The following is a 72,089-nucleotide window of genomic DNA, read 5'->3' on the forward strand; positions in this document are numbered from 1 at the left end:
GCTTACTCTCCTTTTCCAGCAAATCTGCCTCCTCCCCTCCATAGTGGCACAACCTCAGCAGCAGGCCAAAAAGTGCTGCCATTCACAGCAGCCTCCTGAGATAATAAAGGCAGCTGGGATATTGCACTCAAGGACGCAGGCACATGCAAAGAGAAGTGGTTCTTGAGAACTACTGTAGTTGATCAATACAAAATATTCTGAAATATTAAAAAATCATATTAGACATAGGATGTTACTAATAACATTTTTAATGGAGGACCTTTCACATTTCTGTAAGAAAGCCAATGTAACTATGGTATCTTGTTCCCGTGCCTCTTCAGCCTTCCAGCATTTTCTCAAACAGCAACTGGCCTCCAGATCTCGGATTCAAAGTCTTCAGTACCCAAAACTGAGCAAAGCAGTCAGTTCACTGCATAGGATTAGCTACAAAGTGGCTAAGACCCCGAAGTCTTATGGGAAGAGATGAGTTCTTGATCTTCTGCAACTTCTCCTTCTTCAATATCCACATTGAACCTATATACCCCTGGCATTCTCAGGGCTAAAGGAGCATATGTACATCTGTGCAAGTTTGTCCATGTGGAATATCTATAGCTTCATGCACATCTCCTTCCAGTCTCTCAGAGAAATAGTCCTGCATCTGCTGTCCTGCAGCCAAGATGAGGCATCTGTTAAACCATTACCCAGATCTGGCACACATACTGTTTAAAAAGAATGTTATGGCACAAGCAGTGGAGTGCAAAAGTCATCACAAACTATGATCCCTGTGGGGCTCTAGCCGTCTGCTTGCTAATTATGTATACCAGAGCCTGGCTGTTGCACAGAAACAAACATTGCTGCTGGCAGGTTCATTCTGCCATATAATTACTGCGACTGGCACAGGCAGAATTCCAGGAAAGTTATATCTTTTTCTGCCCGTTGCTGTTGCCATTTTTCCGTGTTCCCCCTTTAAAGGATCCACCTGTTCTTTCTGCCACCTTGTACCTTGTTCTAATCTGCTTGCATCTGCCTTTCCCAGTCTGTGCTAATCTCTCTCTCTGACAGTTAAAGTGCATCACATTAGCTAAGACATGCTTCCTATGTGGCAAGAACTTTGCTCATATTAAGCTAGTGTTGATATAGCAGTGGAGTATTTAGCATCTTTGTGCATATTGAGCTAATGTTGATATATGTCAGTGGTGTATTTAGCAACTTTTATGCAACCTTTCATAAAAGTCATCTTTGTAATAAGGCAGATATGTTCACTGCCTGGGGAAATGAAGCTGTTCTTTGTGTCAGATTAGATCTCAAGAGGTGACAGTTAATTCAGAACAGTCAACACTGCTTTGTGGTCAAATCTCCATGAAATACCAGATTTACACTCATCAGCACTTTTCTTTCCCCCCACTGCTTTTCCCTGTCTATGAATAGCTCTCCCCTCTGCCCAAGCAGTTGTTAATAGGGGACAGTCGACTGTGTTCATCTGGTACAGACAGGCTTGAGTCAGAGCAACCTGTGGGAATGAGCACTGAGGCAATGCCACAGGCTGTTTGGGCTGGTGTTGCACTGCTGGCTAGTTATTCTCTTGCACAGGCGCACAGATGTGATGACTTTTAATTAATGAAAATTCAGGTACTAGGGTGCTATCACATTGAACTGAAAAAAAAAGGTGAGCATCTAAACTTCTCTGTGCCTCAGGGGGAAGAGAATATGGCATCATTCTTAAGTTTATGTATATTAAAAAAAGCTACCTGTTGTCAGAAGATTATAAACATGTCTGTATGAGTTACACACCTCAACTTCAGACCCTACTTAATAATTTTTGCAGGGAGAGGAGTCATTTCTTATTCATGGTCCTTCAAGAGTATTACATTGTATTTGTCTCGTCCCAAAGTTTCTACTGCCCCTGTTGTCAGTGTGTTCTTATTTATGAATGGATACCCACAACAAATTGATTAATCATGTCCTCCTGTTAGAGCTCTGGGCGGTTCATTTTCTTTCAGAGTCCTTCAGAGTAGTCATTAGGAGAGCCTGGGACTATTCTTTCACACCGTGAAGAGACTGATATGCTTCTGTCTTCCATAGTGGCCACATTCAATCACCTTGAAAAATTGATTAGACAGCACCCTTTATAAACCAAGCTGTTTCTCTAGTGAAGATTTCTTCATCGCACCAATATGAGTAAATTAAACTATATTAGGAAATGGTTGGGACTTGGGTAATGGGTGCCCCTAAGGAAAATTTGTGAAAATTGTCTCTGATATATTTCTGCCCCAGGCCAGTCAACAGTGTGCTGAAATGCCCCTAGGCATGGCTGAAGGATTAGCAGAGGCCAGATGCTGTTTGTTACAGGCTGTGTAACTACGATTATCTGGATTTGGAGATCTCCAGTAATATGGATGAAATCTGTAGTGTTTCACACACCGTTTATTCACTCTGCAGAAGCAGCTTTGCATTTCAGGGACTCCAGTATTCATGTGCAAGCTCCACCGTATGGCATTGGTAACTTGTATCAGAGAAAGGCATCCATGTCTTCCTTGCAGGCCTTGTGAGTAAGTTCTTTAATTTGTCATGACTTTGTAGAAAACTAGAAAAAGGAGATAGGTATCAAAATCCCAAAAAATTGCACAGTATAATCATGGTATGGACTTACAGTTCCTAATAGTACAGTAGCATAGATATGTGTTTTGGGGGCCTTAAGCCATCCAATGAAATAAGGTTAGAACTCTTTTTGGGAACACATGTTTCCAGGGTGCTACAGCTGAAAGGACCTTTCACTTAAGTGTTTACTCCTCATTAACACAAATTTTATTATTTCTCACGGAAACTGTGATCCTTTCAGAAGGCAAATAATTCTGCTATCGAATACCATTGGTTTTAATTGTACATAGATTTGGTTTTTTTCTGTTGTTGAAGAAAGGGCTACCTTGTGCATCAGGGATCAACTGCATACTAGAAGAAATGAGGGGTAGATTGTTGGGGAAACCTGACATAAATGGTTGTCTAACTGTGGTGCCTACAATTATACCCAAAAGCATCCTGCTGGATTAGAGCAATGAGCTGATCTGCCAGACAAGAAAGACCAGATTACCCATGATTCAGTGTCTATCTACCATTACATACCCTGCAATAAACTTCTGTGTAAAAAAAGCAGCTGGACGGGTGGTCATGGATGGGGATGCCCTGGCAGAGCTCACCAGTGCCTGCCGAAGAGCAGGGCTGGGCAGCTGGGCAGCAGCACGAGAAGGGCAGCAGGTAAGTGTTGGATGCCAGTCGGCAGGAGGAGTAATGACTGGATGAGGGGGGCACAAATTTGGTGTTCTTTCTGTCAATTCATGGGTTTTTTCTCCTTCTCACAAAGAGCTGGCGTGACAGTACTGGGCACTGGGACCCAAGGGAATTGTATGCAGGAGCCCGGAACCAAGGCAGGCCTGGGGGGTCAGGACCTTGTGGAGAAGGCTTTCTTCTCTTTCTTCTCTTTCTTCTCTTTCTTCTTCACTGCACACCCTTGTAACATCTTTCAATTTTTAATTGCATTATTTTGCTATTTGCAAGCTATGTTTTATTTCATTGCCAGAGTTGTTTAGTTCCAGTACAGCTCATCTTCTTATACCATTTTTTACAGAAATGAAAACTTGCTCCCTGTAGGTTTTTGTTTTAAAATGCAAATGTTCAACCACTTACAATGACAAACTTCAGCATTTTCCCACCAAACCAAGCACCTTCACACCTTTAAGCCTCACATTGTTAAAGCTTACTCACAGTCTGCAGATCTCAAAAGTTGATGTGATGAACTTGTAGTAGAGTTACCAATTCCAAATATTGACACAAAGTCTTTTTAAATTTTTTTTAATTATTATTTTCTTTTATATCTCAGGGACATACATTATTTTCTCTCCTGCCAGAGCACTAACCTGAAAAGCCTGTTGAGAATCAGTGATAAATGATTCCTTTATATCTTTTTCTTTCTCCTGAGTCACAGCTTCTCCAGATTCTCTTATCACACTTTTATTATCTATAAATTTTTTTTCCAAAGACAGTACTTTATATTTGACTGTATTAAATTTTTTTTATTTGTCAATCTACCATGTTATCTATTATTAATTTTGCCTCAGTTCAGGTATGAAGACTTCAGTGAAAAAATGTATTCTTTTGTTGTGTCTCTCTCTGTGTGGGTGTGCGTGTGGGTGAGTATGTATATATACTTTTAATGTGTATATACATACAAATACAGACACATACTCTTCCCTGTTCCTTCACTTATTTGGTAACCTCAGCTTATTTTTCATAAAGTACTGATTCTTATTAATATTCAATTAAATGTAATAGGTTTCATGCTTGCTATTAGCTACTATTTAATGCTGCATATTTATTAATTCTTATGTGCCTTTTGCATCTGGATGTTTCAACACAGAAGTAAGAAAACTGTAGCATCTCCTGTTTGTTCAGTCTGAGAGTTTTCTAAAATGTGCTTTAGCCACAGAATGCTTCAAACCCATCAGGGCGTTAAAAACAACAGTTCAAAATTTTTGAACCTTGACATGACGTCAAACAGCCAAGATGTTTTTATTATTCAGCCATAAGGCTCACTTGAACACTAAATATTCCAGAAAGTAGTGCTTTGTGACCTCTTAATATCAGCACTCATGAAGAATGTTTCATTTAACTTCTTCAGATCATTTACTTTCCTGATTTGTGACAGACTAATGGAAATTTGGAGATTAATTTGGAAGCATGCTCATTTGCCTGAGTGAATATGAACTTGGATGAAACAGTTCAAGAGTAACTCATTGGATTTAAAATGTGGTTTTCAATTAACAAAATGTGTTTATAATGTAGGATGTGTCTAGTGAACTGTCCATTTAATGAGCTGGTGGCCATCTTGAGATCACCAAGATGTTTGTTTCCCTTTACTACCTCTTTTTCCAAACTGATAACTCCAACTTCAAAATGATTTCTTACTGTATTAATATCTACTATTGCTTTTATCACTGAATTGATAAAAACAAATTGTTAAAAATTAAATAATAAAGCTGGAAAATCAATGCCATGCTTGGGAAAATGTAACTTACCAGGCAGATCACTAAAGCAGAACAGCAGAAAGCATTTATGTGTGAGGACAAATTCAAGCACTGCTCTCCAAGTTATTGAAGCATTTGTGTCTACAGAGGGGCATCCACATCACAACCATCTGTAATGCCTCATTTTGGATATGGTATACAGCCTAAAAAGCTCAGGCTTTTCTGTTTCAGACAGTGCAGAGAGAGAATAACTCTTCAGAATGGACTGTACCAATACTGTCCTCCTGTCAGAGATATCTGACCCAGCTTGTTAGGACAGCTGAGAACACACAACTACCATAAAATATTCTTCATTCGCACTGATGTCCATTGTGATTCCTTGTTCCTCTTCCTTTATAGATGTCACCTCCTTTTCTTGAGCACTTTGACTACAGCTTTTTTTTCTTTCAAATTATGAGTACAAAATGCAAATATTGTCACTGACTGGATTTTCCCAATAAGTTGCTCTTGGGAAGCAGGAGGTCAAAGACCATCGTACAGATCCTAGTGCTATCAAAAGTTCTTCTAAAGTGAGATACCTCTTTGTCCTGATTCCTACTATGGAAATATTTCACTACAAAGGCAGGACAGAAACATCTGACATCCTTTGAGTATGGTAATTAATCACTGTTACTTCTTTCACTTGCCAGCTTTCCCTCTGGAATCTTAAATTATTTTGTGGATTTGTCACTAACCATGCTGAGAACCTCATTCACAGCAGGCTAAATACTAAAATTAGTCTGTCATAATTTTATTGTGTGGTCATTGTTCTTGTTTGCTAAAACATTTCTGTTTTCTCCTAAGTTACAAAAGATCATGTCTTGTTAGCATTTGATCAGTTTTATGACCACATGACATATGGTGTATCTACCAACCATTCTTAAATCCAAGAAATAAACTTCATCATATGAAACTGCAGTGGTCTCTGCAAGAAGGCCATGCATTAGAAGAAGGCAGGAAGTTCACCATTAAGCTTGCAATTAAAATGATCTGTGTGAAAGAGCCTGAAATTAGTGCTCTGTGAAGATGAAAGATTAATTTTCTGTCTCATTTTAAAAGAAAAAGTTTTTGTGATTCAACCCACTGAATTTCAGACCTTCTATAGACCTTTAAAATTGTTCATCTGTTCCACATCCTTTCACATATATCATAGTTTGCTCATTAATTAAGGCAGAGTTTTCAGTGATATACAGGATTTGCATTAACCAGAAATTGAGTGGGCTCTTCTCTGCAGTTAAATTTATCTTTGCATAGTCTCGCTCTGCAAGTTGGGTTACTCCAAAACAACAGAACATCTGAGGTATTCTTATTGTAACTAGAGTTTTTAATGTTTGCTTGCATGAGGTAAAACATCAATTTGGGTTCAAATCAACATTTTAACAGGACAATCTCACGTTCTATAGATATTACATTCCACCTACTTCTGAGAAAAATTATTTATCTGAGAACACATTTTCATCATCATACACTAAAATGAGTGTGTAATGACCAAATTCAACTCTGATCCAGCATGTCCAGATCCCTCTGCAGAGCCTTTCTACTTGCCAGCAGATCAGCAGTCCCACACAAATTGGTTTGATTAGCAAACTGACTGAGAGTGCCTTCAAACCCCTTGTTCAAATAATTGATAAATTGATGCCCCAATACTGAGTCCTGGGGAACCCCACCAGTGACTGGGCACTGACTGGATGTGGCATCATTCATCAACACCCTCTGGGCCCAGCCATCCAGCCAGTCCTAAGAGCCATTCAGCATTGTATTTTATTTGACAACAAAAAACCAACCAACCAAACAAAAACAACAAACCAAACCCAAAAACAAACCAAAAAACCCATCAAAACAAACAAATAATACCATAAACAATAGTTAATGCTAGGAGAAGCCTGTAAAAAAAAAATAAAGATAAGAAAAAATTACAGCTCTAGTTCATTTGTGATTCAGGAGTCCCTGTTGTAAATCTTGTACCTCATAGGCCTTAATATACTTTTATTGCATAAAATTGTGAAAACATTTCTATGAACTTATAAGATATTTTTTACCAGGCACAAGCTGTTTCATGGTATAGCTTTGTGTTGTCTAAATAACAGTACTTTTTTGTTTGTTTTCAACCTGTGTGACCTTCAGTTCTCTGCTGGAATAGACAGTGAATGATTGTTGCCTCTTCACCTTCTTCATCCCATTTTTGGTTTCAGACCCCTGTATAAGATCTTCTCTATCTAGAGAGAGTAATAGCAAAAACCACCACCCCTTTCTAATAAAATTAAATTGATTCCAGGAAAAAAAAATACTTAAAGTAACTAGAAGTAATGGTATCATTGAAACCCAGCTAAATTGATCTTTCCCACTGAACTACTTTTGTTTCACCCTTGTCTTACCTTTCTTGACTTGAGATATTTTGCTCAACATATTAAAATTAGGCTTATTGCTGTTGCTTCTATGTTGTTAAGCTGGAACTTCAGTAGAATTGCTTCTGTTGAAGTATTGTGCAGTTGTATGCACTTTTTGCCTCTTCTGCTGCAAGAGTGTTCTTAGAGCTTTAAAAGCCAGAAGAGATTAGAAACTAATTTTTCTATTATAGATTAGACATCCATATTAACAATGTCCTTCACGCTTTGCTAGACCCCAGGATTGTCACTAAATGCTACAGAACGGTGTAATCTGCTATCAAAAATAGCTCCTGCAGCAGCACAGATTTGTGTTGGAGGTCTCTCATTCTAATCCAATGCTTGTAAGAACTGAGGATGCCTCAGAGAGCCTGGCAGGTCTGCAGGCTGTTACAGTGTAAATGTAAGTTCTTTGGAGATTAGAGAGTTGTGTCTTTTTCCTGTATCAAACATCAGTTGCAATTGCATCATATTTTAAGTATGAGATAATTTTTCTAAATACCACAGTAGGTTTGCAGAAATTCATATATGTGAGTAATCCGAAATTCTACTGTTTTGGGGTATTTCGTTGAGCAGAATTATCTTTTTATCATCAACTCAAAGATTTATTTCGTAGGTCTTTAACTTTTAAGAACATAGATACAGCATTGGTCTTCATGTTCAGATTAAAATCTTGGGAATATAGCAATTTGACAAGTCAATTTTAAACTTAATATTAATATAGTTAACTGTTAAGGTTCACTGCTGCTTTTCTCAAGAGTTTTGTTTAGCATAAGGATTGTTTTATACTGGACTTGTAGCCCATGTTTAGACCTTCACTGAGCTGTATAGTTCCACTGCTGGGCATGAGGCTCTGACACCCTTTCTGCAGGAAGAATGCCTTAAGATAGCTAACAGAAAATCTGTAACAAAGGGGGCACATTCAGCAGGATATTCATCAAAATTTTCTGCACTTACAATGGCAATATGTGAATCTTGGATCTAAAAAATTAAGGCTGTTCTTGAGTAACTAATTTTTACCCTCTTAATTCTCTTTCATCAGATTTTGATAACAGGGTTCTGAATGAGCTCCAGTAAGAACAGAAATTCAGCTGTGCCTGTCTGTGTGAGTCCAGTGTAATTAAGACGTCACACAGGTTTTAACTAAAATTGCATTTCTGGCTCTGTGAACAGTTAAATATTCATACTCAGAAAAACACAAAATAAATGTTGCCATTCAATTTTTTCATTATAGACTAATTTACTGTATCTAATCATTTAAGACCCACTGTTGACAAATACTTCAACTGCAAGTAATGAGCAAATGTTAAGATCCTTATTCAAACAAACTTTAATGTAGGTATGCTCTTTTTTAACTAAATGGGGAAGCTTTGATTTTTGACTGTGAAACAGCAAAAAAATCAGATCTGTTTTTCACTTTAAGAAAATCTCTCATCTCTCAGAAATTAAATCGGCAGTACTTGTGAAGTATATGAAAGGATACAGTGAGAGCTTTTTATTCTATTAGGTATTTGAGATGGATCTGCTTTTCTCAATGCTTTACTGTGCCTTAGAAGAAGTCAATCTCCTTCGTACTTTCTTACATAAGGAAACATAATCTTAAAAGATTTACAATTTGGAACAAGATAAAGAGGTATTTCCAATCTGACTACTTGTCTGCAATCTTATATCCTCCAGCCAAGGAGCATAAACCTACTTTTCCAATAGGGTCTGTTCCCCTTTGCTCTGTGCTTACTTCTCAAACATGTCCACTCATCTTTGCAGTGAACAGGTTATGGATGATATTCCCAAACCGCTGCAATAACATCCTGAAATTTGTCCTCCAGTCAGTTCACATGCTCCTAGGCTTCCTTTCACCACCGTGTACCACAGCCTCAAGCTTCAGGATGCTCCCTGCTCACCTTATCCCTATGGCAGAGATCAAACACTGATCTTTGGCTCCACCTTGTGATGTCCCTGGCATGACCAGCCAAGAGTGAAGGAGGGAATCCTCAATACTGATTCCAGATCTGATTTTGATCTCTATATGAAAATGGAAAAAACCCTAGCCAAATTGATTCTTTAGGTCAAACTATTGACTTTAAAAGAAGAAATAGGGCTGAAAAGTGTAATTTAAAAAAAAAAAACCAAAAAACTAGTTTAGGAGAAAAGGATTAAATAAAAAGTGCTGGAAGGAAGTTGGTGGGCAACCTGGGGGTTAGCATCTGAATTCCAAATGGTTATTTTGGTAAAGCACAAATTATAGAACGCATAAAATTGGACACAATGTTACTTTTTTGTCAAATAAATTTTTTAAAATAGAAAAATTAATGAAAAATAGTTTATTTTGGTGCATAACCTGGCAATTATATATATGTGTATACATATACCATTACATATATATTTCATATGAACTTATTTTCCTTATCATTTGCAGGAAAATAATTGGAATGTAAGAACTGACTACACAGTTATCTTTTGGTTCCCAGCAGGAAAAAATAAACAAGTCAGGTATTAACGTCAGTTTCTGCTTTGTGGGAACATAACTGTGGCCAAAAAGATTTTGAAATAATTTGCACTGCTAAAGCTTGAGTGAGTATCAGTGCATAAAGCTGATAGCATAAACTGGGCCCCTGGAAAGTACTTGGCTTTCATAATTCAGAACAGTTACTGCCATCGATAAAGTACAGAACTGTGGAAGATAATCTCCTCAGAAGACAAAAGGTCAGACAATAAAACTTTTTCTTGCCATTTTCCAGAAGAAATTCATCATATTAACTCATGAAATGCAAAAGGAAAGGGTGGGTGTTTTCACACTGAATTTCTTTGGGCAATACAGCTTCTCTGAATTTTCAGACTTGATTCTTTTTCAATTTTTAATTTTGATAGGATATGGGGCTAAAAATATTTCAAATATTTCAATTTCCAGTTAACATAGTGCATGTGAAAAATGATACCTCTTGGAGAGTTTATATATTTGTACTGCTGTAAGAACTGCCAGAGTACCAGTGCTGAAATGGAGAATGCAGCTCACCCCAGCCGAGTGAGCATATTCACTGTGCTGCTTTGAAACCACAGTAATCTATGGATAGGAGCATAGATTAGGGTCTGATTAATTGTTATAAGTTTGACCATTTCATTATCTTATATGTAATCACTAATTTACAATCAAATCAGTCTAACGCACAGAGAAGTTCAAAATTAATGGGGGTAAAATATTGATGAATTTCTAATATATAGTCTAAGTGCTGCTGATATTGTGAGAATATTATGTTATAAAATGAAGTTATGTGCATCATTGTGCTAGAATCTTCTCAAAATGTAAAATAAAAGAAATAAGTAAGGAAGGGAAAAAGAGAAAGTGAATTACTTTGAACTTCAAAAAGATAGAGCATGGCTGGAAATCTAATTTTAAAGTAAAATTTGCCATATACAGAAAATTATTTATAGTCTGGCTTATAATTAGAAATGAAGGTATCTATATTTTCAACCATTATTTCTTCTTTCTCGTAGATGAAAGTTTTCATTATTTTGAGATTTTCAGCAACTATAGCCTTCTCAGCTGTTTTCTTTTCTTTTCTTCAAATAGGGAAAGACACCATCTTTGGTAAGTAACAGTAAAAATACACATTAGTCTCTTATGTTGACTGTTAAGCTGAAAATACACTGACACTGCAGACAGTTTAGCAACAGGAGTATAGCTCAATCTCTTTTGTGTGCAAAATACACTATCTGTCTTCTCTGAGAATTATTCCATGGAGGTTTTATTTTAAAATTCAGTTTCATAAACTCAGTAAGTAAAACTTTGTATGTGTAATGTATTTCAATCACTTCTTTGACTAGGAGTGATATTACTTTCTTTGTGGCATTCATATGTCAGATGACACATTGCCAAGCAGGATTGCTGGATTTCTTTCCCCATCTGCTAATCAACCTGGGCTAGAGGCAGTTGTCACAGGTGTCCCACCTGGCACTCTCCTGCTGTCCCATAGGGGTGCTTCCCTCCTGTGGATCTGTTGTCTTCTGGCACCCTGAGGATTTTAGAGCATCTCAGATTGGAGTATTCCCTATGTTTTGCTATCATATGCATCTGCTCAATTTAAATCAGTTAAATTAAATAAACTAGAAGTGTAGCAGATACTATACTGAATTTTAAAAGAAATCTGCAGAAACTGATTTTACGTGAAATTAGGGCAGAGATAGTAAAGAAACAGGATTTCAAATCACAACCTCCTATTATATAGCTGTATACGTGATTCATAAGGGATGATGATATGATTCCCTAGGAAAGTTTTCACCTGAAGTTAGTGTAGAATCACAAATAAAATAAAATTATATGCAAAACAATTTAAATTAAAAACAAATTCCCAAGCTATTACTTCTTATGAAAAATCTTTTTGGTACCATCACTGCAAAACTGAAGATCAGGTTTTCTTTCAATACCGGATTCTTTACTTTGAAATTCCATACAAATTGTTTGGAAAGATGTGGTCTGAAATGACCATGTTATATCATATGTTAGATAACACCAAATGAATCCAAGAACAATAGAATGGTTTAGGTTGAAAGGGACATTTAAGATCATATAGGTCCACACCCTCTGCCATGTATAGGGATGCTGTTCTCTAGACCAGGTTGCTCAGGGCCACATCCAATCTGGCCTTCAACACTTCCAGGAATGAGGCATCCACAGCTTCTCTGGGCAACCAGTTCCAGTGCCCCACCACCTTCACATAGTAAAGGATTTCTTCCTAATGTCTAATCTAAACCTGCCCTCTATCGGTTTAAAACTATTGCCTCTCATCCTGCTAAATAAGAAGTCCCTCTCCCTCATTTTTATATCCTTCCCTAAGGCTCAAGAGAACACTAATATACAAAAATATACATGGACTATAAATAAATAGAATAGATGAAATGTGATTCTTTTTTTAGTAAGTGTTCATCTGATGAGACAGTAAAGATAGTGTTTATTACTCAAGAATCACATTTTTGAACACACTGTATTTGGTACCAAATTCATACTTATTAGAAAAGGAAGAGAGGCAATGGAATTTAAGTATAACAAGTGGATATTCTCTTTTATGTCAGAATCTGAATCAATATCACGAAGAGCAATCAATATCAATATCATCAATATCATCAATACCAATATCAATATCAACAACACAATGAACAATACTTCAAGCATAATGTATTTCTCAGAGCTAAGCCCCCTAAAAATAATTTTAAAATATGCTATATTAAATTCTAAAATAATTACTTATTGTATGGCCTATAAAAATCAAACCTATTTTTTAACATAGACTCAAAAAGGTTTTCAGAGTTAGCGGAAATCCAAATCATAACACCAAATGAATCATCTGAATATTTTATTATGCATAGGTGAAAAAGAGAAATAACCACTGCTATACTTAGATACTGAAAACTTTAGTAGAGTATTATTTAGCCTAGGAGAGATTACTCCTCATCACACATTTCTCTTCCTTGAGCTGAGTGCCCTATTCATAAGATAGATAATAGAAATAGCACAGTATGGACTACAGATAAAGCACGTTCCCCTAAAATTACAACGAACATAAATGATGAACAATTGTACATAAATTATGGTTATTATTTTTTATTATTTGTTTTATAAGAAAAAAATGGGCCATCCCACAAAATTCAGATAGAAATAAAGCAGTTGTACTTTAAACACGATTGGTTCTTTCATTATAAAGCAAGATTTACACAAAAGAGGGATAAGCTAAGCGCCTCATAATAACATTATACAAAATAACACAGCTGAAGTATTATTATGGTCACATATATCTTTCCATTAAACATAGGTGAAGAAATGAGAATAGGGCTTTCATGCACAGGCCCAATCCTAAATATTAATTTTGCTCGCATATGGACTTGAGTTCTTCATGTGTCTCAGACCAGCTCATGTTTCCTGTGAGGGAGGGTCAGATTTGTCCTGTTAATACAAGGACAGTTTGATGAAAAATGCATATGAAGTCTAAGGAACACAGCTGCATACAGAGAAAACATGTTTCAGCTGGACCTATTATGTTTGGTCCTATGTGACATGTCCATAACTGGATTTATACTTCAAGCAAGGAAATCTAAATCCCCAAGTTTTTAAATTATGGAAGTATTTATTTACCACCTCTATCTTACCTTTCAGAAAGCTCAGAAGCCATAACATTAATTTCAGGAATAAAATATGGAGATAGTTTTGAGCAAAAATTGTACCATAATATTAGAAACTTGTGTATTTTCTGTTTGTAAATATTTTAATAAATATGCTATTTATTAACATATTTTTGTTTCTTTCTTTTTGTTTTTTCCCTGTTGAGAACAAATTGAAGATAACTGCATTACTAAGGCTATCCAGAAGGGTTCTAATCTGGTGGATTATGCTGCACGTTATGAAATTAAAAGGTAAAAAAAAAAAAAGAAGTGAAGAATTTACTCAGGAGAAAAGCTTTCATAACAAAACAGTTTGATGTCAATCTTTCTGTTTCTTTGAGAAGCCATATAATCACAGAATCTCTGCTCCCATTACCTTTGAGGGATATGGTCTGAAGGAAGGTGACCCTGCCCATGGCAAGGAGGTTGGAACTAGGGGATCTCTAAGGTTCCTTCCAACCCAAACCATTCGATGATTATGTCACTGATCATTGGATCCAATAATGCACCTTGTGCATTATCACCGTATAAGTTGCTCTCTTAAAATCTGAGACAAAATAAGAAACACAGAAATAAATATGGATGCTTTTCTGAACTAAATAGCACAAGAAAGTCCATTAACACATGGCTCAAAAATCATACTTTTATGGACCTATTTTTGAGTGAGATAGGAACAGCTTCCATGGCATCAGGAGCCAAAGCCTGTTGCCTTAAATTGGACTGTTAAAGTGAATTTCATGTTTCCCCTTCCAACTACAACAGATGTAAAAAAAAATAAGGGAAAGGAAATAAAATATTCATTATGTTAGACTGTGAATAGGTAACAAATTAGGGGAAAGCTCCTTTGTGCTTGAGTTATAATGTGAGAACAGGCTCTTTCAACAATTTTCTGGCTAGATTCCTGTGCAACACAAAATTAATTTCTCTCTAATATGGAACCCATAAACTAAGTTTTACAGGGTACAATCCCCACAATTTTGCTTAGACTTTCCTAAAGACTTATCCCTGGGATGCAAAAACGAGTCATGATTTGCAGAGCTCTGTGAGAGCTAACTGTTTTTACAGACAGAACTTGTCAAGAACTGTTGTCCCACTGTATTTAGAGACTGAGGTCAGTCTTGGTTTTTAGTGATAGTATCTTGGTGACAATCCTAAGGCATTTAAAATTTAAAAACGTAAGTCTCAAGCTTTCAGTGGCTCAACTGCCTCATATAATAGATGGAGATATTGATATTTCTCTGTCTCACAGGATATTGTGGCAATTATTTGGTCAATATCTTAAACATGATAAATGCTAAGAGATGCTAAACATAAATGCTTAACAATGATTGTTTCAATTAGGAACTGAAATTTTATTAGGAATAAAACTGAGACCACTTACCACAGACACCAGACTATTAAGGTTTTTTTGAAATAATGTGTATGTGGATATATAGACTTTAAAGAGAACTGATGCTCAGAAATCCTATTGATGATTGAGGATGGTCTTGGGTATTAAATGTTACATGACAGCAAAACCTACTCATAGCAGCGAGCTGGGAGACTTCTTTTGTGACTATCCTGCACAAGGTCTTCCACTGCAGGCTCTGCTCACCCCAATAGTTTCTTTCTCATCCTAAAGGCTTGTCACAAAATGAACTCTTGTTGTGTGTGTCCAACAGAAGTGTAGTTTCTCTTTTAGAATTTTCCTTGCAGAACAAGGTCACAAAATAGCCTTCCTCTTTGCTTTCCCAGTGTGCTCTTCAATAAAAATATTCCTTAATACCTTAAATACCTTAAACTTACAACATATCCAGCACCGACAGATTTATTGTTATGAAAAAGTTCTAAAGATGTATACATTGCAAAACCTTCTGTATTTATCTCAATTATAGAAAGATTCAAGGAAGTGGAATAGCAACCCCTACATTGCTGCTGGCTTTCTCAAAATTTCCTGAACAAGAGAGTCAAGATATTTCCCAAGCAGCTGAACGAATGGAAATGTCAATTCAGGTGCTGAAACAAAAAGTTTGCCAGAAGCACAAGCGTTCATTGCATCCAACTGGTAAATACAGTATATTGATATTGGCAAACCACCCTATTGATTTGTTGAATGCTGTATTTTAGATTAAAGTTCAGTTAAGTTCACTTTTATTTTTTTGCACTTTCTTTTGTTCTTGAAAGCACCTCACATTTTTCTTTGATGGAGTGTGGGTGGTGTTCTTATAGTTGAGGAGAGCAGTATTACACTACTGGCATCCTGTGAACTCATGACTGTGTATTTGTATTGTCTATAAATCAGCCTGCATATCCTCACGTTGCAAGCTTCTTGTTTCCAGTGAAATATCTATCTTTCCCAGCAGTTTGGGTTTAGTGCTTGATCTTCTATCACACTATGGCACTGGCATTTTCAAACATACTTCCTCTCAACATATGCATATCCCTCTTTAAAAAAAAAAAATGTTATCATTTCCAAAACTAATTTTATAATGCATTGCTGATACACATTTATTTCCACTTTAATTAAGTTTTTTGTATCAAATGATGAAAGAAAGAGAGATAGTCCAGGAAGTTCAATGTTGTCTAAGTAAAACGCTGCTAATTAGAGATGAATTTCAAGATGTCTGCCTGGTGTCTGGAAGGGTCAAAATACCGGAAATGTAGACTTTTTAAAGTGACATATTTTAATTCTGTCACTTATATGAAGTGCTCTGTCTTAGTATTAGAACATGTTTTTTCCAAGATTTAGAAGCATTAGAGTGCTGTAGACAAACATAAAGCTCCACAGTTATTATTTTATTTCCTTGTAGAAATATCTGGCTTACTAAACTAATGGGACATTTGTAGAACTAAAAATATATCTCTATCTAAATGAGTATGTCTGTGCATATATTTATATACACACACAGAGATACAATTATTTTTGTGCTGTCTGATTTCAAGATATTGAATTTCTAAACTGCAGAAGATGTGCACAAAGCTCTTTTTAGTTTTCAGAGTCAAAACAAAGTTAACAGAATGAGAATAGACACTGTACAGTCTATGTGTCACAACAGAATAGTTTTACATGAATTAAAGAACTAAATTGACTTTAAAGAAAACATGAGTCTCTACCTAAGCAGCCCAGACAACTGGGGGGATGGGCTCTGAGTATAATCTTGAACCTAAACTAACATAGAAGTACAGCTCTATCCACAAATTTGGCATGAGACACTAGTACATAATGACAAGATTATGTAGCCAGTCTAACATTCTATTCTCTCTGTTCTCACTACTGTCTTGTGCAAATTCTAACTGCTCAGCAGAACATTTTTTGAGCTGATTTAGTTCTTGAAACTTTTTTGTTTGTTTTTGTGGCTTAATATTTTGGTTTGAACAATGGATTAAAGCAGCTTACTTCAGAATTGAATGGGCAGAACAAATAGATATTGGGACTGGGTGGCATGCATTAGCCAGTGGGGAGAAGAGAGCAAAAGTAATATGTTACCTCTACCCTCATGTTTCATCACACGATGATTGTAGTCACTTTGAATGGCAAATGTTCTCTGAGTTCAGGAATGATATTCATAGAATCAGAGAAAGGTTTGGGTTGGAAAGAGCCTTAGAGACTCCCTAGTTCTTGCCTCCTGCCATTGGCAGGGTCACCTTCCTCTAGACCAGGTTGCTCCTATTTCATGTGTACATCTGCCTCCAACTGGCCATATCTGCAATCTTTCAATATCTGCAGAGGTGAGAATAGGTCCCAGTTCTCTGCAGCTTACACAATAGCGTGGCTTTGTCCCTCATCATCAGATGCTCACTGGGAGACCCATCTTGAATGTTATCAGAAATATATTTATAACATGCTGTCTACTGCTATAAAGGCACTTGATTTTATCTAGCTACCAAATTCCAGCTAATAATTCTGATTCTCTTCCACTCAACACTGAATTCTATTGTCAGCTGCAGTGTCAATACATTTCTGTATCTTTCCAGTCCCACATTTTTCCTCCTTGGCATACACTTTTGTTCTTGAATGGCATTTTTAACACCTTTGTTATAAAACAGGGACCAGGCAAGCAAAAGACTACAACTCAGGGAAAGAGGGAAGCAGCGAGCAGATCAATCTCAGTTCTCAGCTATTGCTGGACCTCTTTCTTCTCATTCTCCATGCATCACTTGATACAACTTCCTCTAAGTCCTTGACACAGCCTCTTGCAGCATTTCTCACTAAGTGCTCTTTCCAAGGAAGAGGGAGAATTCTGTAGATGCAGCTGACAATAATGCCTTTTCTACTCTAGCAGCTAAATCCAATAGAGCAAATTGCTTGTCTGGGTTCTTCCTTTCAGATCGTTTATCAGCTGATCTGCTCACTATGATTGCTAATAGTTCTGGATGTCTGCCTTATATGTTGCCACCAAAATGTCCAAATAATTGCTTAGCTAATAAATATCGACTCATCACTGGTGCCTGCAATAACAGGTAAGTATGATAAAAATTGTGTCCTTCTTTCTCATTCTTTTAACTCAAAAAGCCATGTTTACTTTTTCCAAGGAAATTGGTGAAGGGGGCTGATGTTAATCAGTAAACTTGGGCATCAATGTGTCTGTAAATGAGGTGCCTGTGAAAGTTTCTGGAGGAAGAACTCATCAATTAAACTTTGCTACACTACTTTTTGTAAACAGGCTTTCCCTCTGAAAGGTTCTAGGATTATGTGAGGAACTTTACATTTAGGGAGAATTGATTTAGTAAATGTCTTCTTCTATATAAAAAAAAATCTTAATTCTAACCCAGCATTTATTTTTGATTGAATTGGATAAAATTATATGGAGCAGGAAAACAATATTACTTCCCAAGGAGAAATATTTTTGTATTTTCCCACAACTCTAACAATTAGCAAACATGAATCTAAAAATTCTAGATGTTATTTTTAATTTTACATATCTGTTTGTAACTGCTTAGTGGCTATCTTTTATAACTAGTATCTACTTGTTACCTAATCTATTTGGCAATTGTTTCCTGAAAAACACAACATAATAGATGTGCCTGTCTTTTCAGAACGCTCCAAAGCAATGAGAGCCCTTTTAAGTACAAGGGTAAACAATGTTTGTACTCAGCAGCCTCTGGATACATAGACCTAAGGTCACAAACTGAAAGGTGGGCTGTAAGTTTACAGAAGTGGAACGGAGATGAAAATGGAAGGCCATTAACATTGAGCAGGTTAAGGTGCTCTGCAATGTGGTGAATAAGGAGCAGTACAATTCTGCAGTTTTATTATTCAGTGAGTCTGGTTTCATGAGATGAATCTGTTTTGCTACATCACAAGTCGTTTGCAAGGAATATGCCTGATAGGCTCTTTGCTGAAATGACACAACCTGATAGGTATCAGTGTTAGAAATCTAACTATGTGGATATCCACAATTTCCCCCAGGCATTTTCAGAGTTGCTTGGTATCTGAACTAGCAGCTAGTACAATATATGCACTGACAACTCCATCAGGGCTTGAATACATTGGCCAAGATTCATGCAGCTGAACACAGATACATGCCTGAAGCTCTTAATTTAGAGGCATGGCTGTGTAGTCTTTCTCCCTAGGGATGGAGGGAAGCACTCTGCTATAGGTAAGGTAAAAGACCTTTTTCTCTTCAGTGACTGATAATACTAAGATGTGTACAGGAATTTCAGTCTGGTATCTATAGCTGGGTAGGGTAAATACGATTCATCAAGTTGGTCTGTAGTCACTCTGTTCTGCTTTGTATATTTTTATGCTTGTACAGCATCAGAATTTAAATCCACCACTCATATTAGGTGTTACTTTAGACTCTTTGCTCTAAATGTCTGTAAAAGGTGTAAGGCAACAAAAAAACCCTCCAAAATCCAAGGCTTTGAAAACAGTGATTCAGACTTTAACTGGGTCTAAAACTTAGTGAGCCCCTTGAATCATGTCTAGTTCTACTGAAATACATCAGTTTAAAAAGCCTTTTATACTGTAATGTAAATAACATATTCTGTGGTGTAAGCCAGCTTCAAAGTCTTCAGACATTAAATGAAACACCAGTCTGTTCTTTTCCTTGCTTTACAGCTTCCACTTTCAGGCAGAAAACATACCAAGACCTTTGTTGCATTTCTACTTTTGCTCACTCTGTCTGAATATGTAGCTGTACTGTAGATCAGTAAATGCTGCATTTCATGAGTGAAATTTAGAAACAAAATTTGTAGTGGAATTAATTGTGTGCCCACAAGAAATATCTATTTAAATGTAGTTAGGAGTAAGCAAGGAAATGCTTTACAGATGTTCTACTAAATCAGTTTGCACATTTGGGACAAATCAGATCAATTACAAAGGATTTTTCCCACTGCACTGAGATTGCTTTTTTTTAGTGTGCACTCCCTAGAACAAAGGTACAGCAGAATAGCATAAACATGACCTGCTATGAAGAATATCAACATAACATCAGACATTCCCAGCAGTTATTATCCACTTTTACTAGTAAGAGATATTAACAGATTTTAGTTTCCTTTCTGCCTAAACAAGAAAAATAAAATTGCATTATTTTAAAACGAAGAATAATGAACAGAAGGAAAATCCAATGAGCTATTTTTTCCCTTTTTTTTTTTTTTTTAGTGTCTAGTACAATAAGAGGAATTCAAGGGGGAAGGAATTTCAGGAACTAAAGAACTGGACTCTCACAATGCAATTGACTTCACCTAATCTTAGCTTTCAGAGGTAGTTATATGTCTGCAGCAAGGCTGCATCTTTGGCCGCTCCTGGTAATGAGAAATAGAATGGAATGACAGGATGGCACCCAGGAACTGTCTATATCTCTGGCTTGATGGACAGGTTTTTAGAAGACTAGCTAACTTTTTGTACACCTAGTATTTGGGGCATCTGGGAAGAATTTTATCTGCAGCATTTCTGTTTCATTGCTGTGTCATTAACCATTCCCTCAGGCAAGGATCTGATGCTCAGTCTGGAGGTCCAGTACCAGCAGATTTAGGAGTATGAGTATGGCTCACCTAGTGGAAAGAATGAGCAATCCCGACTGAGTCCATTGACTTCCATAAGAAGGAACTGAGATTTTTCCTTTAGGTTAGCTACTTCACCTCAATGCAAGCTAAGTGCTCAGTTAGTAATAGGCTTATTTTTCAGAAGTTACACACATGATAGCTCAGCACAACATGAAACATCAGCAACTCCAATTATTAGGTTGACATATGGCATTTACTCCATCTACTTGAAACTAGTCAGAACATTAAAATAAGATTCAAAAGATAAAAATCTGGATAGTGAGTGGCAGCTGAAGACTCCAGGTTGCTTCTCAGGCAACCAAAACAAAATCCAAATGGTACAATTCCAATATTTCACAAGTAAATGAAATCTTCCACTTTCCATAAACAGAACACGTAGTAATCAAATTTGAGTAGTTTATAAAGCTGCATGGTAGCAAAATCTCATTATTTCATCTGCCTTTTCGACTCAAGCAAGATTCCAAGACATTAACATGTTTAATGCAATCATAAAAAGGCATGAGAGAGGAGTTTTACTAAAGTAGCATTCCAGTGATCTGCTAAAATACAAAAGCAATCAGGAGAAAAATCACTGGTTAAGCAGCTACATTAACATTTAATTATTTTTAATTGAGTGAAATAGCACTACACTATGTGTAGTATTTTATGCAATTTCAATAAAGGCAAATCAACTGTAACTAATTTGAATGCTTTATTAAAGCATACTTCAACCTTCAAGTGTGAATTATTGTGGATAATTAAGTGTATTACTGCACCATATAGCTTGGCAAATTGAGCTTCAGTGTGCTGGAGATCAATGAAATATTAATATAATAATTGTTTAGTGTCCTGATAGACATGTAAATGTATGTTTTAACACTATCTATTTCTACCAACATTCCAGAAATATTTTTGTGGCTTACTTTAAAATTTTAGTCAACTGAGTGTATTGCAAAAAAATTATTTATTCTTTTTAATGTTGATATATATTTAACAATTATGAAGTATATTGAACAGGACATATTGAAAAACAACCAAACAAAAACAAGTACTAAAATATCTAATATTCATGACAGAGGGAAAATTAATTGGTTAACTGACTATACTAGGAGATAGAAATCACCCAGAATCATTTGCTAACCCTCAAATTAAATATGACCTGATTCTTTCCACCCTCTTACTTTCACACTTTTGTTTACACTTTTTTCCTCCCTTCCCCCTTCCAGGTAGGCTGGCTGTGGGATGACAAACTGATATGCAATGATGCCAAGATATGCTCAGGCAGGTGACATTCAGAGAAAAGCAAGTTGTTAGGAGAAAAAAATACAGTGCAGTTAGTGCTGGCAACTTAGCAGCATGGTTCAGTGGCTGGGCTTGTGCACAGGCCCTCCTAAAGGTGGGCCCAAGAAATTGGTATAGCTTCAACCAGAGGGAGCATTGCCACTGGATTCAGCTCCCATCTCCTCAGCCCTGGCCCCTTTGGAAAATTACTCCTTTGCTAAATTACTTCTTCTCTACGACTAGTGTCCATTTTTCATTTAAGCTTTCTTCACCTGTACTCCAGGGTTTCTTCATATTTTTCTTAGTTTTGATTTCCTCTCTGTTTCTCGAAACAAACATCTTTTTAAAGCTGCTAGCAAAGACACTGACTTTATGGGGAATGAAGACACTACCAGGAGGTCACCTTCACAGCAAGTATTTAAAAAATGTCAAAAAGTAACCAACTTAGGTTATAAACATGAGTAAATTAGTAATAATTCATTAGCAATTTCAATTTTCATTATCCTTTTGAGTAAAATTAATATTGACATACATGAAAGAAAGTATTTTATGCCCTTTCAAAGCAATCTTTCAAAGATTGCTACATGAAGATCTTATTGTGATGGCATATTGCTCTGTGGCTGATGATTATTTCATATTATTTTATTATTATATTTTTATGGCCAGTTTTTATATTCAGAATAAAACCATAATATAAATATTATAGAAATATTATCTTTTTATACAAACATACATATCTATGAGTTATATATATGTGTATATGTATATACATATCTATTAGTTTCAGAATATATTCAGAGGTTCTGCTGCTGCTTTTGGTGAATTTTTTGTTTGGTTTTTATTTTCATAGGGAACATCCTAGATGGGGAGCATCCAACACAGCTTTGGCTAGATGGCTTCCAGCAGCCTATGAAGATGGCTTCAGCCAACCTCGAGGATGGGATCCCAGCATCCAATACAATGGATTCCAGCTACCCTCGGTTAGGAAGTGTACCTCAGGATCACTTGAAACACTTACACTGGGCTATTGTCAAACCTGCCACCACAGACCTCCATTTGCATCAGTAAATTAAGTATTTGTGTCAAATACTTCAAAAGTATCTGTGGAGCTCAGTTAAGAAGCCAGTGGCTTTGCTAAAGCATAAGTTCAGCCACATGGTGAGAGGGTCCCTCCCCTGGCTGGGGTAAGCCCACGGAGCAGTGCAGAGGCACTGCCTGTCCTGAGGGGCAGCCCAAAAATTGCTGTAGGGGAGAGCAGGCAGAGCAGGGACCAGCCAAATGCCTGGCCTGGCAGGCACCAGGCAGCCAGCACACACAGGCTGATGATTGCTCAGCCAGAGAAAAGGTGCACAGTGGATCTAATTTTGACGTCCTCATGATGAAATTGTAGAGAAGAGGGAGGTCTGCAAGGATGCATGTTGCCATGGCAAGAGGCAACGGTCACAAGTTGCTCCAGAGAAAATTTTGTCTTGAAACAAGAAATTAAATTTGTTGTGAACACAATTAAATGTTGGAATAGGTTTTTGTTGGAATATAGATTCCAGCCTAGAGAACTTCTGGCATATCCTTCATAGAAAATACCCAAGATCTGTCTTGATGGGGTTCTCAATAACCTAATCCCTCCTTTCAATTAAAATTGCACACTGTGGTCTCCAGAGTTTCCTTCCAACCTAGACATTCTAGCGATTTTATGGTTCTTTGTTTTAATAATGACACCTTTATTCAGGGAAGGAGAAGGGGGAAGATATGGCTGGGTGTTAACTAAACAGATATAAAGCACATAGACATGCTAGCATGTGTTTAGGTGTGTGCATGTGTGCCAATCCTCATAGGCTAGCAAGCCTTAACTGAATAAGTATTGCTGTCAAATCATAACTTCATTTTTTGGCTAGTCCAACTTACTGATTTTAGAAAGTATTGCAATATTTATGGATTTTAGCACCTCATATACTTAAAAAATAGCAGACCTGCCAAAGAAGGAAGTTTGAAAAAAGAACATTTGCACAAAGGACTGGGTGGAAAATTCCCCAGTGCAGTGTACAATGATTTGGGCTGGATTTACAGCTTGTGATTTGTCATCATTGCTTTGAAATCTGACTTTTAATGGACTCAAAGTCTTGCTATTTTAACCATTGTATGTTTAATAAGGATAAGCAAGAGAATTTAGTGTTAATGTCACCTGCAACTCATGTTATTAATTAAATAACATTGTCTCTAAGTTGCACAATTTAGCTCTCAGAGATGAAAACCTGACATTTACACAGGCAAATTTCCAGCACATAGTACAAACTGCCTTTTCTAGATTCATTAGCTTGTAAAGTAAAAGACTCTTAAAAAAAAATATATAACTGTACTGAATCTGATCATCAACGTCTTACCATCAGCAAGGTTCTCTGCTTTGTTTTGGAGCAAGATAGGGTAAAGCTAATGTCATAAATGCTTTTTCTCATTTACATAATTGTCCTTTTTTGTACTTTTAGCTATCTAACTATATCCTTTTAAAAGTAACATGAAAATATTGTGATAGATAAGTGTGAGGATTACTAGAAAGCAAAATAGTGATAAGAAAATTTTATTACCTTCAAGAAAAGGTTTGTTCCTTGTGGCCACCAAAGCTATTAAAATACTGATCTAAAGATTTGAATTCCTGATGAGCTGTAGGTAGCTTCCTCTCGACTATTTCAGTATAAATCCTGATGTTCCTAACAAGTCCCATGTTGCCTGTTGTCCTTACCAACTCTATTTAACTGAACCTGCCTTACACATTCATTATATAACCCTTATATTTATTACAGGCTCTGTGAGTCTATTTTATGTGCTGCCCTTTCAGTTGCTTGACTTCCAAGGCAGCATTATTTGCCAGGGAATATTTTGCAGCATGAGGGAGGAATCTGTGAATAATGATACCCTCCACAAACTTGGTGCTGATTTTGCCCTGATGGTTTTCCTTGGTTATTAATATAGGCTGGACATGTAGCATAGATATCTCCATGTGTTCCTCCTCAGAGCATCTGTATCTCTGTGCATCTTGCACAGAACTGCATCAGAAATATTTTTTGGCTTCTCTCTGCCTGGAAAAAGGAAGCTGAACTTTCAGCTACCATGTGTTTGCAACCTACCTCATGTCCTGGGCTGCGTGAGCTCCTTCATTTATGTACAGAGCAGCTCAGACCTTCTGAGTATCAACAGCGATTTGAGATTTCCCAGGAAATCCTTTTGTTTAAGGAGAATAAAACAGAATAGATAGGAAAACTTTTAGACAGTCTAAAATAAATGTGTGGTTTTCAAAATTCTCAGATCCCTGAACAGATCAAAGATACATTGCTTACTGGCAAACATAGAAAAAATCAGCTGAAACGTCTTTGAAACTGTTTGTGGCACCTTGGTCCCAGTTTCTGAACAGAAATAAGAGCCTAATAGAGGTTGGATTTTATACTGTTGTTAGATTTTTTGTTTTGAATTGGTTTTAGGCAAACAATTAGAAGCACTCTACAACATAAAGTTAGGGAGGGGAAGATAGCTTTTATCAGTTCCCTCTACTTTTTAGTGTTTTATCATTTTGTGAGAAGAAAAAACTGTTTGGCATTCAAGGTAAATTAGTTCTCTTCTCAGGTTCGTGAAGTGACAAGAAAAATTATTCATGCACCTAATGAGGCTGTTACTGAAGACAACCTGTATTCTGATATCATTATGGTATGGGGACAGTACATAGACCATGACATTTCATTCACACCCCAGAGCACAAGTAGAACCACCTTCCTAAGTGGGATGGAGTGCCAGATGACTTGTGAAAAACAAAATCCATGTTTTCCAATAAAGGTAAGATTCTAACTTACATTCTTCAAGAGAAATTCCAGGCTCTAAACAGGTGAGTAAAGTCAAGAAACATTAGAGCAGACTGTGATAGAAAAATAGAAACCAGTACAACTATTAAATGAAACAAGTAGACATTTAATTTTCTTTTGTAGAGATAATTAACTATAGTTAATGTACTTAATAAAACCATCAGTTTTTTAACCTAGCATTTTGTTGCAGAGAAACCTTTCTGATTCCTCCTAATGTTATTGTTCCCATGCTTCAAGGTTTTGAGCTCCATTGGGGAAAATAGCAAAGTAGTCATTTACATTTTCAGCCAGATAAAGTGAAAAGATCTTAACGTTACTCATTGAAAGCAATGATACTTCTTCCAGTTAATGCAAACTTTTGAAGAGAGCTATCTTTTCAATGTATGTATAAAAATTATCTCTGGGAAGCTGCTGAAACTTACATACATCACATCTTTGCTTTGAGCAGATGGAAAACATGAGTTCAAAGCTTGTTAGAGGGCTAGAAGAAACATAAATACGTATAAATATAGGATACGGTATTTTTATCACTTAATTTAGAAGTATAGTACTTCTTTTACTCAAAAAAAATGAATAGCAAAGTAAAACCATGCTTTCGTTTCTCAAAGCACAGCCTGTCCAACTCAGGCTACAGGAAAGCCTCATGCCCATCACAGCCCTTGGTATTCTAACTTGATATTCAAGTTAGGGCAACCTAAATTGCTTTGCTTAGTGTTGGAGCTTGATTATTGACCAGTTTCTCCATGTTCTGCAATGTAGGGCTTCTATCAGAATAGAAAACATTTTTGCCTCAGCAAACTGCAGTTGATAAACATTCCCCAGTCCCCTTTTGCTTTAAGTGCCTCATTCCTCTTTCATTAAATGTAGAGGAAAATATTTGGGTAATGGTAAAGAAAACCAAATCAGGCTATGTTAAAAGCTGGCTTGTCTTCCATATGATGAGAGAATTTAAAATACAGGGATGATTAAGCAGAATTTATGAATGCCTACAATTTCACCACAGGCAGGTAAATCTAGTCCCTCTCACCCTAGAGATATGGACTTTTGAAAGTCCGCAAACATATCTTGAGAACATTCAGAAAGTGCACAGGCTTCTTAAAGATCTACATTTTTTTAAGACGCTGAGCAACTGAGAGCACTGAGTAACCTGAATCAGCCACAACAGCCCTAAATACTAGGAGTATGCCATAGTTCTAACAAAAATCTCTAGTTCGCAGTGTTTCGAATTTCCATCTGGGACAAGAAATTGTTTTTTTCTGTTTATGTTTTTAAGTAATAGTCTTAAAAATATTTCCATTCCCAAAGTCTTACTAAGAGAGGCTAGGGCAGGCATCTACTCCCTAACCGGCAGTGCTTTGTATGATGTGAAGATAGATCTATCTGAAACATATACCAAAATATATTGACTCCCAATTTAAAAAATCTGTTTACTCGAGCTATAAAACTACAAAAGTCTTCAGAAGTCGTTTGTGTTTACTATATATTCTTTGAAATAACGTGAATAGTATTGATTTTTAAGTGCAAAACTCCCACTTTTTTATTATTACATGGCTTTTTGATTGAGAGGAAACTAACTGTTTCCCATTACTTGAATGAAATGTGGATCACGGGGACCAGTGGTCTAATCACTGATCACGGACTAATTCAAGCTTCAAAATCCCATCTACTTAAAAAAAGAGACAATGTAAGGGATCTTTAAAAAAAACTCTAAGTCTAACATTATTCACGTGGTAGAGGCATTCAGCATAGAGGGATGAAAGGTGAAGATTGTCATGGCATAGACTTGCATGCGCACCTTTCAGTGTTCTAAACAAGGCACAGACTGGATTTCTGTCTTGGAGCTGTGACGAGATTCAGAGTGTGTTTCAAGGATGCCCTTAAAAGTGAGTTATATGAACATGCACTAAATCTATCATTGATGTGTAGCTAAATCTAGCACTGGATGCTGGTCCTACTCAGCAGTGTAGCCCAGCAGAAGGATGGCTCAAAGCTACCTTCGATGTAGCCACAATTGGCCATGGCAGGGGACATAAAAAGTAATTCAGTCATAACCCTGTAAGTGTTAGATAAGTTTCCCAACACGGTTACAATCCCATTAATTTTTTGAGCTTCATTTTGTTATTAACCTGTTATTCACAGCTTTGATGGACGGATTCAAAAATGGTTGTTCTTTTGCTTTGATTATAAATGTTCAGTATTTTGTGACTGTTTTTTTCTCAAAGACAGAGAATAGATTCTGTATTTAAAACAAAAAAGGTTTTAAAAAGAAAAGGCTGCTGCAGTAAATAGTGTGATCAGAGGAACTAATTTTTGAACACTGAAACAAAATGCTGTAACCCTCTAGAACTAATCTTCTTTCAGAATTATCAACTAAATAAATGTCCACATATTAAATATTTGGAAAACTGCCACAGTTAGTTTTATATATTCATTTTGTAAATGAAGAAACTGTGGCTGGTTTCCAAAGGCAGTGAAATCAATAGCATATTATATAACAATGTAGACATAGAGGCTGCAGTTTGCACTCTTGCTGCTCCTACAAAAGCAGCACCCAAGGGAGAATCCACCCACAGAAAAGGACAACTGTGCCTGCACATCTTCTCTGGGGATTTCAGCAGGGAGAGGAGGCCCCTGACTGCCCACCTTAGGGAATCTGCCCCGAAAATATTCAGGGTAATATTTGCAAATATTGCAAAGTGCAATTCATTGAAGGATCAAAAGCTGCAGTAGTGTATTAATATTAATAACAAATGTAGGTAAATGATTCATAGGCTACCGGGAAACATTGTGATTTTCTGTTCTGGACATTTTTGTAATAATTGCTATAGAATTTCTCTCAGCAATTCTCACAGAGAGTCTGTAATTTGTAGTAGAGCCTGAAATGATTTTTTTCTGTATATTTACAGGGTCCCCTAATGGGAAAAAAAATCAAACTCTGTTGCCCTTGTGTTTCAGCCTTCTGATTGTTGACAGATTCTTTTTGCATTTTCTCACACTCTGTTCTTGTAAATAATGAATGTATTGCATTCGTCTTTGGAGAAAAAGAATTAATAGATTATTGATAGGACCTATGGGGTCAAGAAGTATTATCCTCACTGGCCAATCCATGGTCATTGTTAAAATTCTATAAGTAAACATAAAATATAAATAAAATAGCTCTTTTCCTACTTAATTCCTCAGAATCACTGAGTATAAATGTCTTTCCTTCTGTGTAATTTAGTGACAAAACCCAAACTCACATTTCTTTTACAACAGCCTGACATCCAGAACAGGATTGTGGAGATAACTTGTCATTCTCAGATTATTATTTCAGGTTAGGGCTGAGACATAAAGAAGCATTAGAGACTTTCATACGAGAGCTACTGACTTTATTCAGTATTAATTACATTGCTGCCAATAAGTTAGACACGACACATACAGTTAGCATGATGCAATCCAGAAGAGCTTTCAGTGACCTAAGATGCAAAAAGGTGGAAAAGAAAGTCACAGAAAAGTGAGGTGATTTGAAAAAGGTGACACGTAACATGACAGCTTACTGTTTCAGCTACGAATAGATCAGTCATCTCCACTCAACAACCAGCAGAGTCCCTGCCTTTTCTTCTGTTCAGAAGCAGCAGCTGTCAGATGGGATCATGGACTCTTCTCCAAGTTGCATGTCCACAAATAAGCATTAATATTTTCCTTTTCTTCAAACTTTCACAGACCATAAACTAGGTTTTCCTTTAAATCTACAGCAAAAATCCCTTTACAAGGTCATTTCCCACAGGAAAAACTCACAATAAGAAAGATTTTTCTTTAACTGAAATCACAGTTTAGAGATTGTGGTACACTTAAACAATTATTACCTTCCATTTTCCTACACATAGAAGAATTTCACCATAACCAGGTTTGACCATGCATATATAATAACCATTTAAATCAACATGCAGCTATACAGGAAGACTATTGTGGCTAATCAGGATTTTGCTACAAATTTTTTCCTTCTAGAATTATGCGACACAAACAAAAAAGAATCATATGATTTTTAGTCATTACTTTTGAAAAAAAATATTACTCAGTATCCATTTCAGCAGAAAAAGGGTCTCTTTTTTTCACTCAGATTATTTTTAATGTCTTTAAATAATTATGTAAGGAACCTCTAATTTACACATTCAGCTGCTGGCTGCCAAATACTTATCCTGTGAAAAGGGAAAGGACAGCATTATGCAGCTCTGCCAGTCCCTTAATGTTCATTACTGCTGGTTTTTCTCCACTGGGGACCAGAACGGAATGAATTGAAATTGCAGAGACAGTTAACTAAAGATTATTCAGCATGAACTTCATTCAGTGTTGATATGTTTTGCTATGAGCCTTCCTGTTTAACAGCATAAAGGCATCTCCTACATTCTTTTCTCAGTGATACCTGAATTCTTCCTAAATATCTCCTGATAACTAGAAGCAGGAGACATTCAAACACATACAGGGCTGTGGCTGTCAAGTTCAGATATTTGTAGCATGAGATGTCTGCTTACATTACCAGATGAAGGGAAAAAGAAGCCACACTAATAGCAAAAGACTTAATAACAAATGCTAAGTAGAAAACACAAGACAGATAAATTATTGATTTCAAAAATCAGTGAAAGAAACTTGTTTTCTTCAAACATAACCTATTTTGATTTCTAAAACCTAGGCAAAGAAGAAATAACGTTAAAATTTCTCTACCAAACAAAATTAAACAGTTTCTTAATGCAAATGATTTGTGGGTATCAATCTCTACTGACATGAGGTCTCAGTAGCAAGAAAATTTTACTTGGTATAATAAATGAGGTAGTGTTATTATATATAGTTAATTCCAAAGTTGTTTTGTAACTATTAACCCCAATTTAATGGCAGTTCTATCTTTGCAGACTGATCTCTGTATTATTAGAAAAATGAAGAAATTACATCACATATGCAGCATTCACTGTCTGTCAAAGGTTCTGAAAAATGAAAAGCAAGCAGATAGAATACAGATAAGGGTTAGCTCAGGTGTCTGTACAAAACATTTATTGCCTCTTAGTCTGATTTTTGAACCTCATTATTTGACCTCAGTGTCTCAGCTATGTGGGGATCAAACCAATAAAGGACTGGGCAATCTTTCATTTAGCCAAGTCTATGTGCAGCCTTTATTTTTTATAAAGATGGTCAGAATTCAGTACTTGTAAGACAACTGTTGTAGCAAAATAATGTGGCAGAAGATTTGTGGGGGACAGGCAGAAAGCAGAATGAATATTTACATCTGTCCTTCTTAGGAAACTGGATTAGAATTCAGTATTGAACCAAAGCTTTTACAGTGTGTTGCTGCCGACACTGAAACTCCTCATTATGTTTTCATGCATACAGGTAAACCTGCTCATTCAGTTGCTCTTCAGTAAAATAGAATTTGACCAGATGTTCATGTCTTCACTCTAATATGTTTTATGATGGATTTTGAATGTAAAGCCAGACTGATTTAGATGTAGATGTACTACATCAATAGCTTAAGATAGAGTAAAAGTTTTGGGATTTATTTGTCTCTGCTTAAAAAAGATTAATCTTTTTCCTTAAATCTAAAGAAAAACAATCTATACAGATTTCGAATATTTCACTCCAATAGATGAGGTCTGAACAATGAAAAACTGAGAGAGTGAAGGTAAATATTTAGACAAGACTCTATTCAGCATCCACAGCTGTTCTCCTCACCTCAGAAAATGCCCTTATTTTGTATGCAGGTAACCACCAACGATACATTATCAGCAGGGATGGATTGCCTGCCCTTCTACCGCTCGTCTCCTGCATGTGGCACTGGTGATCATGATATTCTCTTTGGAAATATATCAGTGCTAAATACAAGACAACAGATCAATGGCTTAACTTCTTTCCTTGATGCCTCTACAGTCTATGGCAGTACCCCTGCTGTTGAAAACAAACTGAGGAATTTGACGAGCAAAGAAGGCCTTCTCAGAGTCAACTTAAAGTATTACGATAACCATCGGGAATACCTGCCTTTCACAGACCGGATCCCATCCCCTTGTGCACAGGACCCAAGTGCAGGTGGAGAGGAGAGGCTGGAGTGTTTCCTGGCCGGGGACAGCCGCTCCAGCGAGGTCACATCCCTGGCTGCCATGCACACGCTGTGGCTGAGGGAGCACAACCGCCTGGCCCGAGCCCTGCGACGCATCAACGCCCACTGGAGCGCCGAGACCGTCTACCAAGAGACGCGCAAAATTGTTGGTGCCCTGCATCAGGTCGGCTGCTTGCATGCTTATCCACACATGGCAGTGAATATCTCAGAGCTTCAAATATGCTTCTGTGAGGGGCTTTTGAGATCACCTAACCTTTTCTTTCCCACCGAGTTCCATGCTTCAAATATGGCATGTTTAAATTTCGTTTTGCTTTCCACTTTCCTAAATGCAATGTCCCGGTGCTCAGTTTGTCTAGGCACCTCAGTGCTCTGATTTTCATAGCAGTTTCTACTCAGATCCACATTTATGCAGGCTTCTCTGGTGTCTGTTTTGTCTATAAAAGAGGCCTTTTCAGAGGGTTGGGGGTTTTTTTGGTAAAGGAAATTATTTTAAAGTAATGTCTCCATATTTATATAATGTTCAAAATATTTACTTTCTCACAGGTATTACATAAATAATAAATCCCTTGTGTAAAAATGCCTGTGAAGTTCACAATGAAGCAGTAATGCACAAACTTCAGGGGATACTGTTGACAGGAGACAGTAGGAGAAGTAAATGTGGGAAAATACAGAAGAGTTCATAAGGATGTTTATATTAGACATGTTTTCTGACCCTTGCAATTTTTTTTTTTCAGTTCCAAAGGAGACTTTTTTGAAGATAAATTAGGGAAGGATGCAATAAAACTTCACTTTTCTCATAAATCGCTTTTCCTTTCTTCTGCCACAATTTTTAGACAGTGGAATAGAATACTAAGCATGTTTCCTTTAAGAAGCCACCTGCATTGTCTTATGCATTGTTACTTGCACTCAAAGCCATATAGCTTCATAGAAGTAACATACTTCACTTAATTGTATTTAGTCAGTTCTTTTGAAACGTTTGGCTTTTTGTTTGCTTTAACCAAGTCAGCTCCTCTGCCATAAGTATGTCATTTTCAGTATAAGAATGGCATTGACAAGTCAAAATAATAGTTAATACTTGTTAGAAGAAAAGTACAAGTCCAAAAGCAGGCCTCTGTGCATTCATACCCTCCAGGTTTACATCCACAAACTATGGCCTGAAAGAAAAGGCAACGCACTGCATGATCAGCACTGCTCATTATCTCTGCTGGTATCACAGACTAATGAGATTTGCCTATGGCTCATTAGATATGTGTTTGAGTTGTAGCTAGCTGGTTCAGAAACATTCATTCAGGATAGATAATTGGAGTATCTCTATTAGTGTGGTATGTTAACTGGCACGCTAATAATAGCTCTGGTTGAATTTACCTTGAGATTTCCACTATGAAGTTTTGTTTCAGTTGCTAGACATTTCTATAATTCTCTTTTTTTGGAAGGAATACTTTCAAGCCTAAGTCCTGCCAGTGGGTGTGTAATTATAGAGAATTGAACAAAAATCCTTTTCTTCTTTCTAGAATAAAGAAGATAAAAAATTATCTCTTTAGACCATATTTTTTTTCCTGGATGTTTTTTTGGCACCATAAATATCTCTAGTGACAAGTATTTGATAACAGGAATTTGACAAAGTTACCAAACATAACAATTGTCTGTTGATATCCTGCACAAAACAGATCTTTTTGGCTGCATTATACAGTTTCACTGATAAGGAGTAGTAACTGTCCTTTCTATTTCATGGGAATGGCACATGCTTCACTTTATAAAGTATTAACACTGCAGGATACAGTGGTAAAGATTCATATTCTGATTTACCTCATGTTTTGTGCAAAAAGGCATTTTTTCATTGTCATTTAATATCTGAGAAAAAATGTTCAATTATGCGACTGCTATTCTTAAGATTACTATCTCATATACACGTAGTTTGCACACACCTATTTTCTTCTTTCTGGAGACAATTTCTCCTGATGTGCCATTTGGATTATGAAAGATGGATGATTTGAGACTAGTCAGATGGAGCAAGACTTTTGCAGATCAATCTGAATCCAATTCTCTTTGATTTATTACAGTACCAGAGAACCAACTCTGAATTAATGCAGTTGCTCCCACTTAACCCCAATTATAGGTGACAACTGCCTTTACTTTTCAGTGCACACATAGGTATCTATTTCACTTCCTTCTGCATCTGTTTGTGTTCTCTGAGCATCATGCATGGTCCAAGGCATGGGTTGAAAATGGATGACTTCTGAGACTTACATACATTAACTACTTGGATAAAACTTGGTTTTGAAATTAGATAATTAGATAGCTCCTCTCAGAAATATGAAATTATAAAGAATAAATAGATAAATAAAATATTATAAAACAGTATGTCTTGAATAATGTCAGAACTCAATTTATAAAGTGTAGAGTTTAGACTATTAACATAACTATAGTAATTTGTTCATTTTTTAATTAAAAATTGAACTCATAAAATCACCTTTTACCCAAAAGTTTAGGACTTCAACATCATCTTCATCATCTGAAAATCCTTAAGTATTTTCAGTGAGAACTCCAAACTAACCATGCATAGCACTTTATCAAATTAAACATCATTGCTAAATTTGATAGTTCTCTATTATTTCTGCAATCTTTCCCAAGTGCAGAAGCTTCATTTAATTGGCACTATACTACCTCAGTGAGATACCATTCCTCTGCAGCTACAGCTGGCCAATGACATATCCTTATGGTAGTTCACATATTTCTATATTCCGTTTTCCAGCCTTTTTGTTTGTTTGTTTGTTTTGTTTGTTTTGTTTTGGGTGGGTTTTTTTGTTTCTTTGGTTTTTTGTTTTGTTTTCTGCTTCAACCATTGTGCCCCATTCACGCCTACTTTGGGATATACTTGTAGAGGTTTTTGCAAGGAAAGTCTCCTGAACCCTAGGAAAAATGATAAGAATTTCTGGATCTTTTGCATTTAATTGATAATAGTGGTTAACATGAACAAAATTTTTCAAAAAAAAAAGTGAAATTATGTAACCTATTTCCAAACATATAACGTGGCTGACTTCTGCTGAAGGTGGCTTAACATGGAGAAAAATGCAGCCAAGATACTCAGTGAGTTCATAAGTCTTGGAAACCCCTGTTGTAATTCTGCCTTCTGAATGAGAAGAGTGTTGCCTTTAACAGTAACATCCTATCTGACTTCAGTACTCTAGTGTTTACAGGTCAGGATTCAGTTACTCTTTCTGTAAAAAGTGCACATAGGATTCATGACATGATGCAAAATCTATTTAAAGCCTTTTCTGACACTCAGATGCTATTTCTGTCTGGATATTTACCAAATGGTTGGCTGAATTGCTAAGAAATTAGTGTTTTATTTTCTCTGATATGACTAAATGAATAACATTTAAATATTCTTAATTTCTCAGTTAATATATGATTATATAGATTAGGAAGGTAATATAAAAGCACCGAGCATATGGGCCTCTGTTTAAGACACAGTGCTCATTTGTCATAACTTTCCACTGAATTATACTGTTGGAACAATGAGAGCCATGAGATAGTAGAAATATTGATGTTATTGATTAAAATTTTTTCTTCATGAGGCTTCTGTAGAGATTCGATGTGATGGCATGAGGTGATGAATGTAGCCTAAGAAGAGCTTGGATTAACACTAATCTCATAAATGTCACAAAGAGTTGAGACCACTCAGTACCTTGCAGGTTCAGACTCAGGATATCCAATACATTCTTTATACTGCTGCAAACACACAAAAGTTAACTTCTTGTTAACAAATAGACTCCAAGTAAGCCAGAAATGGAGGAGCCATTCATTATATTAGTTTGTGATTTCTTTCCCATATAGTCACTTTCTGTCTGATTTTATTGACATATTTTGCAATAAGCACATTCCTTTGTTTCCACAGGAGAATCTCATTTATTGAAGGAATACTCTACTGAAAGAAAGTACTGTGCTTATTTATGAAAGTAAATAAAACTTTTATATCATTCTCTGAGAGAAGGGACTGCGTGCAAAAGAATTTTAACAAAAACAATGTTGATGCTTGTCAGCTGTTAACATCTTCTTTAAAATTTATATATGTGAGAACCTATACTGAGCCTGTCCTTGACTTCACACCGACAAATTTGGCCACATCCTGAGTCTACACAAATGCTAGATGCTATTTCAGATGTGGTTCTTTGGCAGATTCCAGAAGCAGTATTGTATTCTTCTGTATTAGTAACAATTTAGCCTGTATTGTCTAAAACTGACCTCTATTTGATGGGGCCTCATTTAGCCTTTGGAAGTTTCCATCAAACAGATGCCTCTCCTAGTGCAGGGTAGGCAGGCATAAGACCCCTTTTTTACCCTTAGCCTTTTAATTTTCATGTCTTGAAATGGCAACTCCTCTTTCCTTAGCAAGGAAATTAGAAATGAAGATGTTGCCTCTGGAGCAAATGAAAAATCGGAGTTGCCCTTTCCTTCAGGGAGTCTGGCCTTCCTGAGCAGCTTAGCTTGAGATTTCATTTAAAATGAGCCAAAAAATTAGTCATACCAGGATTTTTGTATCCATGACTAACCTACTCCTCCACAAGGTCTTTGATTATAAAAACTATACATCTAAAATTAGAACTGCTATCTTGCAAAACCTTTGTGAATAAAGCAAGAGATCAGCTTTTCAAATGATAGTGTCAGTATTAATTTCTTGTAATAATTTTATTTGTTTCATATGCTGCATTAAAGAAGCTGTAAAAGGGATTCTAACATATTGTCTTTTATGAATTTTGTTCACTGCTTGACCTAACTTGAAAACCTAAACCTCTATTTTCTGAGAAAAGTGATCAAACTGGGGAAAGGTTTTTCTTGTCTAAAAGGTTTTCTCTGTGCCTAAAATAAAGATACAAGTTTTTTATAAGGTCATTTTATGCTAGCTAGTTTTCCAATATGCACTATATCAAGTTCAAAGTACATTTTTCTGTATATTTATTGCATATTTTATTGAATCTATGAGGTATTTTATTGAGTTCATTGTGCTTCATATTTATCTCATATTGCTTTATTGAGTTCAGCATAATCTTTAACCTATAATGCATTTTCATTTTATTTGGTACATTAGAACATTTTCCCCTCTTTCCTTCTGTCATGATTACTCCTATGCTTTTCCATGCCACTGTAATACTATTACATTATAAAAGCATTTGACAGAAGGTGTTTATCAGTCTTTTCATTTTTGAAGAGTATTTTTTAAAAGTCTATAAATTGGCCTAAGTTTAGTATAAAATGTCTACAAGGGGATTTTGGGCACCAGTATTTTAAGGCTTCATCATTTCAAATAAAAATAAAACAGGATTTGTGTCACAAGCATAGGTCTGAAAATAGCATTAGAAAACGTTCTTGAAAGACATGATAGTGCTTCTTGTTTTCATTGTCATTTTAAAGGCCATTATAATTTACATTTTTAATCTCAGCACACCTCCTGTGAGCTGGATTACCCCCATGGTTCGTAAATGAGCAGCACTGGTAATCTCTGCTCAGAAGGCTTTGGGCTAGCATCTATGGTGAGACCTAACAGGGCCTGACTGTTGCACTGTTCTGAGCAGGATTCTCTCTGGTCATTTGTCCCTTTACTGCAAAAAATAAGACTGATATTGTTTTCCAGGTAATACTACTCTTACTTATGCCAAATGCTTGGGCATAGATGAGTGAAGAAAAAAGCATTTAGGACCTGGCATTCATTACTATTCATCTACAGAAAAGCTGAAATATGTTTCTTTTTCTTTTCTTTCAGATTATTACTTTAAGAGATTACATTCCCAAAATCATTGGTCCAGATGCTTTTAATCTGTATATTGGCCTTTATACAGGTTATGATCCCACAACGAATCCTACAGTTTCTAATGTATTTTCAACAGCTGCTTTTCGTTTTGGTCATGCAACAATCCAACCCATAGTAAGGCGACTGAATGCACAGTATTTAGATGATCCTGAACTCCCAAATCTTCATTTACATGAAGTTTTCTTTAGTCCTTGGAGGCTCATTAAAGAAGGTATGGTCTTATTTATACTGCTTCTGTTGTTTTCTTTTTTGTCTTTTTCTCCCCAGAATATTGTAACCTTTTTCAAAGTTCCTTATCCTGAATTAGGAATGGAAGCATTTATTTATTCAAATTGTTTATTTAAAGTTCTTGGTTGGATTCCAGAGCACTAAAAAGAACTTGAATTATTATTCTCAATTAAATGGTTGACTGAATCAGACAAACATTACTCTCCAGATTAAACCAGTCTGGTAGATTGGCAACAGAAGGATGAGTGATAGTGAAGATGTTTCTGGGAATTCTTTTGTGTATTAATTTATTAACAGGTTGCAAGTTCTTTTACACCTGAAGAAGACAGAGCTTTTTCATAACACTATTACTTCTACTTTAAACTAAACGAAATTTTTGCATGTGTTTGAATGTAAAAGCCTGTGTGGACAGTGTTTTAAAAACATAGAAACATATATGTATTCACATTTGTTATGAAAGTTATAACGGTTTATATATATGCTATAATACTATCATTTGTATCTTTAAAGGAGGCTTAGATCCTTTAATAAGGGGTCTTCTAGCACATCCAGCAAAACTACAGGTACAAGATCAACTGCTGAATGAGGAGTTAACAGAAAAACTGTTTGTGTTGTCCAATAATGGTTCACTTGATTTATCATCATTGAATTTACAACGTGGCCGTGATCATGGACTCCCAGGTATATTGATTTTTCTTGATTTTTTCTTCCAACTAGTAACTGAAGTATAACTGCTTATATTTGGGATGAAATCATAAGCTTTTAAATAATAGCTTTCCTAATCAAAAAAGTCACTTAATTCTCTTTTAAAATGTACATTGCTAATATTCTTAACTTTGATGGAAAGTATTTGGCAGCTTTTGAGATTAAAACAATCTGGTAAATCTGGAATCCAGAAGAAGAGTACTAGTGAGTGGGTCCGGGTGTGTAGGTACCTGGGGCTGATTTTTGCTGGAACCAGCACCGAGAAGAGGGGGTTTCTGCCTGCAGCAGCCACTTCCCATCAGCAGGCTGTCCCCAGCCTGTGGGATAGGCCAGTTTAGGCACAGCCTCTCTGGCTCCACCAACCACAGAAAATGTTGACAGATGTCTCCAGGAGTGGCACAGATGGCTTAGTTAGGTAGACTCTGCATTTCAAGAAATATTACATGTTTGTCATGGGTTCTTCACGCTAGATTTTTTACTCCACTCAGCCCAGGGTAAGACTGAATTAACAGTCCAGGAGTTAATAGCCCATTAGGCCATGGCTATACTTGTTTAGAGGAAGACTGCTGGAGCTTAGTTCAGATCCTGCCATAATTTCTCTGCAATAATAGTAGACCTTTTTTATACATAACTGTCTATGACTATGATTAAGGTTGTCAAAATCCAGTGTTTATAAATGTATTAATTTCATGTATCATGCCTAAGAGACAAATCTAATCTTCCTTTAAACATCATATTTGCAGGTTATAATGAATGGCGAGAATTCTGTGGTTTACCAAAACTGGAAACTCATACTGACCTGAATACAGTAATAACCAATCGCAATGTCACTGAAAAAATCATGGAGTTGTACCATAATCCTAACAATATTGATGTTTGGCTTGGTGGTCTCATGGAAGACTTTCTTCCAGGTGCTAGAACTGGTCCCCTGTTTGCGTGTATAATTGGAAAGCAAATGAAAGCACTAAGGGATGGTGACCGGTGAGTTTATTATGCAGTCAAATCATGTGTAGAAACTCCATAGCGATGGAGATTTTACAGCCACTTAAACATATTTCAGACAAATCATTCTCTGCCCCTTGCACATTTTTTTCTTAGCTCCTTCAGTTTTGTTGGATGAGCTTTTGATTATTCTTCTTTGGTTCATATATAGTCTCAATTCCAGATGACACGGAGTTCGTTTCTATGGTACTGAGGTGTCCAGCTGTTCCTGCTAAAAATGCAAGCTGCCACCAGAAGTTAATTGTGGCAGGGGCCAGTACCTTTTGCATGGATGGATGTAGTACTGTAGAGGCTTTATTCCCCCTGAGGGCTGCACTGGGCTCAGGAGCTGGAAGAACCTCAATATATTTCTTTGGCAACTGCAGCAAAGTCAGAAGGGATAGGAAAAAGCTGTAATTAAGGCTCCATAGAGGGGATAATAAAAACACCACGTACTTAGCCTTGTGTGATTGGGACTGCTGAGTGTGCCCAGAGTTGCCTCATTAGACACAGTATAGGATGTCACTTAAACCAACCCTGTACAAGTGCCACCATGATCTTGTGCCAGTACAACCCTTCATACCAGAAAAGCAGGAGGAATGCAGCTTCAGGCCACAATGGAGTAAAAGAAGCTGTTTATATCTTGCTTCTGCTCGTGAAGCAATTTTAAAACTAACCTTTTTTTATTTCTCTCATGTACTTGTGGCAGAAACTTTGGACCTCATGAGATGACTAATTTAAAACTGTTCACACCATGCTGGCAGGGGTGTTTGAAGTACATCTGGTCCTTACAATGACCTTTAAGCTCCTCTTATAAGTCACTTTTATGGAAAGAAAACATTATGGAAATAATCATCCAAAGTACAATTTAAATCTGAACATTAAAAAATATTAATTAATTAGCTCACGAGAAATAGCAATGCTAATCATAAAGGTGGTTTTTATTTGCAGAAATTGTATAGACAACAAATATTCTACTCAGCCATGTTTAAAACATGGTTGAAGGTCCTCTGAATAGTACAAGCATACTTGTCCCTATCTGGGGAAGGAGTATCTATGGAGGTCTTTTCAGCCACCTTTCTATTATGTAGTACCTTATACTTTTATTTAAGACACTGTTACTACATTCAGTGTGTTATAATGCTACCAGCATTAAATAAACTTAAGGATAATTTAATACATTAACTCCAAATTGAGAAAAAGAGAGTTCTAATAATGAAAGAATTCCCTGGGTTTCTGCCACAAAGTTTGTGGCAGCTAAAAACTTAAATGTGAAATGGTATTCTGTCATTAATAACAAAGAAACTACCTAAGAGAAGTTAGAAGTATGTAACAACATGTTATAGTTGTCACATAATAAGAATGGAAAAGTCTAACACTCATTGCAGTGTCTGGTCAGGTAGTGTTGGGTGTTATCTGTAACTGCACCAGGGACACTGCATACACTACATACCCAGATTGACAGGTCTGTACACAGGGATTTAAAAAGAACTCTTCTAATGTACTCTTTAAGTTCAAAAATCGGGACTACCTGGAATTGTCATCTGACTGAACTCCGAAGTCTGATAGCCATTCTGATTCTTTTTGTCAGTAATCTAACAAAATATAAAAGGTTTTCTTCTTCCTATCTTCTAAACTTAGGCACTGTCTTAACCACATCACCTGAAACAAAAATTGTTTCTGATCCATCAGCCTTCTTCTTCTGAATATTTTTGCAATCTCAAGATTTGAAATATTTAGGCAAAAATTCTGAAGATTTCTGTCATTCTTTGCATAAGGATTTGGTAACCTGATAGAGATAAAAGGAGTAAACCAAAATGTTTGTTTAAGTAAACACCTATCTGTCAGGTAGATTTAAAAAATCATTTTTCATTTAGGCCTGTGGATAAAACAAAATTTTGTGATGAAAATAGAATAGGTTTTAATGTATGTGAAAGGGGACGTGACAGGGATAGGAGAACTGAGTTGAGAAAGTCTGTAATGGTTTTGGTTATGGGAAGGGGCCTTGGAATCATCAGTGAGGTTTCAGGATGCTCTGAGAAGTTTAGGAACAGCATGCAGGTGACGTGTAGGAGGAAGGCTCCTTTCTTTTCTTCTCCTTCCAGCCCCTCCATCTCTCCTGCATTTCTTGTCACAGTGCTGCTGAGGTCTGGGACATTCACTCCATCCCTAGTTCTGTACATTGACTCGTCCTTCAAGTGTAGGAAAAGTGGGACAGGTTTTTTAACAGATTAGGCTTCTGAAGGTAACTATTGCCCTACAAAAAAAGCCATTTTTCCAAAATTTCACATGCACTTACCTTATTTAGTAATTATGTTCCTGTTGGCAGTAGGATCAGATTTACCCTGAAAAGCCACTCTAGGACACAGTGGCAGTGCTTATCCTCCCCAGAATACAAACACAACTATCAGACTTCCCATTTGTATGCTACCTTTACAGGCAGCTCATAAAAATCTTCAAATCCTGCACATGTGCCAGGTTTGCATAGAGTCCACAGTCAATATTGCTGTTCCTTTCTAATCAGGCAAATGTAAACACAAACTCACAGACTTTCTAGAAACCTCAGCCATGTGGCCCCTGTGTTATGGATCATAAGTCCTGTGTTAAACCTGAGCTCAGTTTGTACAGTGGGATCACTCCCACACTCTACTGCTGACTATCCTCAAGCATGTGACCACCATTCCTGCCTAGAATTTGGGAAAATCCTAACTTGCCTGGCCACAGGGAACTAAGCAATGCAGCAATGCTTATCACTTTTTAATGTATTAATAGAGATGTTCTATCAAACTCTCCAGAAGTATTTTTTGCCATTTTATGGCATCTTAATATACAAAACGTTTGCCTACAAATCTACAAATTTCTTAGCAAATTAAGTACTTCTAATTAACCAGAGAAGCATTCAACAATACCTTTTTTCCTAGCAACCATTCAGTAAGGGCAAGCAGAATTCAAAAGCTTTGGTATGGATAAATCTATTATGGTAACTCCTCCAATTCTTCTGTAGTTTATGTTTTAAACAATTTATGAGTGAACACATATTAGTGTGTGTAGGAGTAAGGATCCAGTTCAATCAAATTTATCTCAAGTTTTTCTCTCAAGATTGATTTTTTGTGGACCTGTTTAATCAATGAAAAGCAATTCTGCTGGCTTTTTGCTGGCCTGAGTTGACCTTTTGATGGCTGGTTCTGTATGGACATGGCATTTACTCTTATTATTGTTATATTTACCTATTTTTGCTATCATTCTTAATTTTGGTCTTTTATATAAAGTACTATAAAAGTAAGAATAAGCAATTTTGAATTTGATCTTTTCAATAAAAATTTCTATCAACCCTTCCAGATTTTGGTGGGAAAACGATAATGTTTTCACAGAAGCTCAAAAGCATGAACTCAAAAAACATTCACTGTCCCGCGTGATTTGTGACAACACAGGAATTTCTGAAGTTCCAGCAGACGCCTTTCAACTTGGAAAGTTTCCACAGGATTTTAAGCATTGTAACAACATACCTGGGATGAATTTAGAAGCTTGGCAAGAATTTTATCAGGAAGGTAATCTAGAAGTTACCAATCTTCAGAGGGGAGGGGAGGGGAGGGAGGGGAGGGAGGGGAGGGGAGGGGAGGGGAGGGGAGGGGAGGGGAGGGGAGGGGAGGGGAGGGGAGGGGAGGGCAGGGGAGGGGAGGGGAGGGGAGGGGAGGGGAGGGGAGGGGAGGGGAGGGGAGGGGAGGGGAGGGGAGGGGAGGGGAGGGGAGGGAGCAGTGGAAGAACTGACCTTGGTTTTGGCAGATCTTGAATCTGGTCTGAATCAGATCTTTAGTATTTCTATCACCTAGAAGTGCGATCATAGAATCATAGAACATTTTGTCTTGGAAGGGATCTTTACAAGACATCTAGTCCAACCCACCTGCAATGACCAGGGACATATTCAACTACATCAGATTGCTTAGAGCCCTGTGCAATCTGAATCCAAATGTTTCCAGGGATGAGGCATCCACCTCTCTGGGCAGGTGACTTGTGTACTGAAACTTTTGCCGGTGTTTCAGTACTCTTGTCAAAAACTTGTTCCTTATATTTAATCTAAATCAACCCTCTTTTCGTTTAAAAACATTACCCCTTGTCCTAACAGGTCCTGGTAAAAAAAAAGTTTGTTCCAAAAATTCTTAATAGACTTCTGTAAATTAGGCTACAAAAGGATACAATAAGGTCTCCCTGGAGCCTTTTTTTCTGCAGGCTGCAACAACAAAAACCACCCCAACTCTCTCAGCCTGTCTTGTCAAAGGAAAGGTGCTCCAGCCCTCTGATTGTCTGTGTTGCCCTACTCTGGATTTGATCAAACAGGTCCATGTCCTTCTTATGTTGTAATGCTAGTTTTATGAAGATTATAAGTCAAACCTGTGGTATTCCATATAAATTCTTTCTCAGAAATGAACAACTGAAGTCTTGATCACCTTAAAACCTGAAAAATTTCACTGAAGTTAATGTTTATAGCAGTAATGGAGAATACCATCCATTTACAAGTGTAAGGTGGTAATTTTTTAAAAGCCTGTAATACAGACTTTTTATTTGTAGATGAACTATGTGGAACACCAAGGAATGTGGAAAATGGAGATTTTGTATACTGTTCAGAATCTGGAAAATCTACAGTGATTTATACATGTCACTATGGATTTCAGTTACAAGGAGAAGAACAATTAACCTGCACAAGCAAAGGATGGAACTTTGAGGTTCCAGTTTGTATAGGTATTTGTTGTTATTATTATCATCATTATTATCATTATTGTTAATGTCTGAATTTTCTAACAGCTGAAGTCCACCATAATTCATCTTATGTGAATCCACATAGCATACTGGGGTTATAGGTGTAATAACACAAAAATGTGAAACTCTCCTTTCTCCAGAATTGCTATCTCAATCTCTACCTATCCTGATTCAGCAATCAAGTTGATGATAGGAAAATGGCATGAAAAATTGCCTAATTAAGCAAAAAAATTAAGTCTATTAATAGCCAATGGAGCGGGGGGAGAAAGGGTGGGAAAAAGGCAGCAAATTAGAATTAGACATTGTTTCTTCATACATTCAGCATAATAGCATGACAGAGTTGTCATTTTCCTGGCATTGTTTCAGTGGATGCTCTAGATAAAAGTTGAGCTCTGCACCACTAGGTCATGTGTCATCCTAATAATTTGAGTAAAAGTGAAAAAAAGCATTCTGTGAAATGAATAAGTGAAATTAAGGAAACTAATAATCACTTTAGGTCCAACCTCCGTCTCCCAAATAGCTATGAAAAGAAGTTAATTACTTCAGCAGGTACAAAAGTAGAGCAGGTGAAAAATCAGTAGAAATACATATTTCTAGCACATTTTCACAGGAACCCTTTTCTGTTATTTTAATAATTCTTTCATCTTCTGTTTGCTTTTTGCCTTTTACTCTTTGGTAGAATAGGTTAGAAAGAGAATGTGGCAAATATTTCAAGACTTTCACTCTTCATGCTATGAAGAATTAATTCTCTCTGTTCACATTTCAAATGTGTGTGTTTATGATGGGTGTGTGTGTGTGTGTGTGTGTGTTGTGTGTTTGTGTGTGTATTCACACTCCTCTGCTTTATAGGAATGTGAGAGAAAACTAAAGCCAAAAAGGCCATATTTCAGCATATATTATGGATGGTAAATTAATTTGAGTACAAGTGCTGCAGTTCATCCACAATAAAGTCTGCTTATCAGTATTTCTGTGATAATGGAATAGAAAGCTCTTCATTCTAATTGTATACCTGGTATGGAAAAAGTCAAATGAAATTTGCAGCTCTTTCCTTTATTCACATCCTATTTATCCACTGAATTCCTCCCACATAAATAGCATATAAAGAAATAAAGCTGTTAAATGAATTATAATAAAACCTTTTCAATACATTAATGTTCTGGCAGCGAGTGGAATAAATAAGTTAAATGAGTGAATCATTCCTTGTCCTAGTTTCTTTTAATATGTTCAGTAATGTAAACAAAAGACTGTATATCTGCTATAGGAAAACAAGCTGCTGCATATATTAAAAAAGCAATGCCTTTATCAAAGGAAAACCATCAAAACCCACTTATGCAGATGCTACTTGAGTTTTACAGTAGAAAGCACTTTGTTCCACGCATGCCTGTGCAATATGTTCTCATTCTTTTAAATATTCAGCAAATTAGGGATAAATCAAGCAATATAATGAGGAGGATAGAGCTTAGCATTTCTGCAGATGGTTTCAAAATTATATGCTGCTCTGGAAAAGACAGAGTGGCTTGCTGGCAAAAGCATAGGATCTGAGAGCTGTTAATTCCCGCTTACTAACTTGGGCTTTGACTGATATAATTTCTAATGATTCAGGAAGTAATTTAGTGCTAGAATATGCTACCTTCCTTTATATTAAGTAATGTCATTCTCCTGATAAATAACTCTTTACTTTGCTTCAGTAAACTAGTGCTCTCTGAGTATCAGGGTAGGCTGGTCAGATCTGACATGCACTATTTAGTGATGAAGAAGAGGTAGCTGGTTAGCAGATAGCATGACTGTGGATCTAGAGAAGCTGAAGCAGCACATTTGAATTACAGTGCAGGCAAAGATGCAGGTTTTCTTTCCTGCATGATGGTTAAGCCAGTGAACATAACTCAAAATGTAGTTTTGAAGGGAGTAATATCCAGAAATCTTCATCCTGAACAACAGATTATTTTCCCACTTCAAAAAAGAGTTATGAAAGTGATTGTTTCTTAAGGGTTCTGTTTTAGATTTTTCCTCCATGTAAGTCTTTTGACTGACTTAGTTGATAACTAACTTTGGGCACAACTACTTTTTTGTACTAAAACTTGAGAGAATCGGGCTTGATCTTATTTCCAATGATGGAAAGTGGTCTCAGTGATAATGCCAAACTAAGTGAGTAAATACAGGTCAGTTATTAATACCAATTGAAAATAACTACTTATATGGAAGTAGAAAATAAAAAATTGTGGCAGGGAAGGAAAGGAATAAAAACAGAGAAGATACTGAAGACTGAACTAGTTGTCCACATACGGGTTTGCAGTGCTTCACCCTTGGTCAGAGACCAAGGACATTAAACAAGCTGTCAGATATACAGAACCAATGGAATATTACCTAAAATAACACTGGACATCTACTTTTAGTCAACTGAATTCAGTCATGCAAGTAAATATTACACAGAAAGAAGAAAGGTGTAAAAATATGAGAAGACCTCTCTTTCCCTCACTGAATAATTTCTCTCCTGCACTGCTGTTGCTCATTTCACCACATAATCAGAAAGTGAGAGTGAAAGATCTTGAAAGGCCTCAAGAACAATATGTGTATGTACATTTTCCAATGGATAATTGTTCATCTGCTCAACATTCTGCCAGGATGTTGTTATTTTACAGAATTTATATAGCATCTAGAAACAATCGTCCTTGCAGTGATATGATAAATTATGGTTATAAATTTTGTAACAAAAGATAACTGAAAATTTGACTCCTCAAAATCATAACTAAAAGTGAACAGAACTATGTCTGCATTATTATTTTCATAATCTCTATAGAGCACAAGACGAAAACGTTTATAGAGGAAGTCAAATCTTAGGACAGAAACATGTGCAAGGAGAGCTCTTAAGTTTAGGATTTTTATTTTTAAAAATTCAGCCAATTGCCATTTGTAGCTTTTGGTGGATTATGAAAGCAACTTTTTTTTTTTTCATCATATCCAGCTTTAAAATAAACAAACAAAAAATAAAAACAAAGCAACAATGATCCCCTACTTTGTATTTTAAACAGTAACAGTACAGATTTTTATCGTTATCTGTCTCATTGAAAGTGTGCATTGCCTTTCATTTAAGAATCCTTGTAAAAAGTGTTTATGAAAAATTAGTAATCGCTTTGTAATTTGTAATTATTACTGATCACTGTGTACTCATTTTGCAGACATCGATGAATGTGAAAATGAAATTAATCCACCATGCCCTCCTTCTGCTATATGCATTAACACCAAGGGCAGCTACAAATGTCTCCACACTGATCCCTAAAATCTGGCAGAAGATGGAAGAACATGCATTGGTGATGGTTATGAACCTATTGTCCATTAAAATGTTCTCTGTTCCACTTTACAAGTATGTAAAAATTCATCAAATTGTGTTTTATTGAAGAGCTGTTTACATGTGAAAAATGTCTACACAACCATGGGCATAAAGATACAGACAGATCCTGTAAATGAAGGTGTGGAATAAATAATACTGATACATAAATAAGCTTTTCATTTCCTTTTGCAATAAATGACTAAGTATTTCCTGACAGTGCATATGGGAGGGAATCAAATTTGTCTCAGTTTCTCCTAGTTAGTATCTAAATTCAGCATCTAAATATTAAGTTCCACCTGACACATTCTGAAACAATCAGCCCTTTCAAAGCTAGCAGAAATTCTGCATTTTCTTGGGTTTTTCAACTTTTCAGCATGCATGGAAGCTGAATGGTAGAAGTCTAAGGGGAGTATGAGTGCAGTTGCCCACTGAAGCTGAGCAATACCTGTTCTAGGGAAAGCTCCATGAAAACCTACAATCCAAACTCAAGTGAATAGGTATTTGTTTTATCTGAGTGCCCAAGGGAAGCAAGTAATGTTTAAACCACTCAGATCTTGCATATAGAGTGCTGTATGCCACACAATCATAAGCACACTGAGTCTCACTGATGGCACATTACTTCTTTCCTGTTTCAGTGAATTCCTTGGTTATGACATGGGATTACACTGTCCCTTATTATTAATTGTTCTAAGAAAACGCAAGATGATAATTCCCCAGCAAAAAAATACCAAGTTGCAAACAAACAAATCTTCAAAGATATGGGATGCATCCAATCAGTTTTCCATCTGTGTTTCAAGGTTACATGAGTATATCCCACCAGTGAGACCTCATTTCTCAAATGACATCTTAAGCGAGGCCATGTGACTTCATCAAAGGCCCAGGAATTAAGTACAATGGGAGACTGCACTAACACACCAGTAGAAAAACCTCCCAAACAGGAGTTTGCCAGAATGGACCTACCTCTCTCTTGATGTAGTAAAAGCAAATGCAAATCTTCATGACCTAATCTTTATGGGATTAGACTAAAAAGTTATAGTGGTAGCCATTCAGAGTTTCATCTGAATCAGAAAATTGAAGAAAATACACCTTTTTTTAGGTGTTTCTTAACTTTATTATTTACAGTTTATTCCTTTATCCAATCAACCATGGTTACATTTATTTATCCCTCTAAATTCAGAGACAAAATCTGTTTTCAGATTAATTTAAAGTGGTTAATTCACTGGTGTTGAATGCAACAAAGATAACATGAGGACACTCAATTGGCATATGGCTGCTGTTGAAGAGAGTATGTGCTATGGACTTCCTGATCAGGAAGAAGTAGATGGGTCTTTCTTCAAACAACTGGAAGAATCTCTGTGTTCACAGACCCTGGCCCTCATGGGGAATTTTACCCACAGTTGTAGGGACAATACATCAGGGCACATGCAATCTAGATTTTTGGAGAGCATTGACAGTTTCCTGACAAAAGATGATCAAGGAGAGAACAAGGAAAGGTGCTCTGTGGGACCTAGTGCTTAAAAATGGAATCACAGAATGGTTGAGATTGGAAGGAACTTCTGGAGTTCATCTTGCTCAATTCTTCTATTCAAGCAGGATCACTTAAAGCCGTTTGTTCAGAACCATGTCCAGACAGCTTTTGAATCTCTCCAAGTGTGGAGACTCCACAACCTCTCTCAGCAAACTGTACCAGTGCTCACTTACCCTCCCAGCCACAGTTTCCTGATGACACCCACTGTATACCAGTTTGTGCCCCGTGCCTCTTGTCCTGTCGTTGGGCACCACTGGAAAAAGCCCAGCTCCCTCCTCTTTGCACCTCTCCTTCAGATATTTATACAAATTGATAGGCTCCCTCCTGAATTCTCTCTTTGCAAGGCTAAGCAGTCCCAGAGCTCTCAGCCTCTCCTCATAGGAGACATACTCTAGACTCCAATTGTCTTTGTGCCCCTTCTCAGAACTCTTTCTAGTTTGTCGATATCTCTGGTGCACCAAGGGGCTCAGATTGGCCACCCAAATCCAGCTGATGTCTCACCCAGAGCAGAGGGCAAGGATCACCTCTCTTGATCTGCTGGCAATACTTTGCTTAATGCATCCTAGGATGCCATGATCTGCCTTTGCAGGAGGGGTGCATTGCTGGCTCATGTTCAACTTGGTGTCCACCAGGCCCCACAGGTCCTTGTCTGCCAAGCCATTTTCCAGCAAGCCATTCTCTGGTGTGGACTGGTGCCTGGCGTTGTTCCTCCCCAGATGAAGGAATTTGCATTTCGTCTGTTGAGCTGTGAGGTGCCTGCCAGCCAATGTAACTCATCTATAGAGGCCCCTGGGCAACCTGTCATAGCTCATCCTTCTTGAACAGGGAGATTTGACTAGCTGACCTTCCAAAATCAATGACTCTTTGATGCTATGTTTAGGTAAAGAGAAAATGAACAGGTTTTAGCGGTGCTTCATATGGTTTCTTTGTAAACTGTGGTTCTTAACATACTAGTGTACATCCCTCACTGTCATTTCTTACACTTTTTGAAGAAAAGAGTCAATTAACTACTTGATAGTAAATTGCTCACAAAAATATTTGTATTAACAAGGGAAAGGATAATATTACAGATAAGTGTATTCTAGTTTGTTTAATTCCCATATTAAAAAAAAATTACATAAAACAAGATGTTTGTGTTTTTATTTCAGATAATAAGTTTTTATCAAGGTCATTGAGTGGTTTCATCTGTTGGTCTATTTTTTTTTGCATTTTTAAGAACATCCTTCATAAGGCCTAGTTAATTTCATCATACAGTTAGAATGAGGTTTTGAGACTTGGTGAAAAAAGGCAGTGCAAAACTTTTCTAAATCAACATCTTGGTGATAGATAAGCAGCTGAAACTGAGCAGTAATAAGAATTTGGAAATCTGCAGCATAGAGTGATTTAAAAGTATGAGAGCACTTCACATTATTATGCACATTTCAGTCTTCAAAACTAAAAAGCTCTTAAAAATTTTGAAGAGCTCTAGTAATGCTAACTATTCAATACTAAAAATCTATGTAACCTTCAATCCTGCTTTTGTTGATGGAATTCACCAGTAGTCTCAAGGCTTTTTTTCTAAGTTTGCATAATGTCTTTGACTCAGATGGAAACTTGATAACTTTATTCAGGAAGTTAATTTTTTGAATGGTCTCAAATGAAAGTTGCTCATCCCTTACTGCTCTGGCCCATGGTTTGTGATATTTTTAGAAGTAAAGAAAAGCAAACCAAATAAACCCCAAACTGAAAAAAAAAAAAAGAAAAAAAAAACAACAAAACCCATAAAATTCCAAATTTTCCATCTGTGCATACTCTAACTGCATTAAAAATACTGTCACATTTTAAATAACTTCAGTTTTGATCCACAGTTATTTTCTGTACAAAAGAATTTACTTGCAAGATTCCTCATAGTCATTCAACCCAAAATATTATCATTGGCCTCTAATTTAAATTAGCTGTAGTTCTTGTTTTGAGTTATATGACAGTGACTGATTGTAACCTTTGGATAAATGTTCTTACCTTTTTGCATGTTTTTACTGCCATGTCAAAGGAACATAAATCCTGAAAATGACACTTCCTTAAACTTTGATGGAATTATAATATTGGACCAACTTTCTTTGCTGTGCTGCAGAGTGCTGTAAGAAGTGACTCATCACAGCAGGTGCTTTAGTCTGCAAAGTCAGTTGTTACGATCAGCACTGCACCCTGCAGGGTTGAGAAAGCCAGCTGGTTTGAGATGGCAAAAAACAAGTATTTTGATACTTTTATCAAAACTATAGAAAAATATGGTTCATTTTGGGAAAAAATTACAGCAGGAGCTTTATATTCTGTGCTAATCAGGTGCTTCCAAAATTGATCTTTTTGTATGCTCGATTTTGTATTTACCAGTGGGTGGATTGATATTGTTGTAAAGGGTTAACTGAGAAACTGAGCTAAATAATGAGGGAAGTTCAGGGGTAGGTAAAGAGAATAGGCTGAAGCAAAAGAGTTCAGCACTTCAAATTAAATATGTACTAAACTCAAAACACAGTTTTATTCCACTAATGACTGGGATGTGTAAAAGGAAAACTAAGTACTTGAACTGAAACAGAATAGGAGATGTTTTTTAGCAGCATTGTTTAGCAGCTATGATATTGTTTTCTGACATATGCCCTTTAATTAAATTGTTTCAATGAAAAATATTAAAACTCTATTATGATTTCTGTGAGTTTTCATGACAGTTCCATTGTGCCTTTCAGCATATATAAGAAAAGTTTTTTACATTTATATTAGTTAAAAACATTGACAATTAAAAGGCTAAATTATCACTGTAATCAATTTTTAAATCTGTACGGCTTTTGGTGAAAAACTAAGAAGGAGTTAACATGCTCATTTTACTATGCTTCATTCTGTTTCACAGCCTGCAAATGAAGTTCGTGTATCTCTCTTCAGAAGCCTATCAGTCACATGATTACAAACTTTGGATACTGGAATTCAAGAAAAAAATGACAACTAGACCTTCCAGCCTGGAAGGTAATTTTTATTTTGGATGGTGCTACATGGCATTGGAAGCACACACATCTGCCAAGCTGATGGCTGCCTGCCCACTCCCAAAACAGCAAACCAGTTTTGCTCGGATACAGATGGCAGCTGAAGATGCATGGCATGCCTATCACTGCAGAGACAAATTCCAGCCTCCAGAAGAGTTTTGTTGCTCTATCATCATGTGCCAGTTTGTACTTTAACGTTTACCTCAGAAAGACAGAACAGTAGAGGGAAAGAGGCAAAAGATGCAGCAGAATAGATTTGCTGTAATGGGCCACATGCTGGATCTCCAATTCCTGCACACAGCAAAGACAGCCAATCTTCAAGCAGACCCTGTTAGCCCAGGTTTAATTCAGAAGCAAACACTTCAAGAGAAACTCAACCACAAGGCTGACAGCCTTGTCCAAACCACAGGGCTGAACTCATGCTGAAGAGCCAGTGAAAAGGCAAAGGTGTGTGTACTGACCATTTCTCCAGTAGGTGTTTGCTCTCTGATGCAGGGCACAACCTAAGAGCTGTGATTTTAGACTCCATGCCATTGTAGAGCAATGTCAAGGTGCCTGCACAATGCTTGGAAAAGGGCAGGCAGCCCATCATCCATTAGGATTATCATGCTCTTCCCAGTCTCCTTTTGGGTGTTTCATGCACCTGATTGCTTATCTTATACATGACTTGAATGCTCTGACTTTTTACTATAAAACTGTGGAGTGCTTATCCTTTATTTCCACTCATGGTTTCTTGAGGTTTCTATATTAATTGTAGTTTTGCTGATTTCATTGCAGAATGAGATTTCACCACAAGGGAAAGGATGAACATTATCTTTTGAAGAACGTAGGAAATGTTAATACTGAATGAATGTCATGAATGTACCAAGAGGGACTTCAGCCAGTGCTCAAAATGAACTGCAGTTTCCCCAGTTACTTTTTCCCAGTACTTAACTGTCATTCAGCTTGTCTGAGCACTAGACATTACAAATACCCAGTTTCAGATCTTAGATAATTTTTGACATTACTGAAATAAGAGTCTTGTATTCCTTTTCCATTTTGAGCTCCTAAAATAAAGAATAATGATTGGTACTACTGTCTGTATAACCAAATAACAGTAAAGGCAAACAAGCGCAGGCTGAGGTTAGGCCCCTATTAGATGAGCTATAAATCAAAGGTAGTGACCCATTTGGGTCATTAAAATCCCATGATCCTTTGCATGAATTGAAAAACTTAGAGCTATGGATCAAAGTTTATTCCAGTGCTTTAGGGATTTTTTGACATTTCTCACTATGATGGCAAGTAACCAAGATGTCAGCTGGAAAACATTTAAGGAACACTGACTCACAAAGAAAAATACATCAGCATTTGTAACTTTTTTTCCCCCCCATTTTAGTCTGTGAAAAAATTTGTAGATTTTTTCTGTCTTATATTATTAATTAAAAAAAAAAAATGCAAAGCTCTCCACTTCTTTGGGCCATTTTGCAGCCAGAATAGCTCTAGCAATATGCTTAGTTTTTTAACTGCCATGTCAAAACTTATGCTAGGGACTCTGATCTGCTACAAATAGTCTCAATACCAAGTAGGCAGACTGCTGAGCACCCCATAAATTTGTGAGCTTTAAGAGTAGAGTTGGCGGCAAGATAGTCAAGTTGCTGCTGGCTACAAAGTGGATGCTGACTATATCTCTGAAAAATTGGTGATGTTTACTTGTACCCTACAAAGTCAAATGTGACACTTCATTTTAACTAAAATAAAAGAAATATGTGACAATGACAGATGTTACCAGAAGGAATTTAAATAATTGTTATGTTTTGGAATTATGCTATTCATAATCAGCTTTCACCCTTTTTGACTGTTTCTGAATTCATTTTCCCTTTACATTCCTCTGACATAATATTCAAATAAACTCACTGAATGATGTTATTTCACATGGAACAAGCCCTCACACTGTAGAGTTCTCCCATTTTCTTCCATGAGAAAGAAATTATTTCTTTGAGCTGTTCCCAAGTAAAGCAGTACTATTTTCTCTGACCTCTGTCTGAGCTGGTGATATATAGCTTCTGTCTGGTGTATATTACACTTTCAAAATAAAGGGATCCTGTCTGTTTAGTTGAGGTAAGTACAATGGGAGTGTTTAAGCGAGCTTATTGTAGAGTGATCTTCTTGTGTTTTGTGGTATTTTTACACTTTTTCTTGGATTATTGTAAACTGGTGGCAATTCTCTTTATGCTAAACATAAACCCAAATAAATACATATACCTTCAGTGGAAGAAACCTGGCAATAGGAAGAAGAAATTTAATCGACTCATATAAGGTGCCTCTTTCTCCACAGAAACTTTAGAAATCTCCTGCAGTAAACATGGATGTTGATTTCTCACAGTTTAGGGCACACTGCATTAAACCAAAATCATAAGTAATTTGGTTTAAAATAAATGAGGAAAATTATGACATGTGAAGTCACTCATGGTTGTAAAAAATTCTCTGATGTTTTTCATAAATGGTGCAACATCTACTCTTCTTCCATTTTTGTATTAAATTACCAGAACCAAAAGTTCCATATATATGCATGTGTAGCTATATGGATGTAACCTTTGAGATTTCAATGAGTAAAGTCAGCCAGTGGTCTTTCTGTGATTCTGCTCTACTGATTTGCTTAATTAACACGTATTGAATTCTGGCAACATAATGCTGCACATTACACTCCACTATATGTTGTTATTCCATATGCCAGATAAAGTTGGAGAATGGGATTTACACCACTTGATTTTAAATTTCTGACTGTAGCTAAAGTCAGTCCCTTAATGGGGTTCTAGGAGAAATGAACTCTTTTGGGGTACAGTTCCTCTGATACTCAGATGATAACTTCAGTTGCCTTCATGAGGATGAAATTAATGCTCCATAAACTCACAGCATCACAAATCTAGATATATAATGCACAGATATCTGCATTAAGCTTAATGAACTATGCCAGGGCATGATAGAGGCTGGAGGCTGGGTAGTTGCTGGAGGTGCTGGAGGTTCCCTGGGCTGGCAGGGCAGGAGCACTCAGGCAGGGCATGTTCCACCTCCTGACCAAGAGCAGGGCAGCCAGGAGCACCATGGCAGCCCCAGCCCAGGCACGGGGCACCTTGCTGGGGACTGGGGATGGGACAAGGCTGGACTGGGACATGAGCCTATAAGTGAAGTTCATGTTTCACATCAACAGAGAACTGTCCTGGGCATTGCTGTGTAGCATCTGTAGCAGAGAGCAGGAGGGGAATTAGCAGGAGGGGGCCCAGATTGAAAGCAGGTCCCAAGATAAAACAATTTCAAAACACATGCAAATGCTAGAACCCTATTAATTTTTAATTTTCTTTTTTTCTGGGAAAAAATGTGAGAGGTTTTGCGATCTTTATGCAATCCTCTGTATCTTTTCAATCTGAGGTTTCTCCCTGTGCTTGATATTTAACAGCTGAGACACCTCCTGTGAAAGCTATTTCCAGATGATGCTAATTTTTCCTGCATCTTAAATAGGTAGAAAATTTTGTTTAAGAGAATGTTTTATTTAATTAACATGTCACTACCAAAATCTGATAGACAAGACTGAAATTTGTTTGACAAAATTAATAATGAATAATTATATGTCTACAAGGTATTTTTCTGCAGGCTCTGGAAACACTCTGGAGATTGCTAGCCCAATTTGAACTAGGAGTCTTACTCACTATACTTCTAAGTAATTACAGCAATCTTTCTTTACTAGAAAAGCTATGAATGAGATGTTTGGGTTTTTTTAGGAAAGGAAGCAACACAAATTCTTCCGTTTTAATGGCAGAGAGGAATTAGATTTTCAGTACACTGGAAATTTAGGAGTAGTAACAAACTTAGTACTTTGAAAAGTATTCCTGAGACATACTTATATTTTCAGTAAGAATTTGTGATGAGGAAGCTGGATGTTTATTAAATATTTGAAATATAGTCCTTTTAGGCTATCTAGTTAGCCTATGTACCTATGATTATTGAACATGTGGGCATCTGATTCTTTTCCCTGTTTTTGACACCCAAAATGCTTTCCTACCTCCAACAATATCCGATCTACCCTCATATCCACCATGATTGAACTATATTCTTACATTCTTGCACTCATCCCAATTCTAGCCTATTATTCATGATGATACTATTTTGATATATCTGAGAAAAAGAAAAAATAGACATATCTATATATATTTCAAAGAGTTTTCTGGTTTATGAAGACACTCTTTTTTTTTTTTACATAGCACCAAAAATCTTTAGTAGTATTATTAAAAACAGGAAGAGTAATGTGACAGGAAGGTGATGCTAACTACAAGCCTGTATTTCCTTCTCCTTTCCTGTCCTGAATCAATTGTCTTAGTTTCATTTCTCTGCCCTCTTTCTCCTGAGTATGCTGTCTGCAGCATTCTTTCAATACAGTTCAACAGAGAAAAACCTCTTGTTTTAACACTGATGTATTGCAAACCTCTAGGAATTTATAGGTAACTAATTTTTTTTAGAAAGATTGCTCTCCTAATTTGTCTTTCATACAAGAAGGAATTTACACAAACTACTGGAATTTCCTGTACTTATTCCAAAGTGAAACTGCCTTTATTATTGATCATTTCAACAGAAAATCTTGTTTCATTTTCATCAGATAATATTTATAATAGCACATAGGTGCCCAAGGGCTAGATCAAGTACAGCAATCAAGCAGCTAATCCTTGGCAATCCTGAAACCTCAGTTCCTGGCTGAAGGAAAATGCATTTCTGCACCCAAGATCTAAATCTTAGATTCAGAAACCCAGAAACCTTAGATTCAGATTGATGTCAGAAACCCTGACATGAGTTTCAAATAGCAAGTATCTGTCTTTTCTTTTGCAAATAGACTCTTATCCCATAACAGCTCACAGGTGAGAGAAAATAAGATTTTACACGGACTCTACAGCTACATGCAACTCATCCCAGGAGATTGCACTAATGAGGAGACCAGACCCGATGCCTGGTTAGAGTTATGCCATGGTGGACTGATATCCAGGGTTAGCAGTATAAGGAGGTCTTGATTTTGTATATAATTTTATTACCATTTTTTATTAATATATGAGATTACTTGCTTATGTAACATTTTTGAAATATTTTTTTTTTCATAAGCTTGCTATGCCTGATAGTCTTTATTGCATTGCCCTCCCTTTGCAGAAAAAAAAAGGTGTGATAAGTGGACTCTATCGAATTAAATCTTTTGGTGGCCTTGCAAGAAGTGCAGACTGCATCTCCATTAGGTGCACTGATCTAATTTGCATGTTTGACCCACTTCTATGATCTCTGTGCATAATAGCCGACCTGCTTCAGGAGAATTGTATAGATGATGAATTAACATTTGCTTGTCAGCATTCTCTGATAATACTGTGTTGAATCCCTGCCCTAAATTCGCACAGCATGGAGAGAAATATCTTTTTTTGTACTTAATAATTATTCTGTGACTGTAGGTGCAGACACGTGAACAGGATTTTAATTCACCTTTTTTTCTTTTTGGTTCTTTTTTCTTTCCCCAACTTGCTACTGAGGAATCATTTTGATTTAAGGGTCCTATCTGAACTGCTTAAATCTCCATAACAAGGAAAGCTATGTTTACCAGTTCTATGGAGATATTATTGCTTGTTCTACAGTAAATTACTCTGAAAAGAAGAACGACTGCAAAGTGTTAAAAGTGATATTTTCCTTGCCTGTGCACATGTGGGTGTTTGCCTGTGTGTACACGTGCTCTTTGGCAAAATACTTGTCAATTAGTTGGAGCAAGATGAAAAACAGAGAAATTTGAAGGATTTTAGAAGAGTATTTTGAAAGCATCTCCTCTGCCCCACTTAACTGATATAAAAGAGTAAGAAACTCTTTTCAACAGCTAAGGCTGAAACCTGAACTATCCAGACAGCCACCAGCATTGACATTCAGCTCTCAGAAGCTTTACAGAAGTATTCCAGTTACTCTGTGTAATTTTCCTTTTTCTTTTAATGTTTGAAAACTGATTTAATAATATATTTCTTTTATTTCCAAATTTTATTCAATAATTTCTTTAGGCTTTACCTGAATTGACCCAGAAGATATGTTTTGATTCATGCTAAATTGCTCACTTTATTGGCTGTGTGAGAAGTTCAGCATATTTCCTTCTTTTGTTTTAAGCAGGACATATTCTGCTAGCACATCAGGTCTGTTGAACACATTAAATAGATAGAATTAATCTAGTTAGTAAACAGAAGCTGCAGAAAAATGCCATGATAATGAAGACGTCTGAATCCACCATATTGGCTGATCCAGCCAGTCCCCAAAATTAAAGCATCATAAAAAATATTTCTGAAGTGAAATCCTACATCTGATCAAAGTTTTTCTTACAGGGAAGACATTTACTTGAACTCAGCAATACAGTTTCCAAATCCAGGATAACTGTAGAAAACATAGGTTACAGTGAGGAAGTGTTTATATGAAGTCCTGCAGATGAACTGGGAGTTTCTTATATGTTTTACCAATTATTTATTTATTAGTTTTGAGCAAATTATTGGGTTTTAGTTTTAATATACCTTTGAAAATAAGTAAAATATTTGAATTGCTTTCAGAGGCAACCTGTCACATGCTAATACAACAAAATTTAATCTCACCCAGGAACTTGAGATCAAGTGAATTCTTCTTTCCTTCCACATGAGGTACCACAGAAAGGAGGATTACAAATAAGCCTTGGAGACTATGGATATCAACAGAACACTGCATGCAAATTGGGGTACAAACATGCTTGCAGACTGTTCTCTGAGCTGAATACTAAATTAAGCACGGAGCCAGTGAATCTGTGTAAGATTGGATTTAGATGGTTTTGGACATTGTGAGTTTTAGCAAACACATGAAAGGGCACATGGCAACTGTGCTCTGAAAAAGGTAAGGAACATGGACTTTGGGATGCAGAAAATATTTTTTCAAACCCAAGGTGGGAAAAGATGAGCGGGTGCAGGAATCTATCTGCAAGTTGCAGAAAAAGCCATTGCAACAGAGTAGATGCTGGGAAAGGTGCACAAAAATTGCAACTAGAGCTCACAGTTCATGTTGTATATTGTACTAATAGTGAAAGTTACTTTGGGAAAAAGTAACATCAAAAGGTAAAAGACAGAGAGGAAAAGAAAGAGAAAACTCTCTTCAGTGGCCAGCAGCAAGAGAAGTGATGGAGGTTCCCAGGTAAGCAGCCACCCCAAGACTCCTCTCCCGTGCAGCAGGGTTTCCCCTTAACACTCTACTCTTGCAGTAGAGACACAAATTTTATGTTCTAACCCTGGTTGATGGTTCCTGACTATGAGATCTTATCTCTGACATGCTGACTGGGGCTGGTGCTGCATCTTCATTGTTATACTCAGTATTAAGCATATTACTGGATCTCCAATTTACCCTGAAGACCCAAAAGAGGTGAAAATAGGTCAAGATTGAGTGTTTCTCCTGCCTGGCACAACTGCTTCCTTTGAGAGCCCACCACAGCCATACTACCAACTTAGCAGGTGCAAGGCCATGAGAACAGATTCTGGGGAGAAAAATCCAGGCTCAGGGCCCTGGGAGATCCTGTCCAAGAGGCTGGGGTGATGAGCACCCCAAAACTGCTGGGGAAAGGCAGGCTGTTCATCTGCAAACAGGAGGCTACAGTACAAATGAGGCTACATCACCCAAAGCACTGTGCAACACTCTGCATGCACACAGCAAATTAGCAACGAGCATCACCATTGTCTGATGAGGCTGAAGAGTATGAAAATTCCCTTCTGAGCTGTGAGTCATAAAACAATTTTGTTAGTGCAGCCATTTATCAGCCTCAGCTCTCTAAAATTAGATACTTGGGATTCAAATCAGCAAAACATTTTCTACATGTGCATGGAATTCAGGAAAAGCTTAAGATGCAAAATTCAATTCCTCTTTTCCTTGTCTTTAGGACCATCATAATTTACCTACCATGTAAAAATCTTAAAATGTCTTAGAAGACAATGGGAAAATTCTGAAAAAAATCCCTATTTGGGAGTATTCCGTGTCTAGACACTTTTGAACTTCTTTTAACAAAGAGCTTGCACAGTTTCTTTCTTCTCACTTTAAACATTTTAGTTTTAATGTCCTTTATCATTATTAATATCATACGACAGAGTATGTTGAAATTTAATATGTGGGCTCTTCCAATGCCTCCAGTCAAGCAAATGAAGGGCAGTATAGTATTTGCTCTGGAAAATCTAAGATGTGCTCTTAGTTTCTTTGTGAACAAAGACAAACAGCTCTATTCCTCTCTGGCTTCAGACTAATCTTTAGTAAAAATAAAATAAAATAAAACTAAAACCCAACCAACCAAACATGCCCACAAACTAAGATACTCTCTCGAAGTCAGATATTTTAATTTCATTTACATAAATGCTTTATTCTCAGCCACTAACATATGCATTTGAAATATATCTTCCTTGCTCTCTATTCATCCCCTTTATCACTTTTACATACTAGCCATTTAGAATCTTTAGAGACTCTGTGGTTTGGTAATCTTTGTCCAAAAAACAAATTAAGAACCTATAAGCACTATAGATTAATATCTTAAGAAAAGCAGATTAAATTAATTGCATTTATACCACTGTATGGCAATTTTTCATATTCTCATTTTTGCAGTTATTTATATCCTCAACGATCTCTGCACATGACTCATGGTTAATACACTGTGTCTTGATTACAGATATCTTTTTATACAAGTTTGAAGGTGACATTTTAGCTTTCTGATGTGCACAGCTACACAAAAAATGTCTGATTTTTTTACATTTTTTATAAATTTGACTGTGTTTTCAGGAAAGTAAGCTCATTTTTATTGCTGTTGGTTGAGTTAATTTTAAACACAATCCCACTGCACTCTAATAAAACTTGCACAGAATCACAAAATAGGTCAGGTTAGAAGGGACCACAGTCAACCTCCCTGCTCAATCAGGGCCATCCTAGAGCATGCTGCACAGGATTGCATCCAGACGGTTCTTGAATATCCCCAGTGTTGGGGGTTGAATTTTTCCCTTTTCTTTCTATGGATTTTTTCCCAATGTTATGCTAAGGATTCGGGACTACACTCTAGCTCAGATAGCTAGGGTAACAGTTTGTCTTGCAGGAGGAAGGAGAGGGGGAACATCGGAAAGAAGAGGCGGGATAGGGGCCTACTCTCGCTCGTCTGGCTCGAAGGACGGTGGCTACAAACTCCACTCTGCCATCCCGACACAGCGAGCTGCCTGCCTTGGCTGTGGGATCCCGCAACCTCCCTGCTCGGACACTCTCTCTCTCTCTCTTGCATCTCTTGCCAATCTCAGACATCCTTTTGGAGCATCGGGATCCGTGAGCAGCGTCTCCCCTCCGCCCTTCCCGTCTGGGACACAAGCGCCATTCACCGCAGGGCCCTCCAGCCCCGCGGGATCACCGCGTCTCCTCCCTGCTCACCCAGAGCTGGCAGGCAGCGCCAGAACGGAGACTGCACCGCAGGGGAAATGTGTCCAGAGCCGGGAGAACTGTTCACTGGGGTTTCTGTTGCTGTTGGTCTCGCAGTTATTGTTGTTGTGTTTTGTTTGCCTTGTTACATACATATATCAGTAAAGAACTGTTATTCCTACCCCATATCTTCGCCTAAAAACCCTTTAATTTCAAAATCATAGTAAAGTGGAGGGAGGGGGAGGTTTATACTCTCACTTTCGATAAAAAAGAGGCCCCTGTCTCTTTTTAGCAAATACCATCTTTCAAACCAAGACACCCAGGGATGGAGACTCTACATCCTCTCTGGGCAATCTGTTCCAGAGCTTCACTACCCACACAATAAAGAAGTTCTTCCTCATGTTCAGAAGGAACTTCCTGTGCATCAGTTTCTGCCCATTGCCTCTTGTCCTATTGCTGGCCACCACCAAGAAGAGCCTGGTCCATCCTCTTGACACCCTCCCTTCAGGTACTGACAGACATTGATCAGGGCCCGTCTCAGCCATCTCTTCTGGAGGCTGAACAGGCCCAGCTCCCTCAGCCTTTCCTCATAAGAGAGATGTTCCAGTCCCTTAATCATCTCTGTAGCCCTCCATTGGACCTGCTCCAGGTGCTCCACGTCTCTCTTGTCCTGAGGAGCCCAGAACTGGACACAGCACTCCAGATGTGCCTCTCCAGGGCTGAGCAGAAGGACAGGATCAGCTCCTGTGCCCTGCTGGCAGTGCTCTTCCCAATGCACCCCAGGCCACCTTTGGCCTTTTGGCCACAAGGACACACTGCTGGCTCATGAGCAGCTTGCTGTCCACCAGGACCCCCCAGGTCCTTCTCCATGGAGCTGAGTCCCAGCAGATCAGCCCCCAGCCTGTAATGATTCATGGGGTTGTTCCTACCCAGGTGCAGGACCCTGCATTGGCCTTTGCTGAATTTCACAGTTCTTCTCTGCTCATCTCTCCAACCCACTGAGGTCCTTCTGAAGGGCTGCACAGCTCTCTGGGGTACCAGACACTCCTCACAGATTTGTGTTGCTGAGGAGGTATCTGCCCCTTCATCCAAGTCAGGAACAAATAAGTTTTGGTAAATTAAAAAATTCTCAGTCCAGTATTGAGCCTTGACGGACACCACTAGGGACAGGCCTCCAACTATACTGATTACATCCACTGATTACATCCTCCAGGACCTGCTGTTCAGCCAGTTCTCAATTCACCTCACTGTCCACTTACCCCGTTCACACGTTCTGGGGTTACCTATGAGCATGTGTCAAAGGTCTTGTTTTGTCTATTTTAGTTACTTCTCCTTTCTGAGCTTCTCTCTGGATTTTCAGACACCAATAGAATATGTGTTTTTTCACATCAAATACTCATTTGAAAGAAAACACAAGAAAAAAAGATTTTAGGAGAAATGTCTTCTGTAGAAGACAGATATCTGTAAATTAATTTAATAAACATTTATAGCTTTGTTTGTTGATTGCAGCAATTAGAAATTAACCAAAACCAGAGTAAATGCAAAATATTTTCCCTAAGGCTTATGAATTGTTACAAACATGAAAGCATGCATAAATAAGGAAAAAAAAGACATACCTAATGCCATCTAGACCAGAGATATAGCAAGGATTTAGTTAAAAGACTGACAAAATATTTGAGTTGTGTCATTGCCAATAGGTATCAAAAATATGTTTAAAGTAGTCACACTGAGGTTTTCCCAACTTCACTGTGCTTTCACAGATTTTTTTCTCTCTGTTGTCAAATTCATATTGTGTTTTCAAAGGGATGGTTGAACGGTGCCCTGTTTCTGCATTGTAAGACATAACAGCAATGTACTGTGGTACAATGGAGTTACTTTAAGGCATTATAAGATAACAGGGAACTTCTAATGAGCTCCGTTTATCACTCAGGAATGAAAAACTCTGCCGGGAAAGAAAATATTAAACTTTTGCTACAATACTAAAAAAAAAAAAAAAAAAAAAAAAAAAGAAGAAAACTCAATTGGTCTTGAACTCTTACTTCTTGCAGTAAAAGGAATCAATGAGAATCAATTACATGTTCTGTAGGGTCGACAGTTTAAATGTAGAACCACAAAGTTTAACTTCAGTTAAACTTCAAAATGTTAGTTCTGCACAGCACAACATAGAGACACTATATCTCACACACAGTATATATTATTGAGGAGTCACCTTTGGGGATCTCCCCTGCCAAAAGTTACACAGGATGTTGTAGATATAACCATAGGCTTCTACAGATTTGTGAGCTTGCCACAAGGCTGACAAATTGACATCCACTTCACAGTACCCCCAGAAGGCACCAGTCAATAGCAGGGCTGACATTGTTCATTATCAGCAACATGTATCACACAAGCTACTCATTCAGCAAATGTGCAGATGATGTCAAATTAGGAATGACACCATATCAGATGGTATTATCTGTAGCAGAATAAACACTGTCAAACCTGTAGGAAGCTAACAGGCAGATACAGCTGCAGGACTGCTGCAGACAAGGGTGGTCAGTATAAAGAGCTAATTCATCTTTTTATACAGGCTCCATCTGCATTAGGAAAGAAGGCCCAGGCTTGTGGCTGATATTTGTCTCACAGTCATCCATGTGGGTTTTGACCCATATCACTAAAAATTCTGTCTGGCTGGGGCTCTGAGCATCATTTCCAGGACCCAGTGTGATTTGCTCCAAGATTGCTCCAAGACTGACTTTTGAGATTAAGATATTAGCATGAAAACCACAAACAAAGGAATCATTCTGAACTAGAGCTGAATTTAAAAGAAGTACAGGGACTCTGGCATGGGGCCATATATTGAGCACAAGAAAGCACTGAAGGCCATAAGCAGTGCTATACTGGTTTGTGTGGAAAAAAAGGTACAAGCATATAGCTAAGCAACGAAGCATAAACACAAGGATCAAAAGTCACAAACAACCTTCAAAATGTCATCCCTACTTGAATTTGCAGTCTTAATAAATTGTTTTGTTGTTGTTGCTGACTGGTTTTATGTAGCAAATAATTTCTTTTTCTTATTTCGGCCTTATTTCCTCTACCTTCCCGTTTCAGATCTTTAGGATAAGAAGATATAAAATTCTGCCAGAAGCAGGAAATTAGCTTCCAAGAGTAAGACTATCCAGCACTATGAAGCTTTCTTAGGGACAGAAATAAGAGGAAGAGTTAGAAATCACTTCCACATTGCATTCCTGTCCTGGACTGAGTTGGTTCTGCTCAATTTTTCTATTTCCCTCTATGTTGGTTTTGCAGGGCCTGGTTTTTGATAGCTGGGAGGGTGGGGCAGGCATAGAGGTGGCTTCTGTGAGAAGCTGCTGAAAGCTTCCACCATGTCCAGCAGAGCCAGTTCCTGATAGCTCTGAAGATGGACATGGTGCTGGCCAAGGCTGGGTCAATGAGAGAGGTTGGTAACGCCTCTGTGATGACATAGTTAAGAAAAAAATCCAAACTAAGTAGACACAATTTTTCTTCTAGTCAGAGAAGAGGAGGAGGTTTTACTTGTGAGGGGAAACAGCATGGAGTCAGTGCATAGGGCTCCGTGGGGGATGCAGAGATCCACCCACAGCCCATGGGGGAGGTGCCCATGCTGGAGCAGGTGGATGCCTGGAGGAGGCTGTGACCCCATGGGAGACCCATGGAGAGGGGACCCTGCTTCCAGGCTGGAGCATCCTGTCCTTGGAGGACTGCATCCTGTGGAAGAGGGACTCACACCACAGCAGTTTTCGGAGCACTGTGTGCCTGTGGGAGGGACTCAGGTTGCAGCAGTTTTGGGAAGATTGCTGGTCATGAGATTTGGAGGCACGCTGGAGAGATTAAAGAACTGTCTCCCATGGGAGAGACCGCACAGTCTCACAGGGGAAGGACTCCTCTCCTGGAGCAGTGGAAGAAAATCTCAGTGATGAACTGACCAAACCACCACCCCTTGTCTCCCTGTGCTGGGAAGGAGGGAGGGGCTGGAGGGGAAATAGTGTTTTTAAGCATTTGTTTTACTTCTCATTATCCTCCTCTGACTCTGTTGGTAGTGAATTCATTTTCTACCTGTTAGCTGATCCTGTTTTGCCCTTGGAGTGTTTTCTCCTGGCCCTTATCTCCACTTTTGGGTCCTTTGTTAATTTTTCTCTCTTCTGCCCAGCTGTGGCAGGGAACGGTGAGCGAGTGACTTTTGTGGGTGCCTGGTATTTGGCCAGAGTCAAACCCTCTCTCCCACATTTGTATGTGAATCAGGATGTCCCACAATGTTGATGCTGAAATTCACCTCAAGTTCACAACCTCCAGCCTCTACTTCCTCACCAGCTCCTCTAGCTTTGACAATATCAATATTGTAGGCATATACCACTAGTATACTGGTAAGCAAAAGAGTAAATTTAAGATTTAAAATATTTTGCAGCCACTGGAAATTCTGCTCTTGGTTTCAGCAAGACTGAGATGTCCACCTGAATAAGCAATAAATGGCCTGTTGATTCTAATAATCCTTTTCTTAATTAATCCATCTTAGTTTTCTTAAACATACTTTAAGTGGTAGCAGAATTTCCAGTTCACTTTATCACATGGGCACTGCAAACAGACAGTCTTACACTGTAGTGTAAAGGTGTTTCAATACTTTTTTATCAAGTCAACATAGTTTATCATTGATATTTGCAAAGCATTACCTTGGTTGAAATTAAGTCTAGACTTCACGAGTCACATAAAACAGGTTTCTGTCATGAACCATCCTTGGCCTTCTCTGTACATATTTAATCAGCAGAGACATACAGATTTAGGCTTGCCTGGCTTATAGCCACGTGTCATTGAAGTAGGGCCCAGTGCTGGGAATCAAACTTTCTGACTAAATACAGCTTGAGTGAGAAATCACTAGTTTGTGACTTCTGACAGACTAATTCCTATGTGTGGGGCTCCATAATAATTTGTCTATATTGATCCTGACTATGCGGTGTGAATTGCTAATCTCAAGCCCTGGAAATCCCTGTATTGTGCTCTATTTAACTGTGTAAATGTGCTTGCCATTTACTGCAGTGCTTTTACAGTGATGGTTGTTCTGCATGGTTTCAGGCAATGTTATTGGGGAGAGAGAATAAAGAGGGATTGATTCTAGAGATGTATCATCTGTGATCAGCTAGCTCTACCAAAATTATAGCATTACAGATGAGTACTACAACTGCTGGTCTCAGTTATGTGAGTTGCTTTCATTGTGTATCAAATCTTCAGTATCAGTGTGAGGTTTTGTAACTTTTTAGAAATGTTTTTATAGGATTACCTTAATAGTTTTTTTTGTATGCAATTGCCATTGATTTGGGCAACATTCTGAGGAAGCTTCTATGGTAGTTTCATTTATAAATATTTTCATAAATCATTATATTTGCTTAAGTAGTCAGGAAAAGAAATCACCAGCATAATTTTATACTATCCTCCAGGGCATGGAGACGATTTTTTCTTCATCAAGAAGAAATACTGAGGGAAGAAGGAATTAAGACAGCAGCAACGATGACTGTTTGGAGTGTGATTGTGAAAGGGTCTATGATAACTGTGAAAGCTTTAGAAGTAAACTAAAAAATAGAAGGAATGAGGAGGTTTTCAACCACTTTCAGTGATTTCAGACACATGCTTTGTAAAATCTGCCCTGAAGAACAGAGAGATAGACAGTGATTTAGACTCCAGATATTTTTGTGAATGAGATTGATCCTATCACAGCAGTTTAAATGCTGAAGATAAAAAAAGAGAGGGAGAAGAAAGAGGAGTACAGGAAGAACGGGAGAGAATAGCGTAAAAAAATTTCATTGTCACAGGTTGTAGCAATATTGGAATGAAAAGCAGAAGTGGATTTTTTTTTAGCTAAAGTAAAGGCACACGAAGTGGGAAAGAAGGAAAAGTAATTCATGCGAGAAAAATTGCTAGAATTGTTGGAAATAAGCTGAGGCAGGAATGTTAAGTTATATGTCATTTCTCTTTAATTCTCAAAGCAAAACCTACCTGCCACTGTAATAATTTATCCAACTTTGTAGCATCAAGAATTCATAAAGTCTTTCAGGCTGGAAGGGAACTCTCACTGACTGTACTGCAACCTTCTGGTCAACACAGAGTCTGCACTAAGGTCAGACTAGGTTTCTGAAGTCTTTGGCCAGGTGGGTCTGTAAAACTTGCAAGGAAGGGAGTTATGGAATCTCACTGGGCAACGTGTTCCTGTTTTGCATACTGACTTGTTGTTCCAGTCCCCATGAACCTCAGCAGAGAGCCATGCAGATGTTGCAGTGCTGTTGTCAGGCTCCCACAAGGCCATCTCTGCTCCAGGCTGCACAGTCCCATCTCCCTCAGTCTCTTCTCAAAAGGCAAGTGCCCTACCCTATGTATGTTGGTTCCCACCAGTGCACTCATTCCACTTATTCCTGGAATCTCTCCTGGACAGAATAGACCAGAAGCTATTTAACAAGTGCTGAGGGAAGTGCTTCCCCCTTAGCACACCCAGGATGCTGTTGATTGTTGCTGGTGCCAGGGCTCAGTGCTGGCTCAGGCTTAGCTCACTGCCCACAAACTTCATGAGGGTTTATTGTCGCTCCTCCTCCTCTTTGCTAATAAAGATATACAGAGGAGAGTGTCCTGAGGTGCTTCACCTGCTTCAGGCATTTAGATAGAACACAAGGCATTGACCACTACTGCCTGGGCTCAACAATGGGACAGTTTCTCACCCAGCTGGAAGTGTCCCGGTCTGGACAGTGATACATCTACAGCTAAACATGAGAATCAGTGTTAACCAGGCCTCTCGGAGAGAAGATGACAAGCAGTGACCTCCTCGTGCTGAGAGCAGTCTGTGGTAAGTGCAATGACACAACAGGGTGCTGCAGGTGCTGAGGCAAATGTGAGCAACGTGAACCTCTTCACTGGTCTGGATGATTTCACAGGAGTTTTGGTTGCCTGCAGAAGGCCGTAAATTGGCTGAAATCAAGCACCTTAATATTTTTAAGCACCTATTGGAAGCAGTCAGTCGTCACAGTCCACCCATGGGTCTTCTTAGTAATAAAATTGCAGGTGGCCAAATATATCTGTTATAATGACTTCCAGTATTTTTTATGTGAACACTGAAATGCAAATTAATGCAAATGTTATTGTAAGTTCTGATACATTTTAAAGCTAAGTGAATATACCATGGATGGCACTGCATGTCATGGGAGCCACTCTAACTGAACAGGCTGTTAGAGAAAGTGATACTGCATGCAACCAAGATCCTCTGCTGCTGAGCTCTGCCCAAAAATGCAGCTACATCTGACAAGTGGAGCTGAAAGAATGTCCCTGAAACCAGTGCAGACATTTCTTTCCTTCAAGCCTTTGTCATTAAAGCTGAAAGTATATTACATCACTCTAAATGAAAAAAGGGGGGAAAAGATTCTCTGTTCTTATATGTTCCATCTTAGATTCCCTACTTCATAGTTGCCTTCATTTGATATTATTAGAGCAACGTTTAAGATGTCCAAATTAAAGCCTATGGTACACTGTTAATCTGCAGCATTTATTGCAGGGTGAACATCCTGAAGACAGAAAAGATTTATCTATAGATCAGATTTACCTCTGCTGATAGGTATGCCAGGCCCTGTAGGCTGGCTGGGAGCTTGGTATCGCTAATATTTTTCATTCCTCCTTTTTTCATTTCGATGTGTTTGTTTAAGTGGGAAAGCATGAATTATAGTAAAATGATCCCATGGTTTTCTCTCTTAAATTCAATCTTTGAAAACAAAATGAGGAAAACTTGTTTGGTTTTCCTCTTTCTCTTGCATATGAAGTTAATATTCACCTAAATGAGAGCCTTGTCAAGTTGTTGAGTTTATGACATCATTTTGAGTTATTATATTTAATGTTTTCCAAAAAAAATTTTTAGGATGACAGCTTAGTTATGTGGTATTTTATATCTGATGTAAATATGCACTTGAAAGAAAATTATTTCAACATGGCCCTGTCCAAAGACTTTGGCATGCAGGAAGTGAAATGGTGCATTTTAGTGAAAATTTAAACTCTCTATGCAGAAAATGTTATAAAGTCAAAATTAAATTCTGTTACTGAATTAAGTAACTGAAATTCATAATTATGAATTTCCTCACATAATTTTTATTCTACAGATATAAGTCTCTGAATACTCTGTACTTGCACTTAATTTAAAAACCTCTGCTGCTCTGGCTGATTCACTCAGGCTTTTCAGCTCTCCTAAGTTGCAGAAACAATTTTTGAGGACTTATTCCCGCTCCTTTTAATAATTAAAAATAAAAAATTATATATGGATGGTAGATCTTTGCTCTTGAGAAGATGAGATTTTCACATTTATTGTTGAAGTGTACTTGTATCCAACCTCGTTAGTTACGCTTTTCAAAATACTTGTATTTTGCTTCATACTGTAAGTTATGAGTCTAGGAGCCCTATTAAACCCAACACTACTGTTTTATATATAGTTCAGATGAAAATATACATCATAAAATACACACTAGGTAGGAACTATCCATATTAAGGTATAAATAATAGTGAAATTCAAACTGGGAAATACAACAGAATTTCACTTTTACATCAAAATTCTTAATTAACGCTATTCCAGACAGATATATTGAGGCTACTGCATACCCTCCAGTTTGATTACAACATGCATCCTTCTATTATGGCTAAAAATATAGAGAACAGATCAATGCTATACTATAAAGTAAATAAGTAGATTATAAAGTGGCTAAGGTATTTTATCAGAAGTAGGAACTACTTAAATTAACTAGCCTTTATCTGTGCTATTAATTTTTTGTCTTAATTAATGATATGCTAAAAATACTAAGTAGCTCTTTTATGGTAATGATGCTAATTTGTATTCCAATGTCCTTCTGTAATAGAAGATATTCTTTGCTTTTTCTAGCAGTTGTAGGAAAGCATACAAATGAAAATAGAGTGACTTTATCTGAACATATGGGAGAAATGACATAGATGTATTTTTCAGGACTATATTTGGTCTGCTGGCAATTATGTTAAACTTGATTTATTAGTTCCATTCAATTGGGAGCCATCAATAGGTCAGATCCCTAAATGCAGTACATTGAAGAGAGTGTAGCTAGGTTGACCTGCCTTAACTGTGGATCTGGTCCACAGTTCAGAAGACAGAGTATTCCAGGAACTTCCATTTACTCAAGGTCATGAGTGGAACTCAAATTAACTTTTAAAATACAAAATCTATTGGAAGAGTAAAAATCTTTAGGCCAATTAGAAATATAAGAAATTTATACAACAAGCCAGATGTGTACAAGCATTTGAAACTCAATAATGCTGAAATGTACTCAGTGGGATTTTAAAAGCATCAAAAGCCAAGAATTCAATGTTCAGAACTATCATCTAAAAGCCTATCGGTAGCCTGAGATATTTCCTTCTTCAGGTTTGGTCACTGAGATAAATTTCTTATATCAATATATTGAACATTTGGAAGGGCACTGGAATGGTAGAGCTACTGTGAACCTGTGTTAAGGAAGTCATTTATAATAAAGCTAAAGCAGACATAATCCCTGAGATACCAACGGTATCACATCAGCTACACAACTGGGAAAGAGAATTCCCTTAAAAAATTACAGAAATTTCACCTATTTTTCAGCAGTCACACAAAGTAATGGGGGCTTTGTTGGTTTTGGGTTGGGTTTTTGTTTGTTTTTTTTAATATGTTATTATTCTTGACATATGTTGCTTATTGTACATAGATCGAAGGCAATTAGCAGAAATATTACTTAAATTCAGGATAAGAAAGACAAAACAATTATTTTTTAGAAATATCTTGTGACTAGCCTGTAGTTTTTCTGTTGACACAAGCACTTTATCAATGCTAAACTGTTTTCTCAAATAACTTCAGGGAGTAATCAGAACTGACAATTTCTGCTATCATATTTTGCATCTTAATGAACTTTCTGATAATGCAGGCTGCTATTCCAGTGTCTGACTGGAAGGGACATATTTTAAATTTCCTGCTCTGCTTCATCCTGTAAAATACTTCAGAAAAGGATGTGGATGTGGGAAACAACAACTAGGCTTGGAAAACAAAGAGGTGAAGACAGAAAACACAGCTGACCTCTCAGCTTTTACATCAGAAATTTAGATAGACGTGTCTCCAGGATCAGTGTCTCCTCTTGGCCCCCAGCCTGACTGTTCTCCATCAGAGAAGGTGCTCCTGGCTGTCCAGACACCAAAGACAAGACCAGATCCTGCCTTCTACAATGAAAGCATTGATAGGTTGACCTCAGCTTGCTACCACAATCTCTTCTTTCAGTCCTGCACCTTTTGCAAACCAGACTCCCTTGCATTGCCCAGCCATGTGATTCAGCTTGACAGTCTTGCTGTCACTTGATAATTTTATTGAGTAGTAATCATTGTAGTAGAGTTAGCTTCTGACTGCTTATCAGTTTTGCTACCAAACTACTATTTAGACAGTCTGCTTTTAGGCCATCCTATCACTGCTTTTAGCCTCTTGTCTACATGCAGAAGACTGAAGGCAGAAGAGGCACATGCTTGAGCATCTTTCTCAAAGCAGTGCATAGAACCACGGTTAGAGT

General features: G+C 37.4%; 1 protein-coding gene across 1 annotated transcript; it reads left to right on the forward strand.

The window, feature by feature from the left end:
* Nucleotides 1-3,144: 3,144 nt before the first annotated feature.
* On the forward strand, nt 3,145-47,559 carry TPO (thyroid peroxidase). Its single transcript, XM_014869469.2, is given in 14 exon segments — nt 3,145-3,231; nt 10,913-11,006; nt 13,738-13,822; nt 15,445-15,614; nt 17,878-18,010; nt 22,668-22,797; nt 25,430-25,636; nt 31,392-31,907; nt 37,506-37,764; nt 38,292-38,462; nt 39,230-39,467; nt 42,807-43,015; nt 44,034-44,204; nt 47,399-47,559. Coding segments are annotated over 14 exon segments (2,631 nt in total).
* Nucleotides 47,560-72,089: the final 24,530 nt, after the last annotated feature.

This window comes from Sturnus vulgaris, chromosome 3, assembly GCF_052056855.1.
Source record: "Sturnus vulgaris isolate bStuVul1 chromosome 3, bStuVul1.hap1, whole genome shotgun sequence".
In the NCBI taxonomy this organism is placed as follows: domain Eukaryota; kingdom Metazoa; phylum Chordata; class Aves; order Passeriformes; family Sturnidae; genus Sturnus; species Sturnus vulgaris.